Source organism: Peromyscus maniculatus, chromosome 13 (assembly GCF_049852395.1).
Source record: "Peromyscus maniculatus bairdii isolate BWxNUB_F1_BW_parent chromosome 13, HU_Pman_BW_mat_3.1, whole genome shotgun sequence".
Taxonomy (NCBI): domain Eukaryota; kingdom Metazoa; phylum Chordata; class Mammalia; order Rodentia; family Cricetidae; genus Peromyscus; species Peromyscus maniculatus.
This window is the reverse complement of record NC_134864.1, coordinates 12,506,400-12,578,488: the sequence shown is the minus strand read 5'-3', so window position 1 is coordinate 12,578,488 and position 72,089 is coordinate 12,506,400. Positions and strand designations below refer to the sequence as shown.

The window sequence follows — 72,089 nt, the reverse complement described above, 5'->3', positions numbered from 1 at the left end:
TCGTTGAGAAAATCAACAAGATAGACAAACCCTTATCCAAACTAACTAAAGGGCAGAGAGAGAACATCCAAATTAACAAAATCAGAAATAAAAAAAGGGAGACATACCAACAGACACTAAGGAAATCTAAAGAATTATTAGGTCATACTTCAAAAAACCGTAATCCACAAAGTGGAAAAATTCGAAAGATATGGACAATTTTCTCAATAGATACCCCTTACCAAAGACAAATCAAGATCAGAGAAACAATTTAAATGGATCTATAACCCACAAAGAAATGGAAGCAGCCGGGCAGTGGTGGCTCATGCCTTTAATCTCAGCACTCGGGAGGCAGAGGCAGGTGAATCTCTGTGAGTTCAAGGCCAGCCTGGTCTACAAAGCGAGTTCCAGGAAAGGCACAAAGTTACACAGAGAAACCCTGTCTTGAAAAACCAAAAAAAAAAAAGAAAGAGAGAAAGAAAGAAAGAAAAGAAAAGAAAAGAAAAGAAAAAGAAATAGAAGCAGTTATTAAAAGTCTCCCAACCAAAAAAAAAAAGCCTAGTGGTTTAGCACAGAATTCTACAGGACCTTCAAAGACCTAATACCAATACTCCTCAAATTATTCCATAAAATGGAAACAGAAGGAACATTGCCAAATTCATTTTATGAGGCCACAGTAATCCTGATATGCAAACCACACAAAGACACAACAAAGAAAGAGAATTACAGACCAATTTCCCTCATGAACATATGTGCAAAAATACTCAATAAAATACTCACAACCAAATCCAAGAACACATCAAAAAGATCATCCACCAAGATCAAGTGGGTTTCATCCCAGAGATACAGAAATGGTTCAATATGTGAAAATCTGTCAATGTAATCCACCATATAAACGAACTGAGCCAGAGGGTGGTGGCACACGCCTTTAATCCCAGCACTTGGGAGGCAGAGCCAGGCAGATCTCTGTGAGTTCAAGGCCAGCCTGGGCTACAGAGTGAGATCCAGGACAGGCACCAAAACTACACAGAGAGAAACCCTGTCTCAAAACAAACAAACAAACAAATAAATAAATAAACTGAAAGAAAAAAAACATGATCATCTCACTAGATGCTGAAAAAGCCTTTGACAAAATCTAGCACTGCTTCATGATAAAAGTCTTGGAGAGATTAGGGTTACAAGGAACATACCTAAACATAATAAAGGCAATATGCAGCAAACTGATAGCCAACATCAAATTAAATAAAGAGAAACTTAAAGTGATTCCACTAAAATCAGGGACAAGACAAGGCTGTCTTTCTCTCTCCATATCAATTCAATATAGCACTTGAAGTTTTAGATAGAGCAATAAGACAATTAAAAGAGATCAAGGGAATACAAATTGGAAAGGAAGAAGTCAAAGTATCTCTATTTGTAAATGATATGATAGTATATATAAGTGACCCCAAAAATTCTACCAAGGAATTCCTACAGCTGATAAACACCTTCAGTGAAGTGGCTGGGTACAAGATTAACTTTAAAAAAAAAAAAAAAGGATAAAAGGACTGAGAAAAAAATCAGGAGAACAACACCCTTCACAATAGCCATAAATAATATAAAATATCTCAGTGTGATTCTAACCAAGCAAATGAAAGGCCTGTAGGAGAACTTCAAATCTTTGAAGAAAGAAATTGGAGAAGTGTTGCTAGATCCTAACGGCTCCTTCAGGGGAGAGGGGGAGAAGGCATGGTGTCAATGACACAGACACCAGGGGTCAGTTGAAGGCAAACAGCAGATTAGTTTATTCAATAATGGGGAAGGCCTTGTATACCCTCTTCCCAGCACCCAAGCTCTGTCCCAATCTAGTGACATTGCGCATCATCCCTCATTGGCTGGGTATGATCAGGAACTCTGACAGCACCTGTTATTAGTACCTCAGACAGACTCCTCATGATCAGAAACTCTGACAGTGCCTGTTGCTAGGCCCTCAGGCAGACTCCAGGTTGGCTTATAATGAAGTATGTATGTTATGTGCATGCCTTGGCAACTGGTTTGAGCCAATTTCCTCTACCCTATGGGTCTGTCCTACTACAGAGAAGGTAGCAAAAAATGGAAAGATCTCCCATGCTCATGGATAGATAGGATTAACATAGTAAAAATAGTCATCTTTTCTAAAGCAGTCTACAGATTCAATGTAATACCCATCAAAATTCCATCACAATTCTTTAAAGACCTTGAAAGAACATTACTCAACCTTATATGGAAAAAAAGCTAGGAGAGCTAAAATAATCCTATGCAATAGAAGAACTTCTGAAAGTAACACTATCCCCAATTTCAAGCTGTACTACAGAGCAATAATAAAAAAAAATCCTCATGATATTGGTATCAAATCATACAGGTTGATCGGTGAAATTGAATCAAAGACCCAGAACTAAATCCACATACCTATGGACACTTGATTTTTGACAAAGAAGTTAAAATTATACATTGGGGAAAAAAAGAAAACATCTTCAACAAATGGTGCTGGTCTAACTGGATGTCAGCATGTAGAAGAATGCAAATAGATCCATATCTATCACCATGCACAAAACTCAAGTCCAAGTGGATAAAAGACCTCAACATAAATCCTGATACACTAAACCTGATAGAAGAGAAAGTGGAAAATAGCCTTGAATACATTGTCATAAGAGACCACTTCCTGAATATAATACCAGTAGCACAGACATTGAGAGAAACAATTAATAAATGGGACCTCCTAAAACTGAAAAGCTTCTGTAAGGCAAAGGACACTGTCAATAGGACAAAACAGCCTACAGAATGGGAAAAGATCTTCACCAACCCCACATCTGACAGAAGGTTAATAGCCAAAATATATAAAGTACTCAAGAAACTAGACATCAAAATGCCAAATAATCCAATTTAAAGATGGGGTAGAGATCTAAACAGAGAAATCTCATCAGAAGAATCTCAAATAGCTGAGAAACACTTAAAGAAATGTTCAACATCCTTAGCTATTAGGGAAATGCGAATCAAAAAGACTTAGAGATTCCATCTTATTATACCTGTCAGAATGGTTAAAATCAAATCACAAGTGACAGCTCATGCTGAAGAGGATGTGGAACAAATGGAACACTCCTCCAGTGCTGGTGGGATTGTAAACTTATACATCCACTTTGGAAATTAATTACTATGTGGTTTCTTTAAAAAAAAAAAAAAAATCAGTCTGCCTCAAGACCCAGCTATACTACCCTTGGAATCCTCCACCACACCACAAGGATGCTTGTTCAACTATGTTCATAGCAGCTTTATTTGTAAAATCCGGAAACTAGAAACAACCTAAATGTCCCTCAACCAAGGAATGGATAAAGAAAATGTGGTATATTTATGCAATGGAGTATTATCCATCTGCTAAAAACAATAACATAAGGAAATTTTCTGGCAAATGGATGAAACTAGAGAAGACCATCGCAAGTTGGGTAATCTAGACCCAGAATGAAAAGCATGTTATGTACTCACTGATAAGTGGACATTAGCCATAAAGTAAAGGAGAACCATGCTATGATCCATAAACCCAGAGAAGCTAAGTAACAAAGAAGGCTCAAGCAGGGAATGCATGAATCTCACTGCAAAAGGGAAGTGGAATGGACATTGCCAGTGGACAGGGGAAGAGGGCTGGAAGAGGGAGGTGGAGATGAGAACAGGCGGGATCTGTGGGGGGAGGATGGAGGGAGAGGGTACTGGGAGAAACAAGTGGAATCTGGGGGCACCTCTGGGGTGAGCTAGAACCCTATAGCAGTGGAAACTCCCAGGAATCTAAGAGGGTAATACTAGATAAAAGTCCTGAACCAGCCATTTCCTGTAACCAGGCAAGACTTCCAGTGAAGGAACTGGGACACCAACCCAGACACAAACCCTTCAACCTACAATCTCTCCTGCCTACAAGATGGGTTAGGGTAAAGATGGGATAGAAATTGTGGAAATGACCAACTAATGACTGTACCAGCTAGAAACCCATATCCTGAGACAGAGAGCGCTCACCCCTGGGGGCCAGAACTCAGAGGCAGGATACCGCTGAGACATAGGATAGAACCAAACACAACTGGAAAAAAAGTCAATGAAATGATGCCTAATGATATTCTGCTATACTCATAGACTGGTGCTTTGCCCAACTGTCATCAGAGAGGCTTCACCCAGCAACTAATAGAAACAAATACAGAGACCCATAGCCAAATACTTGGCAGAGCTCCAGGAATCCTTTGGAAGAGGTGGGGGAAAGATTGTAGGAGCCAGTAGGGTCAAGGTCACCACAAGAAAACCACAGAATCAACTAACCTATGCTCATAGGGGCTTACAGAGACTGGACCAACAACCCATGAGCCTGCATGGCACTGACCTAGGCCCTCTGTATGTTACAATTGGATAACTTAGTCTTCTTGTGAGACTCCTAACAGAGCAAGGGCTGTCTCTGACTCTGTTGCCGCTTTGGGGGCCTATTCCTCCTTCCAGAATGCCTCATCCAATCTTAATAGAAGAGAAGGTATCTATTCTCACTGAAATACTATATACCATGGCTAGCTGATATCCATGGGAGGCCTGCCAATATTTGAAGAGAAACAGAGGAGAAAAAGTGGGTGCAGGACGGTGCGGGGGCGGGGGGGAGAAACTAGGAAGAGAAGAAGGAGGGGAAACTTTAGTTGGGATGTAAAAACAAAAATAATTAGATACATGATAGGCAGAGAGACAGATGATAGATAGATAGATAGATAGATAGATAGATAGATAGATAGATAGATAGATAGATAGATAGAGATAGATAGATGTAGATAGATATAGATAAATAGTTAGATATAGATAGATGATAGACAGACAGACAGATATATAGATAGATAGGTTAGGTTATTTGGTGGAGGGAGGCAGGAGGATTGCTACAACACAAGACTGAGGCACGCTCTCTGTTCCTGGACCCTAGACGGTGGAGGTTGACCGAGCAGAGCTCCAGAGAACACTGTTGGACTTCAGTACACCTTCCCCAGACCCCACGACCTACCTTTCCCTTTTTTGTAAGTTACCCACTAAATAAATCTTCCTTTTAACTACGTGGAGTGGCCTTAATAATTTTACCAATAACATATATATTTCCCAATACTACTGCCTTTTCCTGAAATATTCTTTTTTAAAAATGAATTTTATGCCGGGCGGTGGTGGCACACGCCTTTAATCCCAGCACTCGGGAGGCAGAGGCAGGTGGATCTTTGTGAGTTCGAGGCCAGCCTGGGCTACCAAGTGAGTTCCAGGAAAGGTGCAAAGCTACACAGAGAAACCCTGTCTCAAAAAAACCAAAAAAAAATGAATTTTATGATGAGAATACCCCATAATTTAAATTTATTTTGTAAACACATAACTATATAACTCATTTGAAATAAATATATATATATTTTTTCTATTGAGCCTACTGTAAAGTTTGACATTCACCTGGTTTCTCTAAAGAATAATAAATGCTGATGTACAAGGATAAAAGACATTTAGCCGAAAGTCAGATATTTTAACAAAATTGACTCATACTAACTTTGTGGAACTGATAAAATTAACTAGCCTCTTTAAATCTCAATGTTGTTATCTGTAAAGTAAAAAAAAAAATGGGAATTTCTTTCAGGCATAACAGCCCTACAATGCAAGATTTCTCCATTTTCCTTTTGGCTACCTAACATACTAGTACAGAATGAAGGATTTGTTGGGCATTTTCATTGTCCATACGTTTCATCAACTAGACCTTCATTGTGCAGAAGAGGGAGGAATGTCGGGGTGCTTCAGGTACCGTATCTTCAGCATGAATATGCACTTACACATTTTGTTCAGCATCCTGATAAACCGCCTAAGGAAGAACACTGGTCGAAACTGTTTGCTCAGAGCACTAATGGCGGCAATTCTATTTTTCATGTTAACAAAGTTTATAATGAGGTGAGCCAACAAGAAAAACAGATGATCTATACATATGGGTCTGAAAAGTCAGGCAATGTTAAAATAAAAATGGATGCATTCAGTTAGAAAACAAATTTAAAGATAATTGACAAATGGGTTTTTAATAATAAATCTGGATTAATGACATAATTCCGTGGGTAAAGGGCCTACTGCCCAGCCAACAGCCTAATTACACTTTCCAGGACCCACATGGTGGATGGAGAAAATCTATTACTTCGACTTGCTCTCTAGCTATCACATGTGCACCATAGTATGCATGCTCCTCTCCTTTGCCCACATAAAAATCAATAAATAAAATAGAAATATTTTAAAACCAGTTGAAATTTCCAGCATTCCCATATTCTTTTCTCACAAATTACTTTTTTTAAACATATTGTTACTTCCTTTCAGTTGTTCCTCTGTCTCATTAAAAAAGAAGAAGAGGAGGAGGAGGATGGGGAGGAGGAGGAAGTTAAGACAACAGCTTGTAATTTCTGTTAACACATTTCTGGGCTCCTTGAAGCATCAACTGGCTTCAGAATGGGTGACATCAGTTATAACAGGTGTCTGTGGTACCCTGCTTTGACAGAACATAAGGACTGAGGTATCAAAAGGGTAAAGGAGATGACTTGAGATCAATTCCTCACTATGCAGAGATGACTGTTTATTAATAACTAACATACATAGGTCTTTACCAAATAAGGCTTACGATGTCCATAATCTTATTTTCAAAGTTATAACTTACCTTTGGAACTTAATATAGTACTCACATATTATTCTGAAAATTTGGGACAAAGATTAATAGCATTTTCCTGCCTCAATGTCATAGATTATATGTACAAAATAGGAAAATACCATGTATGAATGTTGTAAGTGGGCTCTTGTCAAAAGATCTTATAGACCATATTTTGATCTATAAACAAATACAGCAAAGATGTATGTGAAAAAATCAGGTTTCAAAAATTTGTCTTGAATCTTTTAGGATTTTTTTAAATGTTCTTTTAATCAAAAATTTTGCTTATTTTTTAAATTAAGAAATGTAGGAGCTGAAGATATGGCTCCGTAGTTAAGAAGACTTACTGCTCTAACAGAGGACCCAGATTCAGTCGCCAGCACTCATATATTATCTCACAGCCATCTATAACTCCACTTCCAGGGGGTCTGATACCCTTTTCTGGCCTCCATTGGCCCCTATAGGCACATGGTGCACATAAACTCAAGCAGGCACACACACACATACACATAAAAAAATTAAAACCTTTTTTTTTTTAAAGAAAAGATAAATATGCTTTTCCCTATGCTTCTTCCCAAGAGAGATGACAAACATTCACTCTGAGCCTCCATGGCCTGCAGCTCCCTTCTTGTACACAGATAAATTGAATGTGTAATTTCATTGGCTCCTTAGGAGAAACACTTAACAGTGTTTCCTGTATCTTTCTTATATGCCTTGTTTGGGGAAAGCAATCTCGAATTATGTCCAAAGCATGATTCTTGACTATTTTTTAAGCAAAATAAATCTAAATAAGCCATTACTTATTTTTAAAACAGTTACATATAAACGACCATCAATTTGAACATTTGATCACCAGTAAAGTTATTCTAAAAGGCATTACTGAACAGGAATACTACCAGGAAGAGGTTGTTGCACTAGATAGTGTGGATATGGGGTAGTAAGATATCTTACTAGAGAGAGGGAAGAGGAAGAATTAACAGGGAGGAACACATAAAATGGAAATGAAGGTCAAAGAAGAAACATGGTATAGGAAAGAAAATTGACAAATTAAACATGCCCAGTGGTAAATTAATCATATTAAACTGTGTGTGCTCTGAGGATGCACTGCATAAAAACTCCTGAGAAGGGAGTCCCAGGGACTTACATTTGAAAACAAGACTCTTCCTGTGGTCCTGTTTTCTATGGATGAGATCTACATGAACAACCTGGACATGAGTGGGGGTAAGGAAGGGCAAGGGTCGAGGGAAAGAGAGCTTAGAGGAGCAGGAGATCCCAGCTGGATCAAGAACAGGGAGGAAGAACAAGGAATAAGAAACCATGATAAATGAAGACCACATGAGAATAGGAAGAAGCAAAGTGCTAGAGATGTCCACAGAAATTCACAAAGATATCTCCACAATAGACTACTGGCAATGGCCAAGAGAAAGCCCGAACTGACCTGCTTTGGTGATAAGATGGCCAAACACCCTAATGGTCTGCTAGAAACCTCATCCAATGACTGAGGGAACGGGATGCAGAGATCCACAGCCAGGCCCCAGGTGGAGCTCCAGGAGCCCCATTGGCAAGAAAGAGGAGGGATTGTACGAGCGAGAACTGTTGAAACCAAAATTGGAAAAAGCACAGGGACAAATAGCCAAACTAGTGGAAACACATGAACTATGAACCAATAGCTGAGGAGCCCCCAACTGGATCAGGCCCTCTGGATAAGTGAGACAGTTGATAAGCTTGAACTGTTTGGGAGGCATCCAGGCAGTGGGACCAGGTCCTGTCCTTAGTACATGAGCTGGCTGTTTGGAGCCTGGGGCCTATGCAGGGACACTTCCCTCAGCCTGGGTGAAGGGAGGAGGGGACTGGAGCTGCCTGGACTGATCTACCAGGCTGAGCTGAATCCCCAGGGGAGTCCTTGCCCTGGAGGAAATGGGAATGGAGGGGTGGGCTGGGGGGGGGGGGGGGGAAGGTGGGGGGAGGGGAGAGAACAAGGGAATCTGTGGCTGATATGTAAAATTAAATTAAATTATAAAATAAAAAATGAAAATGGCCAATAAGCATTAAAAAAAAAGGAAAAAAGAAAAAACAAGACTCTTAGGAGTTCCTGTGCTAAAGAACTCGGTGGGGTAGAGGTTTTTGTTTGCTTGCTTGCTTTTTTAATCTTGTGCTAAGAGAAATTAGCTAAGAAGTAAGCCAGATAAATTATCTAAAGTGCTTATGTCTATCAGTTATTGGATCGCATGCCTTCCAGTAGGAAAAAGAACAAAACACTTACCTGCTAGCCCTAGTCCTCTGGGAGATGAGTTTATGGAAATACATTGGCTCTGAATTGTTAACTTTTTTCTGCAACTGGTCCCACCATCCCTGGAAGAAAAATATGAACATCTTTAATTTAAAGGAAAATTAATCAATAAGCTCAGCAGGGAGCGTCATGACATCTGCATATATGATATTTCTTTCTTGCCTGTTCTTTAAACAAAATAAATCCAAATAAGCCATCACTTATTTTTAAAGCAGTTACATATAAATGATCATCAATTTGAATATTTGATCATCGGTAATGTTATTCTAAAAGGCATTGTTGAATAAGGATACTATCATTCTTTATCTTATTTAATTTCCTTTTTTTGTCCAAAACTAGGAGCCTCATGCCTCATTATTTTATCAGTAATTCCTATAGCCCAGTCCTTACTTCTCCTTGGAGACAGTGCTGAGTGGCTTTAAACTGTGTTTTGTTGGTTTGTGTTTGTTTGATTGGCTTGTTAAAATAATCTGTACCCTAGGCTGTTTTGAGCTGACTTATGCCATCATCAAAATAGCAATTGAGACCTGATATTTTCCTCTAATTTCCTAGTAATCTGTGTGTGACTAAGTAGATGTGTTTGCCTCAGAAAATGACAGTGAACTACAGGAAGTGAAGTTCTCAGAGGTCATTCCAATAAGATGAAATGGCAAAGCCTTTTCCCTGCGTTCTCTTTGTTTTATCATTTTTTTTTTGTTTTGGCTTTTATCAGTTTTCTGATCTTTATTATTTAAAAGCTTTAAAATAAGTAAAAACTTCAAACACCAAAATAAACCAGACCCAAAGTCAATACAACCTAATGAACTTCAATGTAATTAGAAAAGTATTTAGGAAAGAAGCTGTTAATTTTTTTTTTACTTTCAGTGTTGAATGTATTTAATGCACTTATCCACCACAACAAACAAAAAATCCATAACAGAATTGGAACTAAAATAGAATAGCTTTATTTCCTCTTTCATTTTGATATTCCTGTGATTTCTTGAGATTTGTAAGAAATTGATTTTACTTGAGTTGAAATTTCTAGTTCATGTTTTTTTTCTGAATATTGTTGAATTGACAAGTAACTACATAAAGAATAAGTTGAAGAATACATAAAAGAACAGGGAAATTCATAGCAGTTCCTTCACTTTTACAGGAAGGTTATTTGGTCGTTACTTTTGCAGGATTAAAGCAAACATCAAATAGAATTTCTGCCTATTCCATGACTCTGAATAAAATGTCAATTAATAAGCTTTAGACACAAGCCTAATAGGTCCAGATGTTCTGGAACATTATCTGTCTTCATTTCAAGCCTCTCAAAAGCCACTCGGTGACTCAGGCTCTGCTCTTTCCCAGATGAAACTCAATGACAATCTAATTACTGCTTGGTGACTCATGGGTATTGAATGTTCCTTGGTTACGTCTCTAACAAGAACACTTTCAGCTTAGAATTAACATAATTATTTTTGTGTACCATTTTACAAAAGAATTCCAAACTTCCTTCAAATTTAAATAATTTATTTGTAAATTGATCAAGAGATTCATTGCATCTCCTATTAAAATCCCAGGAATCTTTTTGTAAAAATTCACAATTCAATTCTAAAATAAATTGAAACTGCAAAGAACTTCTAATAATCCAAACAATTTGATAATGTCTTAAGCCTTAACATCACTGTTCCTTAGAGAAATGTAAATTAAATAAACCATGTGATATTGCTGCTGGCAACTAGAACAAGGATAATCAGATCAACTAGCAAAATTAATGTGGCAAAGACATGGAACAACTGGAAATATATATATATATATATATATATATATATATATATATATATGTGAGTTTGACATATATATATATGAAGAAGTAAACTAGATACCATTCCACAACTCCACTCCTAAGAATTGGAATATATGTCCTCAAAGACTTAGACATGGTGTTATCAACATTGCTCAAAATAGTCATGATGTACAAACACACTCGTAGTCTATCAACTGGATGAACAGAGTCATAGATTTGGTGTATGCAAAATATGGGATAGTATATACAGAGAAAAAAAGGAACTAGTAATACATGGTGCAATATAATAGAACTCAGAATGATTATATTTATCAAAGAAGATAGAAATGTAATAGAGCATTGATTTGAAGTTATGGAGAAGGCAAATACTGAGGGACATAAATCCCCAGAAGCTGAGGGTGAGATTGAAGAAAAAATTGACACACACACACACAAAAAAAAAGCACAAGAGAATTTTTTGATTTTCTGGAAATACTCTACATATTTCACTGTGATTAAGCAAGCCTATTAATGTCCTAGGAAAATCATTAAAAAGTACTTTCAGTGTTCAGTGGGTAAAATTCATGTAAACAATACATAAAATGTCAAACTAAAAGCTCATCTATATGAAGATTTTTTTAAAAAAAAAAGCTAAAGCAATTTAATATGATCAAGATGTCTGAATCACTTTAAAGACATCAATCCTCAGAATATAAAGCAGAAGAAAACATGACTCGCTTTCCACATTTGCAGTGCTGGTAATCTTAACTAATCCCTTGATGTCTATCTGTATTTGGCTAGGTGCAATTGTTGATCCAACAACCACAAAACTTTTCTTTATTGTATCTAACAAGTTCTCATTAAGTAGTCTAGAATCTTGCCCATTTGTTTTAGATCTTAGCCAAAAATTAGGTAGAAAGTCTCCTCTTCACAGACTATCATACTTTCATTTTATTTTATTGAGAAAATAGCCCAAGATGGTGTCAAACTCACACTATATAGTTGATGCTTACACTTTGATCATTCTGTCCTCTTCCAGTCAACTCCTGGGACCGCATGCATATGTCCACACATCTGGCTTTGTAGTTTTTTTTTTTGTTGTTGTTGTTGTTGTTTTTGTTTTTTTTTTAACAGTTTTCCTAGGTATATCAGGATATCCTCAATTCAATGGGCAGTCCAGGCTGGTATCCAAATTGTGATAGTCCTGCCTCAGTAGCCTCACCACCATGCCTAGATAAATACTTGTTTTTTTAAAGAATAAAGGGTTGACAAGATGTATCAGTGGGTCAATTGTTTCCTGTGCAATCATGATGACCTGATTTTGACATCCAGAACTCACATAAATGTGGAAGGAGAGAAACAACTTCACATAATTGTCCTCTGACTACATGTGCACCACAGTACACTCATGCATACACACAATAATAAATTAGTAAATAATAAATAAACATTCTTATAAAAGATAAAGATAACATAAAACTTTGGTGTTGTGTTTTGGATATCTTAAGTGTCATACAAATTCTATATACTACAGGAATGGTCACCAACATATGATACTATTGATTAGGAAATGATGGTGGTAAAGCCTGGTAGAATAAAGCTAAGTCAGGAGGCCATGCCTTTGATGACAGTGTTGGCCACCATAAAATAGTTGTATTTTCTGCCAAATACTACATATCATGAAGTAATGTTTTGCCACAGACTTGTAGGTAAGAGGATCATATGTCTAAGAACTGAAACCACAGAAACTACAGGCCAGTATAAATCTCTCCTCTAAGCTACTTTATTCAGGTATTTTATTTTTGTCACAGTGGCAAAAAGCTAAAACATCTTCTTAAAACATAAGCTTATGCATGTAAATTATATATGTGCATGTGCACACACATGTGTGTGTACACATAAATAATTCATAATATTATAGTTGTATTTTATGGAATATCAGGCAATTCTATGAAGTATCACAGATTAAGGGAGAAGACAAAGTTGATTGTAATAGTTTTAGAAAAATTGTGCTTTAGAGTTATAAAAGCCAGTAAGGCTGCCTACCTTCTATAAATAGGAGACCTATCACAGCCTAGTTCCAAAGCAGTTCTGTCAAAGGCCCCGAGGGGATTGTGTCTGTACATATGTGCTGGACAGCCTCTCTAGAAAGCCTCAGCTTTATCATACATGTTTCACCCACAAGAAGTCAGTGAACACTATGTGGTTCACTTATTGCCCATTCTTAGAAAGACTCCTGATATGAACCATGTGACAGGCCAGAGACCTATGGATTTAAGGAGGCTGATTATCCTTTGACTGATTATTTGAAATAGTGTCACTAACCTTATAAATATGACCCACAATGCATTTTACTTCTGGAGTCCATTTTGTCATAGGATTCTCAGAAAAAAAATTTACTTCCTAAGATCTTGGAAACACTCCGAGTTTCTATATTAAAAACAACTTATGAAGTACTTAAGAGTTACAATTTTATCTAGGAATTATAAATGTGATTAAAAATATCCAATTTAGGATAAGCTCCCAGATCTAAACAATAATGGAAGAAGAGCCAAAATGTCCCTTCTATAGTCATAACAGACTCATTCATCTACTCACCCAGATGTGCTTGTGAGCATTGTTAAAAAAAATAGATTCCCATGATACCAGAATAGTTTTTCCAAGATAGTACCTATAGCAAAATTTCACTAAAAATTAACGTGATAGATAGAAATATGTATGCTTGAGAAATATCACTTTCTTTTTTTATTTTAAACATTTTATTTTTAAGAACATTGTGGGGAGGGCAGTATGTGCATGTGAGTTTAGGTACCAGTAGAGGTCATAAAAAGACACCAGATGTCCTAAAGCTGGACTTACAGGCAGTTGTGAGCTGCCTAATATAAGTGCTGGGAACTGAATTCAGGTCCTATGCAAAAGTGGTACTCCTTCTTAATGGTTGAACCATGTCTCCAGACTCTCAACTTTATGTTTTATGAAGAAATTTTTTATTCATTTTACCTACCAACCACAGATCCTCCTCTTTCCTCCTCCCACTCCTCCAGCTTCCCACCCCCCAAACCACCCCAACAAGAAGGTAAGGCCTCCCATGGGGAGTCAGCAGAGTCTGGTACATTCAGTAGAGGGAAGTCCAGAGGACACTGGCTAGTCAAGATTTACTTACTGTTTGCCATTGCTCTTTATACACCTCAATTAGATGTGGAGAAGCCCTAGGTCAATGGCATCCACCAATTGCACTGTTTATTGCCTTTTTATAAAGTGTTTTACTAGAGCAAATTAAGTCTTTCAAATGATGCGTATGAAAATTCTCTTTGGACTTCCATCAGGGACTGTGAGACTTTTGTGTCTCTCTTTCAACTGCTTTGAAATCTCTGATTATGTGCTTGGCTACTTACCAAAGGAAGTCCAAAAAGACTTTTAAAGATTATTGGGATCTCCACCCATCAGCTAGTTCATTTGCATTGTAAGAACCAAATGCTTTGAAAACCAAGAGGAGTTTGTTCCTGCAAAAGCATATCGTTCTTAAGCTTTCCATTACACAGTTATCTGTTGCAAGTGGTAATCTGTACATATCTATAAAACAACACTTTCAAATGTGCTCACTTGCATGCTGCTATCAGTTTCTTCAGTCTTTGAAACTCCCAACAATTATGACTTCTTATAAACTTGGATAAGAAAATTCAGAGACCAGGCAAGGAAAACCTGTGTAGTTGAGTATTTCAGAAGTCCCTGTTTGCTTTATGATGGCTCACTCCAACAATTTCTTACTAAATACTCATACCTCAGCCTCACTGCTCCTTCAGCCTATCCTATGTACTGTTGCAAGAGGAATCTTTTAAAAGAGTACAGTAGAAACTACTAACCTATTTTCTGTTTACCTATTCTTTACTGTGAATTCCTGCTCCTGGACACTGCTTCTCCTTTGCCAGCTATTAAACTTTGCCAGTAGAGGGCATGCACGAGGCCACAGGATGCTAGAGTACATTCTCTGCCCAGTTCTTCTCTCCAGAATCTCCATCTACACTAGTATTCCACGCAGATGCACAAGCATGCAGCATTCAGGAACACCTTGCACCTGGCAGCATGCTGCTTCCTTCGGCATTCACAGGAACAACCTATAAGACAATGCTTCTCTCCCCACATACCCTAATGAGTGCTGTTCTCACCTTCAGCTTTGCACACAGTTCCAAGTCTCAGAACTTGTTCATGGGTAACTCACCATCACCCCCAAGGTTTGCCTTTAAAGAACTTCAGCCGTCATCAGTATTTGTTACGATATATTCACGCCCTTCCCAACAACATCTGGGTCTAAAACATCTAAGTGAAACTTCATCCAGATTTGCCTCTTTTTTGTGTGATCGACAGCGAGGGCCTCAGTTATAATGGTAAGTGATTCTCCCTACTATATTGGCTATTCTTAAGTTGTTTACTCACCTAACACACACCCAGTTACACATATAGTTAATACTTGTTTATAATTATATTTCCTTCTTTAAATCATTAAGTGATTTATCCCCTAATTGGAGCTTGGTTTTGACTAAAGTGATTTCCATGAAATGAAGGTTACAAATTACAAATACAATGGAGTTCTTTTAGTAGAATTACTTGGTAAATTTTAACTTAATATTATTCATAGAATTTAAGGCCGATGATAAATACAAAGCAGGCAAACAGTAGAGCCTACTATATTGCAGTCTGTGTTTTCCATTTTCACATATTTGCTCATGCTAATATCTATGCTTTGATTGCCTCTGAACCATCTTTCAAAATGCAAAACCTCTGGTGAAATGCCAGAATTGTCACCGAAGGTTGTGCCACTCAAGAGCAAGAAGGGGAACTTGGTTTCAAAGAAAATGCTTTGGGTAGCAATAAATTGGTTTCAGTCTCAAAAACGTTTTTCACCATTTCCTATGACACGCATTATACTGGTCACAATAGATGCTAAAAAATAAAAATATATCTTTATACCCCCAAGACACTCATATCCCACTGGTATATACAGAATTAATGACAAAAGGGCTACCATGTAACTCTGACAGAGTCGTAAATTTATCTACACTGCAGTTAAATGTGCACAGAAAGTATATATCATTTTATTTATAACCAACACTATTTCCTGAGTAGCTTCTACAATGCTGACTAGCAGGGAAAACAAATTTCAACCTGCCTTCCATAGTAAAATGTTCACTTTATAACTTAGTGTATATATTAAACCCCAGCTTCTTTGGTATCTTAATGTTCACACGGGATTCACTTTACTACAAAACATATCTTCTTAACAATTCTTAACAATTCTTTGTTAGGAAATCTCTTTGCTTTCTGTTGTCATACATGTGCTGGCTGTAAGATCTGTGACATTGTTCAGGTTCGGTTCACAGATGTGCTGGTACCTGGTTTCCCAGGAATACCTTGCAGCTATGGTTTCTGAACATTGTGATGGATACTTTCTCTCCCACTGGGCCTGACTTTTGTAGTCTTTCTGGTGTTGCATATATGTTCTTATTTTCTCCCCTGTCCACCAGATGTTGCTCGAGGTAATCAGCCTATCCCATTCTTTGCTGTGGTCACCCATGGCATGCCCACAGATACTTACTTGCCCACAGTATTCCATTCACCCAGAACAAGCAAGAAGCTCTGTCTCAGGACCAAGGAGAATCAAGGGTAACTAAATGACACTAAACAGGACAGTTCTACTGAAGCACAGCACTCTGATCCCACAGGGCTTCTCTGGGCTGTGTGGTGCCCATAAGAGTTCCAGGAAGAAAGAAGAGCCTTCAGTGATCTCTCAAGTTTTACACTCCAAGATTTGCTTTTTTTTTTTTTTTTTTTTTTTTTTTTTTTTGGTTTTTCGAGACAGGGTTTCTCTTGTGTAGCTTTGCGCCTTTCCTGGAACTCACTCACAGAGATCTGCCTGCCTCTGCCTCCCGAGGGCTGGGATTAAAGGCGTGTGCCACCACCGCCCGGCCCCAAGATTTGCTTTAAAGGGATGAATTTAGGTCTCTCACATCTCAAGAAGTGTCTTCTTGTATATCTGATGGGACATCTCTATAGTTCTTTCATGCTAGGAGATGTTTACTCTCTTCCTTTTTGTTTCTGAGGTTTTATCTACATCTTAGTTTTCCTTCCTTGAATACTTTCACTTTGGCAAGCAGGGAGCCTGGCTTACTCTTCAAAAACAGCAGCAACAAAAAAGGTCTTTTTGCTAATCACTTCAAGATCATTTAGTTAAGGCATTGTCTTAAAACTACAATTTTATTATTGGTATTGCCTAAAAACTACAAACAAAATGCCTGATTTTCTTTTCTTGCCTTAATAGAGATCTCATAATTTATATTTAAACCCTCCTTTCCTTCACATTGGGAATGTGCCTGCCTCACTAGCTCAAGCACATTGTTTCATCTGACACTAAGCCATGAAGATATAGACAAAAATCATATACTAACCAGTGTTCCTCTACTGACATTCTGCTAGAGTAGCCATGCCTTAATTTCCCTATGGAGCATACAGAAACAGGAATAGACTAGAGTTAGAAATACATTTCAAAATAATCAATACACAAAGAAAATAGTAATTAATGGTTATTAATCTGATACAATAATTTAATTTATTAATTAAATAATTTAATGCAAATTACAAAAGAATTTTTTTTTTTTGGTTTTTTGAAACAGGGTTTCTCTGTTTAGCTTTGTGCATTTCCTGGAACTCACTCTGTAGCCCAGACTGGCCTCGAACTCACAGAGATCCTCCTGGCTCTGCCTCCCAAGTGCTGGGATTAAAAGCGTATGCCACCACCACCCAGCTTGATGTTATTTTTTAAATTCTAAAATCCAACAAGAGATAATGGGCTAATACAGGCAAAAAATATCCTAGTGGTTAGAAATCTTATAGTCTTTCTGTGTTCTTCATACCTTACATAGTTCCTCTTATATTATGGTAACAACAAAAGAAACAAACACAAAGAGTATTTGTTCAACTAAAGTTAAGGGGATTGGTGTGTCATTCCAAGTTTCACATTAAATAAGTAGAGATTAAAGACATTTGTTTATCCTTTAACAACATTTACACATATTAACACGCCAAAACCTTCTCATGAACACTCAAACAGAACCAGAATTGTCTTAGAAAGGTGAGTTTATTTTCATTTCTACTAAAAATTAATACATTTGAATTTTAAAAGGAATATGGAGATGATGCTGGTCATCCAGGTTCTAGAAAACTCACCAGGCAGCCTAGGAACTGTATGACTATAGTTAGGCCTAGAGGACCTCGAAGCTCCTCCCTGAGGATTAGCTCTTATAGTATCTGATGGTGCTATATCCTTTTTCTTTTAAAGCCTATACACATTGTTAAACATACTGTAACCTTAGAGGGTTTTCTTTTTTCCATCTGAACCTGCATTACTGTGTATCTGTAATCTTTTCTGTCTGCATGAGCAAAACTTTAAACCACACACAGCTTAGCTCACAGCATGCTGGCAGCTCAAGCCCTCAGGCAGTGGATGAGAGATGTGTTGCTGTACCTTGGCCCATTTTGAGAAACTGCGGGACTAGGAAGCCTCATTTGGTTCCATGTTTGTGTGTTTGGAGCCCTTTCTTAAGCTTTTGCAGGTCTTATATGGAAATATGTGCCCCAGATTGTACTCCATGTGTAGTCAGTGTTTCTCTGTCCACCAGCCAGCTCACACATCATGACACTGACACTTACTATTAATTATGAAAGCTTGGCAGATAGCTTAGGCTTGTTCCTAACTAGTTCTTATAACTTAACACATATCTTTTAATCTATGTTCTTTTACCTGGCTTGGTTACCTTTACTCTGTATCGCCCATCCTGCCTCCTCTTCATCTGCCTGGGGACCTCCTTCTTCTTCACAGCATTCTCTATGGATGGAAAATCCTGCCTAGCTATTGGTTGTTTAGCTTTTTATTAAACCAGCCACAGTGACATATCTTCACACAGTGTAAAGGAATATTCCACAACAGTCTTCTCCAGCTGTAAAGTTGCAAATAGCAATGATAACCAACATGTAAGATATCCCCAATGGTACGGTAGTGGCACTTATATCTTGGGAATAACCAACAGCTGTTTAATTGGACTTAAGGCCTGCACAGTAGGAGGAAATTCTTGCCTGGTACTGTAAACAGCCAATTACACATGACTACTGAGGACATGGAACCTAGAGGAGAATCTAGCACTGCTACTTTTGTATGCCAGTATAATTCATAAGTGCATTCTAAATATACATATACACATGTATTAGTGTTCTCTCACCTTCCATCAAAGATGTTTCTTTTCGCAGCAGTTGGAGACAATTACAGAATACAGCAATGATCAAAATGCAGAGAACAATTAACTATGTGGTATCCAGGCCCAGTTGTTACATCTATAACACAATCACTACATCTAATGTTCAGGGAATAGCACACAAAACAGAGTGGAAAGATTGTAAGAGCCATAGGACAAGGCTATATGCTGCAAGAGGATCTTCTATAAACAATATCAAAGAGCACCCATGAAATCTCAATTATATAATTGCCTAAACACAACCAGCACAATGGTAACACCAGTTGACATGTCAATGTAGATGGCAATCTCACTGGCCACACCCTTAGATGAAGAACTATAGGCAATTAATGGCTGCTGGAAAAGGAAAAAGTAATCTTGTCCAAGGATGATACCTTTATAGGCTATCCAGTCTCAAGCACTCAGCCATATATGTATGCATATAGATGCATATGTATATATGTATCCGACATATGTATATGTATACACAAAGATGAGTAACACTAAATATACTGAGCAAGTAATAGGTGATTGATAAGTAGATGATAGATATAGATATATGGCTATGTAGTAATGATACTTAAGAAGTCATGAATTTGAGAGTAAATCAGAGACACAGAATAGAAGGGGGATGGGAGTAGAAATGATGTAAATACTACACTCATGTATGAAATTCTCAAAAAATTAAAATAATAAAATTTATGTTTCACACAGATACCTCTTACAAATAAATTTCTGAACTTTTTCTCTATTGAAGAGAGTCTGGTTTGTTGATTTTGGTGGAGCAAGGGATGTTTTTGTTTTTAAGAAAGAAATTATTGCATATAAAGTTCAAAACACCCTTCTTTTCCTGATTGATTCTGTGGTCACAATAAGCATTTTACTATAGGAGAGTGTCACCTTGCGATTCAGCTGGAGGGAGAATAAATCAATGATTTACTTTAAAGAAAAACACCTAGCTTTAGGCAAAAAATTAAATAGAATTCAGGACAATAAATGAAAGCAGTACATGTCCTGCTCACAGATTTTATTAGGGACTCAACAAAAAGCTGATAAATCCAGCACTGTACTGTCAGTCACCTCAGCTTCCATCTAGGCTTTCTTTGTCTGAAGCAGTGTTGGTAAGTCTAGACAAATGAAAATGCTAACACTAACCAGAATAGATAATCCACATGAGAACTCAATAGGTCATGTGATTTAAATGTATCAGCTACACACAACTAAATATACTGATCTGATTTGGTATTATTCCATAAGAATGTAATTAACATATTCAGATATGGTTTGAAATAAAACTAAATAAATAAACCAGCAATATGTTTAGTAAGACAATAGGGACATCTGCAAATGAATGGAGAAGCCTGTACACCACAACAAGAAGTGTCACAGTTAATTTTACACTACTACAAATGATAAATTAATTATAAGAGAAAAAGCATTGTCTTTTCATTTGGATTAACATCACTGTGATTGTGGTGCAGCTCGCGAATACTCAAAGGTAAGAAGTTGTTTGTTGCAAGGTTGAATTCGGAGAAACACTCTTGCTGCCATGGGAGTAGAAAATGATGTGATGCTATGGAAGAGAGTTTGTCAACATCTAGAAAGATTGCTTATGCTGACATGGAAATAAAAAGTCCAGTTTGTAAAACTTTATCCTTTAAATGTCATGAAAAAAATTTAAAGACATATGTAAATGATAATTAGGATTTATAACAAAGATTGAAATAACTACTAATTAAAAAATATGACATGTCAACTATTTGGTCTAAACAATGAAATGTACATATTTCTACTTAAAAAGTAGTAATTAGACCACATGAGAAGGGGAGGAAGCAGAGAGCTAGGGAGGCTCACAGAGATCCACAAAGATACCCCCACAAAAGACTGCTGGCAATGGTCGAGAGACGGCAGGAACTGACCTACTCCGGTGATGGGATGGCCAGACACCCTGTTAGTTGTGCCATAAACCCCATCCAAGGAAGGTCTGAGGAATCTGGATGCAGACATCCACGGCTGGGCCCCTGGTGGAGCACTGGGAGTCTAATTAGTGAGAAAGAAGAGGGTTTATATGAGCGAGAATTGTTGAAGCCAGGGTTGGATAAAGCACAGGGATAAATAACCAAATGAATGGAAGCACAAGATCTATGAACCAAAGGCTGAGGGGCCCCCAACTGGATCAGGCCTCCTGAACGGGTGCGACAGTCATTTGGCTTGATCTGTTTGGGAGGCAGCTGTGTGTTGGTGCCGGGTCCTGAGCTTGTTGCATGAGTTGGCTGTTTGAATCCTGGGACCTATGCAGGGATGCTTGGCTCGGTCTGGGAGGGGGGGACTGGACCTGGCTGGACTGAGTCTACCAGGTCGATCCCGGTCCTCGGGGGAGACCTTGATCTGGAGGAGGTGGGAATGGGGGGTGGGGTGGGGGGAGGGGGAGGGGGGCGAGAGTGGGAGAACAGGGGAATCTGTGGCTATTATGTTGAACTAAATGATGTTGTAAAATAAATTTACTAAAATAAAAAAAATGGAAAAAAAAGTAGTAATTAACCATGTGCTGCTATGGAATGATTTCCAATATATTCCTAAATATAAAAAGTATACATATGCATGTTAACATTCATCTAAAACTATCAATGATACACTGTTAAGAATATATGTATTTAATTAATTATTAATGTAAACCTTATGAACTTTATTATAAAAAGATTGCAAATAAAAAAATTACAAATAAAAAAAATACAATGAAATTGACCAGACCCAGAGGTTATACATTTCCATAAAGTTCTCTACAGTTAGAATAGCCATTCTGAAGCTGTAGAGTTTCAATTTCACTATTAATTTATTTTTATGCACAGATCCACCACAAGAAACAAAAACAACAAAATACCCATGACTTAGTTAGACTAGACTAGAATCTTTCATAACTCATGCCAATTACCTGCATTCTGTCTGCCCTTATGCCACAATAATCATTGCAAGATTAGGGGATGAAGAATATATTTTTAAATGAAAGAGTAGTTCATCACAATTTTTAATATGTAAATTTATAATAATTTTAAAAGAACCTAATATATTACTTATAAAAAATTCTACATAATATTTGGTATTTTTTAAAAGTTTGTAGGTAAAGGAAAAATGTAAAGCAAAAATTTTGTGACTCTGTTAGCTGAACTTTAGAGTAACCAAACAGTTGACAAAAAAAGATTCCCTTTCATAAAGGTATTATATCTGGTAAGCAAAGAAGGATTAAAAGTATTAGGATAGAGTTTCTTATCTTGTGCTTGGATAATCATTAATAGCTGTAAAAATAAAGAAAATTAAGCAACATATTTCTCTTGATATCCATATTCAATGTCACCTGTCAAAGAATCAGCAAAATTACAGAATTTCTACCTGGTAAGTCTAAATTAAACAGGCATTTCATGGAATACACAGAAGCAGCCTAATGTGAAGTAATACAAGAAGATTGCAATCTCTTTGTGAAGTTCCTGATGCTTCAATGGAGTAGTTAGAAGGGGAGGAGAGGAAGAGAGAAGGTTTCTGTGAATGATCAATTCCTTAAACCAATTCTGGAAGCTCATAATCATAATTAAAACAAATGATTTTTAAAAGTGAGATAGAATATTGGGCCGCAAACTGCCATCCAAGTACTTCTGTTTATACTCATGGATTTGTGTTGGCCTCAGCCTTGGTCAGAAGAGGCTTATTTGCAGTATACAGTGGTTAATGCTAAGACCCATGACAAGTCAATAAAGCTGAAATAAGTGGCTGTTGAGTGCTCATTCTTAAAAGGAACATCTATATTACCCCTCCAAAGCTCAGGAAGCATCACAGATGAGGGGCAGAAAGAACGTAAGAGCTGGTGAATGGGAGGACTGCTCTACTGTGCTGTCTTCCAGATATGACGATGATTGGCCAATAGCCAGGCAGGAAGTATAGGCAGAACAAAGAGAAGAGAATTAGAGGAAGTGGAAGGCTGAGGGAGAGAGACCGGCCAGCCGCCACCATGACAAGCGAGATGCAAGGTACCAGTAAGCCACGAGCCACGTGGCAACTTATAGATTAATAGCAATTTAAAATATAACAACTAGATAACAAGAAGCCTGCCACGGCTATACAGTTTATAAGTAATATAAGTATCTGAATGATTATTTTATATTATTTTATATGTGGGTTGTGGGACTGTGGGGGCTTGGTAGGACCTGGAGAGAAGCTCTCCAGTTACACAATGACTATTTCACTCATGAACTCAGCAACAGTGGCTACCTACACAAAACCTGTGCAAAACTGGGCCACTGGGCCACCAGTGTTCCATCATGACAGGGAAGGGACTATGACAGGGAAGGGACTCATAAGGCCTCACCCCTCCCTGAGGAACTTAATGATTGCTGGGGGAAGGGAAGTCATACTTCTTAGTGGTATACTCACTCAATATTGTCCTTCCTCAAATAAGTAACTCCCATCCATGCTTATGCTGCAAACTCTAATTCAGCGGTTCTCAACCTGTGGGTCATGATCAAATGATACTTCCACAGGGGTCGCCTAAGACCATTGGAAAACACAGATATTTACAATTCATAACAATAGCAAAAATACAATTATGAAGTAGCAATGCAAATAATTTTATGGTTGGGGGTCACCAAAACAAGAGGAACTGCATTAAAAGGTCACAGCACTAGGAGGGTTGAGAACCACTGATCTCATTAAATATGGTGCTTTCACATACAAAGTTTTAATGCCTGAAGATAGGATGGAAACTTGGAAAGAAGAAGGGCTTTGTTTGGAAGGGAAGGCATTTAAGAAAGGATAATGGGGGAACTATGATCAAAGAACACTTTACAGAGGTAAGATCCCTTGTGACAAAAATACCTCATCTGGGCAGCACAGCAGAGCTGACCCTGTTGACAGGGATGAGGATGAGCAGCCTCAAGAATGTGAGCGTGAGAGACCTGGCCCCACCCCTCATCTGCCATATGGCAGCATGGGCAGGGCAGAGATGTTCTCCCCACCACCGGGCCCTCTACATCTGAGGTGAGTGGGAGATTGGCCCTGAGGTCATAAGAATGGGAAAGCTGCTCCTCCCCCTCGTCCCCCCCCCCCCCCCGCAGCACAGTAGAGCAGCCCCTGCTGGCAGAGGTGTTGGTAAGCTAGCCCCCAAGTTGTGAGTATGGAAGAACTGACCTCACTATTCATCTGTCATGCTGCAGCGCGAGAGGGGGAGAGATGCTCCCATGACTCCTTGGCCCTCACCTCCAGAGACAGAGAAGGGAGCTAACCCTCCCTCCCCCTTACCATCTGGAGCACTCAGGAAAACAGACCCTTTTCCTCACCTGGGCAGCGCAATACAGTTGACCCTATTGACAGGGGTGCAGGTGCAAGTGAACAGCCCAGAGACAGGAGCATGGGAGATCTAGCCTCACCCCTCCTCTGCCATATGGTGGTATGAGAGGGGAGAGATGCCCTCCTCCCCACCCCCTTACTCCCCGTGGCAGGAAGGAGAGCTGGTCCTGAGGTCCTAAGAATGAGAGAGCTGTCCCTCACCAGCCACAGCACTCAGGAGAGTGGTCACTGCCCCTCACCTGGGTACCACAGTAGAGCTGGCACTGATGGTGTAGGTGTAGGAGAGCCCATTCTGAGGGCAAGAAAGCAGCGAACTGGCCCCTCCTCTTGCTCATTGCTGTAAGGGGTGAACTAGACAGGGCAATGCTGCAGAGCTCACAGGGGAGGTAGCAGTGAGGACAAGGGAGAGCTGGTGGGCTGACCAACCCTGCAACCATCCAGGTCCAGAACAAGTGTTGTAAGTTGGCTTACCCACCTATGATCTGCTGGAGCATGAAAAGGGGCCAGTCCTGCAGACCCAAAGCTTCAGGATCTCCATGACACAGGACAACAACAGGATATCCAAGAGGAGTCCCAGTAAGCTACCAGCATCAATAGTGTAGCAGAAGCCTTGAGCCAGACCAATGACTCTTTGCAATAAAGACAAATACAGATACAGATAAAAAGGGTTTACTGAATGACTCACTATGTCACACTATAGCTTCCATGATGAGATTGATTTTTCCTTTTTTTAAAAATTTTCTCTTAAATTTTATTTTATTTTGTCAGGGAGGTTGAAAGGGCAGAGGGTGGATACAAAGGAACAAAGAACAGGGAAATGAATGGGATCAAGATGCATACTGTGTAAGACACGAAGAATAAATAAAAAGAAAGTTAAAAAATACTGAGAAACTGTATCTAAAACACTAATAAAATCATATGTTGTGACAAAGGTTTAATAAAAATGAAATAAGTAAAAATAAAGCGATGAATAATTACACAGACTCAGGTTAAGAAAGAAGAAAATAAAACTAACCTCCTTCATACCTCAGGAAAAAAAGGCAGTTTACAACAAGCCCATAGCTAACATAGCTTAAATGGAGAGGAACTTAAATTCCACAAATCAGAAACAAGGCAAGGCTATCCACTTTCTCTATACCCATTCAATATAGTACTTGATGGCGTAGCTAGAGCACTAAGGCAACTGAAGGAGATAAAGGAAAAACAAATTGGAAAGGAAGAGTCAAAGTATCTTTATTTGCAGATGATGTGATAGTACACATAAGTGACCCAAAAACCCAGCAGGAAGCTCCTACATCTGATAAATACATTTGACAGAGTAGCTGGATACAGAAATAACGCATAAAAATCAATAGCCCTCCTATATAGAAAGTACAAATGAACTGAGAAAGAAATCAGGGAAACAGCACCTTCCACAATAGCCTCAAAGAATATAAAATATCTTACGGTATCTCTTACCAAGCAAATGAAAGACTTGCATGATAAAACCTTCAAGTCGTTGAAGAAAAAACTGAAGAAGATATCAGATGCTGGAAAGATCTCCATGTTCATAAATCTGTAAGATTCGCATAGTAAAAATGACCATTCTACCAAAAACAATCTACAGATTCAGTGCACTGTCCATCAAATTCCAACACAATTCTTCACAGATCTTAATAGAACAATTCTCAGCTTTACACAGAAACACACACACACACACACACACACACACACACACACACACACACACACACACAAAGATAACTAGAATAATCCCAAACAATAAAAGAACTGGTGTAGTGTCACCATTCACAATTTCAAGTTGCACTGTAAAGCTATAGTAATAAAAACAGCATGGTATTGGTACAAAAATAGACATGTTGATCAATTGAATGGAATTAAAGGCATAAACTCACACACTTATGGACACCTGATTTTTGACAGAGGCCAGAAATACACACTGAAAAAAGATAGCATCTTCAACAAATGGTGTGCTAGTCAAAGTGGATGGCTGCATGCAGAAGAATGCAAATAGATCCATACTTATCACCCTGCATAAAACTCAACTCTAAATGGATCAAAGACCTCAACATAAAACAAGATGTTCTGAACCTGACAGAAGAGAAAATGAGAAATGGCCTTGTATTCATTGACACAGAAGATGACTTTCTGAACAGAACACCATTAGCACAGGCACTAAGATCAACAATTAATATATGGGGCCTTATGGAATTGAGAAGCATCTGGATAGAAAGACACCACCATTAAGCCAAAATAGCCTACAGAATGGGAAGATTTTTACCAACCATGCATCCAATAAAAGGCTAATATCCAAAATATATAAAGAGCTCAAGAAACTAGATATCAAGAAAACAAGTGATCCAATTTTTTTTTTTTTTTTTTGGTTTTTCGAGACAGGGTTTCTCTGTGTAGCTTTGCACCTTTCCTGGAGCTCACTTGGTAGCCCAGGCTGGCCTCGAACTCATAGAGATCCACCTGGCTCTGCCTCCCAAGTGCTGGGATTAAAGGCGTGCGCCACCACCGCCCGGCCAAGTGATCCAATTTTAAAATGGAATACAGATAAACAGAGAGAATTCTAAACAGATGAAACTTAAATGGCTGAGAAACACTAAGAGAAATATTCAACACCCTAGTCATTAGGGAAATGCAAATCAAAACTACTTTAAGATTTCATCTTATAGCTGTCAGAATGGCTAAGATCAACAAAGCAAGTGACAGCTCATTCTGATGAAGATGTAGAGTTAGAAGAAAGCTAATACATTGCTGATGGAGCTGCAAACTCATACAGCCACTATGGAAATCAGTGTGGCAGATCTGACTCAGTAAGATGGGCTTTGATCTTCCTCAAGAACCAGCTATACCACTCTTGGGCATATACCCAAAGGATGCTTCATCCTACCACAAAGACACTTGCTCAACCATGTTCATTGTTGCTCTCTTCATAATAGCCAGGAACTGAAAACAACCTAGATGTTCTTCATCAGAAGAATGAATAAAAAATGTGAAAAATTCACACAATGGAATATTACTCAAACATTAAAAAACATGAAATTTGCAAGCAAATGGATGGAACTAGAGAAAAATCATCCTGAGTGAGGTATCCAAGACCCAGAAAGACAAATACAGTATGTATTTTCTTATATAGGATATTAGCTGTTAAGTCAGTGATAACAAAGATACAATCCATAGAACCATAGAATCCCAGAGGGTAGGTATAAAGTAAGGGCCTAGAGGGAAAAGATAAAAATCATTAGGAACAGGAAATTGAATAGATATTTATGGATGGATGGGGGCAGTCTAGAATGGGATGATAAAGGGAGAGCATGTAGCAGGAGGGAATATGGGAAGAGGCAGCTAAAATTAAAGGGCATTTTAGGGGTAGTATGGAAAACTAATACAGTAGAAACTACCTTAGTATATATATATTGCTTATATAGTATATATAAGCATATATACATATATATGTATATATATATATATATATGCAATCTTAGTGAAATCTACAAATAATAGTGAAGACAGAGACCTATCTACCAAAAAGAAGCTTCCAGCACTAGGATTGAGTTACATCCAATTGTATTGTTGGCCAAAGGGGTCTCATGGGAATCCCCAAACAGCCAACATTGTTGTCAAGGCAATAGGTTGCTCTCCACAAACTGATATCAAGGTTCTGTTACTGAAGACAGAACCTACAAAATTCACTGAACATGGAAATGCCAAGCTGGTGCCTACATAGAGCCTTCATCCCTATGGTCCACCATCTTTGTCACAGGAAGGTACTCTGCACACTATCAAAAGAGAAAGGTAAACACCCAGCCAGCCACAAAGCCTCTATCAACAATGGTGTACTACCTGCAAGATATGCTAGAGCAATGGTGGCACAAAGCTTGTGGGAGTGACCAACCAACAATTGATCTGACTTATGTCCCACTCCACAAGATGGAATACATACCCAACACTGCTTGGGTGACACAGAACCTGAGAATTTATAGCACAGAGACTTAGGGGAAAACTAAATAATTCTGGTTTAAAAAAAGAAATAAAAATGAAAAATGTGTGGTAATAAAATGACTCCTAATAATATTCTGCTATACTAATAGTTCAGTACCTTATTTAATCATCATCAAAGAAGCTTACTCGTGCAGCAGATGGGAACAAATATTGATACCATTAGCCAGACAGACATCAAGCAGAGAGTGCTTGGAACACTCAGCCCTAAATGGGATGTCTCCATCAAATCTCTCTTCTCAGAGCTCAGAGATCCCTTTGGAAGAGGAGTAAGAAGGATATAAGAACCAGAGAGAATGGAGGACACCAAGTAAACAAGGCAATCTAAATCAACATGATCAAAGGTCAGGTGAACTCACAGAGACTGAAGCAATAAGCAAAGAGCAAGTGCCAGTCTGTACCAGGTCCTCTGCAAGTGTTCTTATGGGAGTCCTGATCCTGTGAAGGAGTGTGTCTTTAACTCTTGTGCCTTCTCTTGGGCTCTTTTCCTTCTGTCGGTCTGGCTTATCTGAATTCAAAGTGATAGTTTTGTCGTGTATTATTATATTTTGTTTTATTTTAAAAAATTAATAAATGAATTAATATAAACCTAGACACCAGAGTAAATGTTAACAACAGAACTGTCATTTATACCTGCTTGGAGAGGGAAAATCCAGTTTTCCTCAATGGAATGACATTGGGTATATCAACCACTCCAGGGCAGCTCTCATGTTCATGAGCAGTTGACCATCTAATAATAAACTCTACAAGTAAGAGAGAGAGAGAGATAAGAGAGAGAGAGAGAGAGAGAGAGAGAGAGAGAGAGAGAGAGAGAGAGAGAGAGAGAGAGAGCTGAGGTCCTTATACATTAGGAAATTGTAATTTTAAATGTGATCACAGGAATCAGAAGTAAAAAATTATTGGTAACTTTTAACAAACTTTTTCTCTGATATGTAAATATTCATTTCAAAATAAAACAGAAAAGGGAAAGTGGGAATAAAGGTACATAAAATAAGATTGGAAAATCTTATGTGTGTTTACTGGCCATTTGCACTTCATCATTTAAAATGTCTGTTCAAAATGTCTGTTCAGGCGGGCAGTGGTGGTGCACACCTTTAATCCCAGCACTTGGGAGGCAGAAGCAGGTGGATCTACAGAGCGAGATACAGGAAAGGTGCAAAGCTACACAGAGAAACCCTGTCTCAAAAAAAAATAAAAAATAAAAAAAATAAAAATAAATAAATTAAAATAAAATAAAATAAAAAATAAAATGTCTGTTTATTTACATAACTTATTTATTGATAGGGATTTGTCTTCCATTCTGTAGAATTGTCTCTCTTCATTGTGTTGACTGATTTCTTCTTTCTCTGTGAAAAATCTTTTTAATTTAGTGCAATGTCATTTGTCAAAATTGTTTTTGTTTTTCAAGCTATGAGTTCTTTTAAGAAAGTTATTACCTACAACTACATCTTGAACTCTTTTGTCAATGTTATCCCCCAAAGAGTTCCAAAGTTTTAGAGTTCACATTAAGGTACAGGATCCATTTTGAGTTTATTTTTGTACAATGTACAATAGGGATAAGTGATCTGGTTTTATTGATAGCCAGTTTTCTTGGTACCAGGATCAGATGACTATAGCTACTTGGATTTATTTTTGGATATATAGTATATTCAGTTGATTTATAGGTCTTTTTATTTTTGGCTAGTGGCATTGTATTTTTGTTGCTACAGCCCTACAGTACAATTTGCAGCCTAATATTATGATGCCTCCTACATTATACATTTTGCTTAGGTTTGCTTTGGCTATTTGGCATCTTTTTTTATTCCCATATGAATTTTAGCATTTTTGTACTATTAATAATGTCATCAGAAGTTTTATGGGGATTGCATTATATTTATATACTGCTCTTGGTAAGACATATTTTAAGAACATTTATTCTACCAATTAATTAACATAAGAGAGCTTTCTGTCTCCCAGTGTCTTACATCATTTCTTCCTTCAATGTGTTAGTGTTTCTATTGTAGAGCATCTTAATATATTTAGTTAAGTTTATGCCTAGGTATTTTTAAGCTGTCGGAAATACTTCTTTTTCTTTTGAGAAAAATCCTTACTTCTTTTCTATTGAGTTCATTGTTAGTAGATAGAAAAATTACTCATTTCTGTATGCTGATATTGCATCTTACCACTTTGTTGAGAGTGTACAACAGGTCTAATAGTTTTCTACTGTACTGTTTAGGTTCTTCTAAGAATATATATTTAGACAGCAGGAAAATACAAATCACATATGAATATTTGGAGTTATGAATGAAAGATGGGAGATATAATGCAATGTTTCCTCAGATATGAGAGTAGGACATGGAGTAACCACAGAAACCAGAAAATTATTGGGGTGTGTATGTGAGAGAGAGACACACACAGACAGACAGAGACAGAGAGAGAGATTTTCTCAGCTATAAAAAATGGAATTAGCCAGGCGGTGGTGGCGCACGCCTTTAATCCCAGCACTCGGGAGGCAGAGCCAGGCGTATCTCTGTGAGTTCAAGGCCAGCCTGGGCTACCAAGTGAGCTCCAGGAAAGGCACAAAGCTACACAGAGAAACCCTGTCTTGAAAAATCAAAAAAAAAAAATGGAATTAGGTTAGATCTTTTTCAAGAAAATGGATAGAACTAGAGATGGGCTTTTTATATAAAATAAGTCCATTCCACAGAGAAAAATATTACATTTGCCCTCATATGTGATTACTAGTATGAAAGGGAACAAGAGACTAAAAGGAAACTTGTAGGTGTGAAGGAGAAGGAGTATATGGGAAGCAGGACAAGAGAGTGAGTGGATGATAGTGTTTAGGAAGTTTATTGAACTTAGAAGACTTAGGTACTTGCTGGCAAGCATAGGCCACTGGACAATTGGCAGGCTAACATTGAAGGCTATAGTTTGTACCACTTTCGGTATTATCTATGGTTCTTATCAGCCATCCAGATGTTATGAACCCCAGTAAATATTTCAATCACTGTGAACCACATCATTACCTTCTCTTCCATGATAGAAACAATGAAACAGTGATAAGAAAGTTAACTAATATGGGTATTTGACATAATACTTAACATAACTCTGTTTGTTAAGCAAAATATATATGCTATATGCTACTTATGTGTTCCTTTTCTCACTGATGTAACCCAATACATGACAAGGCAACTTATGAAAAAAAGGCTTTACAGTTTGAAGAGATATCTTGTTGAAGAAGGCAGTAGTGTAAAGCAATGGGTTACACTACACTCAAGAAGCAGAGAATATCATTCTCCTTTTCACTCAGCCTTGACTAATGTCACCCACTGTAATGATTAGTTTTTTTGTTAACTTGACACAAACCTGGTTCATCTGGGTAGAGGGAAATTCAATTAAGAAAATTCCTCCAGCATATTGGCCTGGAAGAAAGTTTCTGAGATGTTTTCTTGATGAAATATTGACATGGCCCAGATCACAATATGGGTGATGCCACTTCAAGGCAGGTGTCCCTGGGTTGTATAAGAAAACAGGATGGGAAAAAACCATAGGGAGCAAGCCAGTAAGAAATGTTCCTTTATGGCCTCCAGTTCTGTTCCTATCTCCATGTTTCTTCTCCATTAAGTCCCTGTCTTGACATCCCTCAATGATAGACTATGATCAGGACATGTAAGACATGTAAGACAAGTACAGTTTTACCTTCCCAAGTTGTTTTTGGTCAGTGTTTTATCATGGCAACAGAAAAATCAAACAAACATACTCAAGTTAGTGTAGGTCTTCCCATATCCATTAACCTAATTCAGAGAATCCCTCACAGACATATCCATATGTTGTTTCCATATTGACTCTAAATCTCATCAAGTGAGCAATAAAAATTAACCATCGCAACTCTATCCCCATTGCTAACTTGACACCAAATATATTGCCAAATCATAACATTTCACTGTTCTCCGCTGACATCTCATTTGTATCTCATAAGGCAAAAGCACATCTAGTATGTCTCTAAACTCTTCATACTCTTTGGCACTCCTGACACCATTCAAAAGTCCAAACCCTCTTCTCAGAGTCAAAGGAATTACCTAATTGGAAGTTCCTATAAAATTAGTGAGGTGGCTATATACTTCCGAAAAAGGGTAATACACAATAAATATCCCTATTCCAAAGTGGAGGAATGGGAGCATAGCAAGAAGAAGAAGAAAAAGGATTAGACCAAAGTGAAATAGAAAGCTGGCATAGAACCACTGGATTCTGTATCTCCATGTCTGACATCTGGGACTTGTTGTGGGATCAATTAGTTTCTAGGGGATGTAGGTATTCCTGTTCTATTCCCTCTGCTTCTGTTTCTTGAAGCACACAAACCCTTTCTCTTAAGCTGCCTCCACTCCAGACCTGTAATAGTCCTCAGAAGATGTCCCACGATTCTAGAACCCCCATTTCAACTTTAATTTCATAGCGTCATGAAATGGTCACTTAAGGCCTCCTTGCAAGGAGAACAACTCTAGCACATGTTGCTTTCATGCCAGCCAACTCACTCACAGCACTGTCTTCCCAGATCTAAAACACACTTGCCATAAAATTTGAATAAATTAATGTCACATTTGATTTCATATTTCCCAGATGTTAGAATTTATTTTATTCTTGTGAAGTAAAACAGTAAATAGAATAAGGATGGGAAGTGAGCATGATGGCAGCAGCAGGCTTGTGTGACACACTTGACCTCCATTGTTTTTCAAAGCACACACATCTGTCTCTGTTTGGGGAACAATAATTTTTTTAAGTTTTCCTGCCATTTAGGAGACTATAATGAATCTAGATTCAAACACAATGTGTATTAAACTAACATGATATAGGAACCATAGAGAATTGAAAGAATATGATTAGAAAGATCTGAAATGTTGGAAACAACACGATTATGGCATAGGGACCATGGTAAGGCAGGCAGGGGCTCAGCTTGTGACATTTCCACAGTGGTTCATCCTAACTATTAATGTAAAAAGTGCTCGGTCAGTTAATTCCATAAATTATTGGCAAAAATGCCAAAGATCATTTTTCTGTCCCTCTCTCATGGGACTCGAGGAAGGGTGATGCTTTGTATGTTCCATCTTTCATGTTCATAAAACAACTTTTGTTTTTAGCTAAAATTCTAAGAAATTTTGTTTGTTTGTCTTTCTCCACTATTTTCCCAGATCTTTAACACAGAAACCCAGCACTGATCATTTTTTCTCTGTTTAGAAGGGCAGTGGGAAAGGCTAATCTCACAGGACATTGCAGCTCATGAGAAAGTCAAGGAAGAGGTAGATAGCAGATAGCTACTGGGCCAAGGTTTCTAGGCAGTGTGTGAAATACCCTTAATCCAATGCCCCTCATTCCATAGAGACAGGAGGGCAGATCTTGCTCTTGACTAGGGAAGGCACAACAGACACATAGTGTATCTGTTGGTCATTTTGGCCAAAATACCTAGGAATTGACAAGCAGTGTCACACTGGTGTCATTTTTTTCCCAAAAGAACTTTTTATTATTTCATGCAAGTTTTATCTTCTCTAATTAAACATGTCTGAATGTTAACCAAGCATTAGGCAAAAATCACAGTTATCATGTGTATTGATTTCTCTGCTATTGTTCATTTTCCTAACTACTTAGGCTCTCATTATTGCTGTAGTTTCTTTTGCAATAACTACTACTTTCCCCCTTTCTTTTCATTCCAAACAGTACCATTCAGCTGTATGTCCTTGTCAAGTTGGTATGCAGTATCTGTACTTTCAGTGTGTCATTCTCAGACTCACAAATACTGAGGCAAGTGTTTAATCCTCACCTTCTGCCCCATACTTCTCCATTCAAATTTTTTGTGACAAATCCCACTTCTTGGTCCCTTTATTCCAGCTGCTCCAGTTGCATATTTTCTGCAAAATTCTGAACTCGCAGCTGGGTGGTGGTGGCACACGCCTTTAATCCCAGCACTCAGGGGGCAGAAGCAGGCAGATTTCTGTGAGTTCGAGGCCAGCCTGGTCTACAGTGCAAGATCCAGGAAAGGCGCAAAGCTACAAAGAGAAAACCTGTCTCAAAAAACCAAAAAAAAAAAAATTCTGAACTCTCTTGTGCTCACTCTTTTTAAGGGGGCCCTTAGACATTCTCTTCTAAGAGAGTTCTTAAATGTTGTAGACAATATGTCTTGGAAGAAGTCTAAGCAAATTATAAGAGGTATCATTAGCAATTCAAGATTCAGGAAGAGGAACTTGCTGTATCTTTTAAACAGATGCAAAGATGGAAACACAGCAAAAGGACTTGGATTAGTTGCAGTAAAATCCAAGGTCTATGGGCTGTAGAGGATGTATATTGGGAAATACTAGGTTGGTGTGAGTGGCCTTTTCCTAACTGAAAAACCAGACACATCATAAGCTTCATCAAGACATCTGTTGCAAATAAGTATGTTCTCTTAAGCAAGGAAAGCACTGAAAACAAGTGTTTCTAGCATGATTGTAGACAATGAGCACAGCTGCAAGTTCCAATTCCCACGATTGCTGTGGATTGTCTTTCTGTATGCTGCAAATATGTGTTGCTCTGATTAGTTGATAAATAAAGCCATTTGGCCTGTGACAAGACAGCTTAGAGGCGGGTGGAAAATTCAAAGAGAGAGACAGGAAGAAGGTGAAGAAAGACACCAGTGAATTGCCCAAGGAGCAACATGTAATGAGATGCAGGTAAAGCCATGGAATATGTGGAGATACATAGATTAATAATTAAGGGCTAGTTTAAGATATAAGAGCTAGCTAACAAAAAGCTTGAGCCATGGCCATGCAGTTATAATTAATATAAGCCTCTGTGCGTTTACTTGGGGGATGTGAGTGGGAGAGATTTGTCCCAGCTGCTGGCAGGCCAGGACACAGAGAAACTTCTAACTACATTTGGCTGCCCAACATGGAGCAAGACTTTCCACCTAAAACTTGAGAAATCTTTTTAAAAAATTCTAAAACGGAGCTAAAATCAGCTTCCTAGTTGTGTCTCTCAGGCAAGCTCTCTGTGAGCTACAGAATGGCGAGTTCACAGCAGTGTGTGGGCTTGACCTACAGCATGGTGGATTCCTGCTGTGGTACACAGAGGCTTCTCTAAGCCACAGAGTATGCTGTGTGATAGATTTAGCTTTTGCTAATATAACAAAAAAATGGTTTCTGGGCTACATGCTGCTTTGATGGAGGCTCAGATCCACTGCTTCCAAGAGTTGTTGGTGCACATGGCTCCCAGAGCTAGCAGTAAATATACCACCGCCATATTGGGAAGCTGAGTGGGCAGAGTCAGCAGCCAAGGCTTCCACTTCAGTACTAGCCACTGCAGTTTAAAGCAATAGATTCACAAATAAGGCAGATTTGGATGGAATAAGACTTGAAATGGTTCACAGTGTGTGTAAGAATATACATAGGCTTGGAAGAGAGGAAAATGAATATAAACAGTTATTTAAAGAAATAGTTTTAAAAAATAAAGTCTTTTAAAGAGACAGAAAAAGTAATATAAAAAAAATAAGCCACATAAAGATGGAAATCACACAGAGAGTCTGGATTATATTGTCTTTGGGATTTTTAACTACAGAGAGATATTTGATTGTAAAGGCTACTCAGTTAAACTGATATGTATATTTTAAAGATATCTTGACTTCAAAATTTGGATCTAAGGATATGTTGCTTTGGAAAGGAGGCTCTGCTTTTGTTTCCATAGGAAGCAAAAGGCTATGGATTTGTTCCAGTTTATAGATCAGATTTGATCACACCAGACCTCCTGAACCTTAACAGATGGTACCCATCAATAAAGGTTATAGCCTGTCTTCCCAGGACTTGACTATAATCTTGACTTTTCTCAAGATCCCCATAAGACTACCAGCACCCCCTATTAGCAAGAAGTAGCCTAGAACACTATGCCCACATAACCAAAAAATGGATTATGAATGTTTGTCTTTGTTTAGGTTGTTGGTTCAAATTGTTATTGGTCATAATCAACCTCTTTCTAAAAGAAGAAAGGGGGCTATGATATAGAAATATAGGATATAAATATGATAGGATAAAAGGGTAGATTATTGAATCTACTTTTAAAGAGCAATTTGTTTTAAATGGCTATAGATTTTAGTTTATTGATACAAATTTAAAGTTAATTTTGTTATACTGTATGTATATTTCTACTCTTGTTTAAGGTATTATGGTTGTGCAGCTCATTGAAATTGTAATATGTAATTAAGAAATACAGATTAATAATTAGTCTTTTATGATAGTAAAACTTATAGTCATGTTAAGTTTTCTAGGTATATATAGGTGTAATTCAATTAGGTAGGTAATCTTCATACACTTCAAAGACCTACAGAATATGGCATTTAAAATTTTAGACTTTTCTGGACAATGAGACACATCTGCTCCTGGCACCACCAATTTATTTCAAAGAGAAAGATGGGCATCGAAGACACTCCATATGGAGTTTATCTTCTTGGCAAAAAAGCCATTTGGGCAAGAAACTGTTCTTGCCTGGACTGCTTGACAAAATGTTGTATTGACTGCACTTGCAGGACCCACAAAAAGGTGACCACTGAAATTTGCAAGGTGAGATGGTCCTTCAGGTTCCTGCTTTGCAGAGGAAACTGCCAGACATTCTACAGAACACAGGAAGAAGCAACTGAGAGACTCTAGACCTGTAGGCTGAAAAATGGATGCCCCAGAATTGCAGAGTAACTTCGGGTGACTGTCCAGGTAGCCAGTTATCTCTGTCATTTCTAGATTTTTGGAAGTTCTTACAATACTCTTCCTCTTTACTTAGGCAATATTATATTCTTCTGCAGTCTTTGATGTACTTGAAGACTAGATAGTTATAATTTTCTTTGGTTATGATAAAAAATAAATTAGATATAAACTTTAAACTCACAAATATAGGATAGATAAAATATTTTCTTTAATTTTACCAAATATAAATAGACTAGACATTGTAACTGTAATTCTTGCTTGATAACTGTTCTATTATATGTAATTCTACTGTGTTAAAGTTAAAACCTTCCTTTCTGATTAGACAGAAAAGGGGAAGTACTGTGGATTGTCTTTCTGTATGCTGCAAATATGTGTTGCTCTGATTAGTTGATAAATAAAGCCATTTGGCCTATGGCAAGGCAGCTTAGAAGTAGGTGGGAAATTCAAAGAGAGAGACAGGAAGAAGGTGGAGAGAGACGTCAGTGAGCTGCCTAAGGAGCAACATATAATGGGATGCAGATAAAACCATAGAACATATGGCAATACATAGATTAATAGTTAAGGGCTAATTTAAGATATAAGAGCTAGCTAACAAAAAGCTTGAGCCATGGCCATGCAGTTATAATTAACATAAGCCTCTATGCATTTACTTGGGGAATGTGAGTGGGAGAGATTTGTTTCAACTGCTGGCAGGCCAGGACACAGAGAAACTTCCAAGTATACATAATTATTTTAAAGAGCTCATGAATGAAGACAGGTTCTCAGACACATGGTTATCTCATGACATACACTCACTTCAGTTCATGCACTGATACATACCTCACAGTAAGCAATATGACAGACATATAACATGCTCAGGGTAATAATGCACATTGTGACTACAAGGAGATACTGGTGTCACCAGAGGTAAAGATGGAGAGCAAAGCACTGAGGCCTCTGCTCTCCATCTTCATGATTCCCAAAGATCAGAGTACATGCATTTTTATTTTCACTTAATAAAGTGACAATATTCACCTTTATTTTATTTGTTCATCCTCCATGAGAATATGCTTGATTTTGAAGTTTAGCTCTTCACTGTTTCTTTTTATTCTTTTCCTTATTAAGTCCAGCAATTTGTTTCCATTTAATTAGTCCCAAATTTTATAGAAAACTGCAACTGTAACAGTTTGAATAAAGGTATCAAAATGTGGGATTTGCGACCAAAGATTTGAATGAAGCAGTGTAGAGTAGGAAATGAGATCAAACACTTTGATAGACAGCTGATAATCCACTTGGAAGTGTATAAATATTTGAGAGCAGCATGCGAATAATATACTGAGATGCATACATGAATGTAATTTTGAGAGCTTTATATGAAAAATATCTGACTAGTGCAGATACTACTAGCAGTGTTAGGCCACTGGGAATCATCTAGGCATTATATACATTTTAGAAAGTAACAATAAAAAATTACTTGAGAAACTTTTATTTAAATAATGTTTCACTGCTGTGGATATTGCTCTATATAAATAAAACACTGATGGCCAGTGACCAGGCAGGAAGTAGGTGGGACAAGGAAAGAGGAGAATTCTGGGAAGCAGAAGGCTGAGGAGAGAGACACTGCAAGCCACCGCCAGGACAAGCAGCATGTAAAGACTCTGGTAAGCCACCAGCCACGTGGCAAGGTATAGATTTATAAAAATGGGTTAATTTAAGATAAAAGAACAGTTAGCAAGAAGCCTGTCATGGCCATACAGTTTATAAGTGATATAAGCATCTGAGTGATTATTTTATAAGTGGACTGTGGGACTGCGGGGCTTGGGGAACCTGGAGAGAAGTTCTCCAGCAACATTTCACCATTTCTGACATTACTACTTTTTACTTAATATCTTTCTATGATTTGTGGTTCTAGTTTCAATTAAAAAGATAAATGTAGAAAGGGTTATATGTCAGGAGTCCAAAGTTCAGTAGAGAATTATGAATCCTTAGTCAAACGATATGTTACTTTGGGGGAGAGGTTATGTTTTTGTTCTCACAGGAAATGATAGGCCATGAATTCATTCTGATTTGAGAAAACTCAAGTTTGATTGAGAAAGATGCCCTGAAAAAAAGCTCCATTGGGAGCAGATGGCCCAGATAAGCCAACATCTCAGAGTCCCTCTGTTACAATTTCCTCTAAATTCTACATCCAGAAGAGCTTCAAGGCAACCAGCTAAGATGATCCAGCCTCACAAATACTCCAGTCAGAACTTGACCATGATCCTAAATTTTCTCAGGGTCTCCCAAAGGTAACAGCACTCCCAAAACAACAGGAGTCTGGAGAATGACACCCACATTCCCCGAAAATAAATTATGAATATTTGCCATTATTTAGGGGGGTTGGCAACAAATTATTATTGTTCATAGTCAAAAAAAATGCTAAACAAAGAGTTAAATTCAAAGATCTCTTTCTAAAGGAAAAAAGGGGGATAGGATATAGAAATGATAAGATAAATGGTTAGATTATTTTAATCCAAAATCAACTGTTAATCTCAAAATATTTTACGTTGGTATGGATTTAATTTATTGATAAAAATTTAAAGTTACTTCTGCTATGCTGTATGTATGTTTCTACTCTTGTTTGGAATATTGTGTTACACAGCTCATTTAAAAATGTAATGCATAATTAAAAATACAGGTTAATAGCTAGTCACTTATTACAATCAAACTTATACTCATATTTGATATGTTATCAAGGTCAAACAGAAATATCTTTTAAAGATATAGGTGGTCTTCAAATACTTCAAAGACCTACAGAATATGGCATTTAATGGATATTGTAACTATAATTCTTTTTTAAATTTTATTTATTTTATTTTACAATACCATTCAGTTCTACATATCAGCCACAAGTTCCCCTATTCTCCCCCCTCCCACCCCCTCCCCTTATCCCCAGCTTACCCCCCATTCCCACCTCCTCCAGGGCAAAGCCTCCCCCAAGGACTGCGATCAACCTGATAGACTCAGTACAGGCAGGTCCAGTCCCTTCCTCCCAGACTGAGCCAAGTGTCCCTGCATAAGCTCCAGGTTTCAAACAGCCAATTCATGCAATGAGCACAGGACTTGGTCCCACTGCCTAGTTGCCTCCCAAACTGATCAAGCCAATCAACTGTCTCACCTATTCAGAGGGCCTGATCCAGCTGGGGGCCCCTCAGCCTTTGGTTCATAGTTCATGTGTTTCCATTCATTTGGCTATTTTTTTTCAATAATTGAGTAAAACCAAAATTTATTATAAATCCTAGGGACCTCCATGCTATCTATATAGCCTCCATGGTTCTATGGGTTGTGGTCTGATTATTCTTTATTTTATATCTAGAATCCACTTATGAGTGAGTACATACCATGACTGTCTTTCTGGGTTTGGGTTACCTCACTCAGGATGATTTTTTCTAGTTCCATCCATTTGCCTGCAAATTTCATGCTTTCATTGTTTTTCTGCTGAGTAGTACTCCATTGTGTATATGTACCACATTTTTTCATGTGGAATAATCCTTCTTTATACCATGTGAATGTATATTGCTATGATTAGTTTAATAAAGAATCTTACTGGCCAATAGCTAAACAGGATAAAGTTAGGTGGGAAAGCCAAACTGAGAATGATGGGATGAAGAAGGGCAGAGTCAGGAGAGATGCCAGCCAACCACCAAGGAAGAAGGACATGTAGAAAATGAGGTAACAAGCTATGAGCCATGTGTCAAAGTGGAAATAAAAAAAATATGGGTTAATTTAAGTGTTAGAGTTAGCTAGTAACAAGCCTGAGCTATTGGTTGAACATTTGTAAGTAATATTAAGCCTCTGATTGGTTATTTGGAAACTGGCAGGTGGGAGAGAAACATCCAACTACAGGGATACAAGGCCCTGTTCTGACCTCCACAGGAATGTGGTACACACACACACACACACACACACACACACACACACACACACATACACACCCTCTTTAATGTTCTTGAACACTCTCATAACTTCTATTTTGAAGTCCTTGAGATGTGTTTAACCTATATTGCATTTCTGAGGGACTACTGTAGTAGGTTCACTGGGTTCTGGTGGAGGCACGTTACCTTGATTATTAATGTTTGTGTTTTTACACTGATATTGAGACATCTAAGGTTGGTAAGATTGTTTAATTCTAGGTATTGATATTTGGTCTTTCTTGAGTGGGTATTTCATTTCTTGGTTTCTATGGCCCTCTCTGGATCTTAGGAAAGTTTTGGGGCTATGGTTTACCTAGTAGAAAGTGCTTTGGAAAGTCATTGGGTGACAGAGAGGAACAGAGCTTGAAGACAAGACTGAGATGGGCTTCAGGAAACAACTAAGGGGACACTGTCCATACTTATAGTGGGATTCCCAGGTAGTTGTGGGTGTGGTGGGAAGAGGGGCAATCCTATAAAAAGATTACAGTAAGGCAAAGAATCATCTGGATAGACATGAATGAATGGGCTATGGGGATCCTGGGTCTGAACCAAGTTTTTGGAGTCTGCAGTGAATGGAGTTGAGGTAGGTAGAGAGGGGCTGTAGAATAATCCTTTTGTATACTGTAAAGAATTGTCACTTGAATTGGTTTAATAAAACACTAATTGGCCTGGCGGTAGTGGTGCATGCCTTTAATCCCAGCACTCAGGAGGCAGAGGCAGGCAGATCTCTGTGAGTTCAAGGCCAGCCTGGTCTACAGAGTGAGTTCCAGGAAAGGCACAAAGCTACACAGAGAAACCCTGTCTCAAAAACCCAAAATAAAATAAAATAAAACACTACTTGGCCAGTAGCCAGGCAGCAAGTATAGGCAAGGTGACTAGACTAGGAGAATTCTGGGAAGAGGAAGAGCAGGGACAGGAGCCACCACCCAGACACAGAGGGAGCAAGATGAGAATGTAGCTTTCTTGGGGTCCTGTTTTCCAGATAGCCTCCCTGGTGATGTAAGTAGCAGTCCAGTCATCCTTGTTCCACCTCTAGTGTCCTCCTATGAGTGAGTACATACCCTATTTGTCTTTCTGAGTCTGGGTTACCTCACTCAGGATGATTTTTTTTTATAGATCCATCCATTTTCCTACAAACCTCATAATGTCATTGTTTTCCTCTGCTGAGTAGTATTCCATTGTGTATATGTGCCACAATTTATTTATCCATTCTTCAGTTGAAGGGCATCTAGGTTGTTTTCAGGTTTTGGCTATTACAAATAATGCTGATATGAACATAGCTGAGCAAGTGCTCTTGTGGTATGATTGAGCATTTCTTGGGTATATGCCCAAGAGTGGTATAGCTGGATCTTGGGGGAGATTTATTTCCAATTTTCTAAGAAAGTGCCATATCGCCCAATGACGGAGAAATGGCTGAGATCTACATGAACAACCTGGACATGAGTAGGAGTAATGAAGGGTGAGGGTTGAGGGAAAAAGAGCCTGTGGGAGCAGGAGATCCCAGCTGGATCAAGAACAGAGAGGGAAAACAAGAAATAGGAGACTATGGTAAATGAAGACCACATGAGAAAAGGAAGAAACAAAGTGCTAGAGAGGCCCACAGAAATCCACAAAGATACCCCCACAAAAGACTGCTGGCAATGGTCAAGAGACAGCCGGGACTGACCTACTCTGGTGATGGGATGGCCAAATACCCTAATAATCATGCCAGAAACCCCATCCAAGGACTGAGGAATCTGGATGCAGAGATCCACGGCTAGACCCCAGCTGGAGCTCCAGGAGTCTAATTAGCAAGAAAGAGGAGGGTTTATATGATCGAGAATTGTTGAAACCAAGGTGGGATAAAGCACAGGGACAAAAAGCCAGATGAATGGAAACACATGAACTATGAACCAAAGACTGAGGGACCCCCAACTGGATCAGGCCCCCTGAATAGGTGAGACAGTTGATTGGCTTGATCTGTTTGGGAGGCATCTAGGCAGTGGTACCCAGTCCTGTGCTCATTGCATGAGTTAGCTATTTGAAACCTGGGGCTTATGCAGGGACATTTGGCTCAGTCTGGGAGGAAGGGACTGGACCTGCCTGGACTGAGTCTACCAGGTAGATCTCGGTCCTCGGGGGAGGCTTTGCCCTGGAGGAGGTGGGATTGGGGGGTAGCCTGGGGGGAGGGGAGGGGAGCAGGAGGGGGGAGAACAAGGGAATCCACGGCTGATATGTAGAACTGAATGGTATTGTAAAATAAAATAAAAAGAAAAAAAGGCCGGGCGGTGGTGGCGCACGCCTTTAATCCCAGCACTCGGGAGGCAGAGGCAGGCGGATCTCTGTGAGTTCGAGGCCAGCCTGGGCTACCAAGTGACTTCCAGGAAAGGCGCAAAGCCACACAGAGAAACCCTGTCTTGAAAAAAAAACAAAACAAAACAAAATAAAAAATGAAAAAAAGATAAGAATGTAGCACTGAGAAAAGATAACAAGCCATGTGGCTAAACATAGATAAGAATTATGGGTTAATTTAATTGTAAGAGTTATTACTAAGTTATAGTAATAATAACTTAGTAATAAGTTATTACTTATTACTAAGCCTGAGCTACTGACTGAGTATTTATAAATAATATTAAGCCTCCAAGTCAATTATTTGGAAAGCAGCTGCTGGATATTTGGGGACAAGTAGAAGAAAAGATTCCAGCTACAGAGGGGTACCTGTAAGTAGATTGTTACAGGGCTAAAGGTGAGACAAGAGAGATCATAATGAAATACAGAAAGGATAATGTGAATTACCCGAGTCCCTACCAGGATTTCTTCACAGGAATTCCAATGTGTTTCTAGGTATCAGGGACTCACAAAAAACCGAATTGGGATAGGGTAAGGGCAGGAAGCTTGGAGGGTCCACAGGGAGGATGAAAGTTGTGTCCATGCCAAGGTTGGTGGATTCTCCCATCAATGGAGATAGGGTGAGAGGAGAGAACCTAGACACAGATTTGGGGAAGAGTCTACTGAGACTGTAATAGAGGACAAGAAGGATCATGAAAATTGACTACCTGAGTACTAGCCCATTGTGTCCACTTGGAGTCCAAGGTATAGAGTGCTTTCAAGTAATTGGACATTACACAAAATCTCAGATCAAGTAGGATTATGTAATTTGAACATGTCTTTAATCTTCTTTTTTAAAATTCATGGTTAACCTACAATAAATGTACATCTCTCTGGGGTATGACATTATATTTCAACACATGAATTCATTGTATAGTGTTTAAACATGTAAATAATATTTAGCATATTACTGTAACTTTTATCATAACTTTGTGGTAGTGCTCTAAGTTTCTCTTCTAGCTGGTTTGAAATGTGTGCTACATCATGAATAACTTCAGCCATGCTATTTTACAAAAGCACACAATACTTCAACTTATTCCTATTGTCTACTTGAAACTTCCATGAAAACGGAAGATTTAGCAGCCTAAATTTTTAGTAGAATTTAACTATAAGACATAAAACAGGTAATATTTGTTTTCATAATGCTAAGCAGTCTTCATAAAACTTCAACAAATTAGTTTAACCTTACCTTGTTAAAATAATTAAAATTACTTTCACACTTAATACATTACTATCTAGTGTTTTGTTTTTAATTACATGCCATAGATGAATTCAATGACTTTTATGAACCTTTCATCTCCCGCCCACACAAATCTACCTTCTAAAGAATTGGTTGTCTGCAGAAGAGAAGGTGGACTGTTTGGCAAACTAAAATCTCATTGCCACACTGAATTTCTTGATTTTTTTTTTTTTTAGCAGACATAAGAATATCGTAGCAGATAGTACAGGGAGTAGTCTGCAAAAGGACTAGTGGTAGCTGTGAAGGAGACAATGGGAAGCATACTTAGTGGCCTTGGGAGGTAAATACTGAGGGCAGTCAGCAGATCTCTTACCACATGGTTGATCATCCAGACTCAGGCCTCATTCTGTTTTCCTCATGTGGTTCCTTCTCTGCCACTTTTCATGTTGAAATGTTTATAGGTGTTTCTTGTGAAAGATGCTTGAAAGCATAAGAGTTATGTGTAGAATAAGCTCAGCTCTTCAGAGAAAAGGTGTCATAAAGTCTAACACATAAGTAATAAATCAACTCAATGGATAGTGACTTTTTCTTGTCAGAGAGCAACTTTAACCTGATTCAGAATCTCTGACAGAATAAATAAAGTAAAAGTGAAACTCAATTTGTCTCACCCAATGACAAAAGACAGACATTTGGGTTAAACAGAGTTATCTACACCCTATCAAATGAAAAAGGACAAGAAATACCATTAATATCATCAAATCAGGTCTAATGATAAAAAGCTACATTCAGAACAGGTAACATTTTCTAGCTGAATATCTGTGCCTTAAAGAAAAAGTAATAGAGTCAACTCTTAGTAATCCTTTACCAAAAGTTAATTATGGAAGTAATTGGACATATTTTTAAAAACATAAACATAGTATTATGCCAGGAATATTAAAATAGATGTAATTGAATCCAGGTGTGGTACCCGACACTTGTAATCCTGTCAATCATGGGGCCAAGGCAGGAGCACTATTGCTAGTTGGAGACTAGCCTCGGCTACACAGTAATTTTAAGAGAAGCTTAGACAACAAATTGAGACTCAGATTCAAAGAAACAAAACTACATAATGACATTAACAATTAAAAAAGATATAAATGTAAGCATTATTTAACCATCAACTTGCCTTTTCTTTTCTACAAAGAGCAGTGTTTTCTGGCATTAAAAGCATTAGTCAAGAAAGGATTATATGTTTATATAAAAATAAGGAATATGGTCCTCTAGAGCAGTATTCTCAACCTTCCTAATGCTGTGACCCTTTAATACAGTTTCTCATGTTGTGGTGACCCCCAACCATAATTTTTTATTACTTTGTAACTGTAATGTTGCTACTGTTATGAATCAAAATATAAATATCTGATATGTAGGATATCTGATATGTGACCCCTATGAACCACAGGTTGAGAAATGCTGCTTTAGAATTATATGTTAAATATGTACATATACTGAAATTTTAATCTCATTGTCTCTGTTTCTGTTTTACTACAATTTTACTTTTGAAATACTGTAAAAGGTTTCAATCTTTGTTACTGGGCATAAATCTAATAGACAAATTATGTATTCATCCTGTTGGGACCTGACAGGCACACAGAGCTGAAGGAGTAGCCTAGATATATTAACTCAAAAGCTAACTTTTTGTACTACAGCTTTGGAAGCATTACTTATTGTGAAATAATCTTTTTTTACAGTGTGAAGATTTATCACTTGGATTGGTTTAATAAAAAGCTGAATGGCCAATAGCTAGGCAGGATTTCTGGGGCAAAGAGGACCCAGGGAAGAAGAAGAGCAGAGATGCAGAGAGTCTGCAGCCAGAGACAGAGGAAGCAGAAAAGCAGCATGGGCAGTACAGAATAAAGGTAATAAATCCATAAGACAAAAAGTAAATTAACAAAAATGGGTTAATTTGAGTTATAAGAACTAGTTAGGAACAAGCCTAAGCTATCAGCTGAACTTTTATAATTAGTAAATTTTCATTTGGTTACTTGGGAGCTGGCAAGCAGGACATAAAAATCCACCTACAAATGGTGCCCAACATCCAGCCATGTATATCCACGTAAGACCCGAGAAAGCTTTTAAAAAGGTCCTGAACACACAAAAATTGAGCCAAATGTGGCTTCCTAGTCTCATGTCCCTCATGCTGGCCCTGGTACAGAGACACGTTTTCTGGCAGCTGCCTGCGTGCTTGAACCACCAGTGCACCATGAGCTAAGCCATGTGAAGGGTTTAAGGGAAAAGGTTACAGACACGCAGTAAAACAGATTCAGATGGAAAAAAAAAACTTCTAAACAAGTTACAGTGTGTTTAACAATACGCATAGGTTTAGGGAGAAAATGGGTATAGACAGTCATAAAAAAAATGAATAGTTTAAAAATAATAAAGTCTTTAAAAAGAGAGTAAAGTAATAAAAAAAATAAGTCATGTAAGGATGAAAAATACACAAGGAGTCTGGATCCTATGTGTTGTCTTGTTAACTTTGAATTTTTTAAATGCTAATGTACAAAAAAACAATCGCTGCTTAGAGACACTGTATTATGGAAACTATTAAATTAAACCAACCTATATATTTTTAAAATGTCTTAACTTCAAAATGCAAGTCAATGTGTTGCACTGGGGGAGAGGTTATGCTTTTGTTTCCACAGGAAATGAAAGGCTGGTGATTCTTTCAAGATTAATAGACATCAGATTTGACTCTAGGAGACTTCCTGAATATCTTGGCTACAGACATGGGAGAAGAAACTAAAAAGACTACACAAGACAGGTGACATGTAAGCTGATCCCTTGACATGGGAACAGTGCTGAGATGAGATGAGATATGATAAATCTTGTCGGCTACGAGTCCTCAAGACTTATTATTACATGCCATCCTTTCATATGACATATAGAGATTTATATTATAGTTTGATTATATACAGTCCAAATGGACTTATACAGTTGGCAGATTCTTTTTACCTGCTCAAACATAAAACAAAAAAAATCATCTTTGACTTGTGTACATCACACATTCCATACTTGTGTTACTGCAGATATGTATGTTACTTTGGAAAGTTTATGTGATTTCAGAGCAAGGGGACCAGACACTAATGAAAACAGGTGGCCTAGGTGATGCAGCTTCTCAGAGTGCCTCTGTAGCAGTTTCCCCAGAGTTCTGCATCCAGAACAGCTTCAAGGATGCTGGATGAGATGGTCTAGACTCACAGACTACTCCAGACAGAACTTCAGATAAGCCTTGCACTTTCCCATTACACAGAGACTGGACAACAAATGATACAGCTAACTCTTCCCAGGACTTGACCATTATCCCAATTTTCCCAGAGTTTCCCAAAGATACTAATATCTCCAGGCATCAGGAGTCTAGAAAACACCCCAAGAGGTGGGGTGGATAGGTTTTGGTCATTTGATGGGCTATAGATGTTTTTGGGGGCGGGGGGTTGGTTACATGTTATTATTGGTCATGGTCAGGACAAAAGCTAAACAAAGGAGTTAGATTCAAGGATCTTTTCTGAAAGAAAAAATGGGGATGTAGTATAGAATGATGAGATAAAAGGGTGGTTTGTTGAGTCTACTTTTAAACAACCAGTAGCCTCAAATATTTTACACTGGTATAGCTAAAGAACTTGAAAATCACAAACATAAAATATAAAGGCTAGATTGTACCAGGGAGGCAGAAGGAGGATCCCTGTCACTTGCTGGCAAGCAATGAGTCTCAAAAAGTAAGCTGGAAATCTGTTGAGGGAGGTGCTGAGCATCCACTCTAGCCTTCACACACACATGCATACATATGTGCATGCACTCACACACCACCTACACACCTATGCATATGCCCATGCACACACAAAATCTCTCTTTCTCTCTCTCTCTCTCTCTCTCTCTCTCTCTCTCTCTCTCTCTCTCTCTCACACACACACACACACACACACACACACACACACACGAACACCGCAGCAGAATATTCAGATCAGTTTCACAGAAAAATGTATGTATAGAGAGTAAAACATTAATAATTTCTTTAATAATTAAATGCTAATTTTTAAAATATGTGATTTCTTCTCTCATCACACATTTACAATATATTTGTATTTATTATGCCATCCATGTGTCATCTCTGTGTCTTCATGAGACCTCTGGCTAACTGCACATGCCTGTGGCAACTGCTGTACTCACTGAGACTCCAGTGGCCCTGAGTTCCAAGGTACAGTGGTCCAGCTGTGATTTCTCTCCTCAGGATCATTCAGCAGCTGCCATTGCCAAGGCTGTCATTCCACTGTGTGCTTGGAGGGCTGAAACAGATGACATACATGTAGTTCATTGAGCAGATATTGCATTTCCAAAATGGACGGACCCCTTAACATGATTCTGCATGATGGTGGTGAGCTTACCAACATTATCCATACCAAGTACCCACAGCTTCTAGTAAGCATCTGAGGCAACCCTTAGGTATCTATGACTAGAGTATATAACCTCAATGAGATGGTGGCAACTGGGATACTGAAGGTAACTGCTATCAATGTAAAAGATTCTGTAACCAAGAGAAAGTTGGAGAACCTGTATGGCTACCAAAAGCCACTCATAAGTGGCTTTAAATGGACCTCAAATGTGATGTTTGTGGGTAAGGGGGCAGCAGTATCAGGCTATAGGAATGTGGTCAAGGGGTGTGCCCAGGCCTTGAAGGATTTCAGGGCATGAATGATCATCACCAAAATTGACCTCCTCAGTGCACTGCTGGGATTGGGAGATTACCACCACAGACAAGGCATGTAAGGAGGGCAACATCTTTGTCAACACCATAGGCGGTGTTGATATCATCCTTGATCAGCACTTGGAAGAAATAAAGGATGATACCATCGTAACACTAGACATTTTGATGTAGAGATTGATATGAAGTGGCTCAACAAGAACACTGTAGAGAAAGTAAACATCAACCCCCAGGTGTGTTGCTACTGGCTGCATCATCCTGCTGGCTGAGGGCCTGCTGGTCAACCTCACTTGTTCCATGGGCTGCCCCAGCTTTGTGATAAGCAACTCCTTCACAAATCAGATAATGGCCTGAATTGAGCTGTAGATCCATCCAGACAAGAACACTGTTTATCTTCCTGCCTAATAAGCTGGATAAGACAGTGACAGAAGCCTACCTAAACAAGCTGATGTGAGGCTGACCAAGCTGACAGAGAAGCAAGCCCAGTAACTGGGCATGTCCAATGACAGCCTCTTCAAGCCTAATCAATACTGCTACTGAGAGCCAGGACCGCCCTTCACCTTCCAGCTGCTGTCCTGATTCTAGGCCCTACTCCCCAAGAGCAAATGGGACCAACTCTGCAGTTACTTTGACTGTGATCCCCCCTGGGACCCAGCCTTTGGCCTCTGCTGTATTCCTCATACTATTCCATATGTGGTGAGGGGAACTGAGACATCTCAGTAAAAACAGAGGTTTGAGGAAGCAATCCACAGGACACATAGCTTGGGTTGTAGCTGGATGTTGCTAGTGGTGGTCACAAGCCCATACACTTTATCATCCATCCCCTCACTTGGTCTTTTAGATCCATGCTCTTGGTTTGCAGATCCACCAGTTTCTCAGCCTGAGACCTGAGAAGGAGCTTTACAAAAAGTCAGGAGCCACTGGAGGTTGAAGGTTCCTGAGAGTTTGGTTTATTTACCATTGGGCCAGCTCTAAAGCCTCACAATACTGAGTTTGGTGCTTTGGGTCCCTATTTCACAGGGGTTAGATAGATTAAGAGATAATCAGGAAAGGACAAGAAGTGACTGCTACTGAGAGGCGCCAGAAAAACAAATAGACAAAGGCCTGCCACTATTTTGTCAACAATCAAAAATTGACCAGGAATGTCATTTTTCAAGTTGATGAATGAAAAAAAAATCACACTTTCTGGTGTTGTCTTATATGGCAGATGGACATTTCAGAGCTGTCTGCACCAGAAAAGTGGAGAGAAAAAAAAGAAAGAAAGGAAAATGGAAACAAAAACTTGCTTGCAGAGGTTATTAGATCTGGTCCTCTAAGACAGAGCCCTCACATAACAATTCAAGCAAATCAGATTTTATTACTTCAAGAGAGGCAGCAGGGACAGACAAGCCCCTAGGCTCCCTTTGAAACCAGTGTGCCAGGCTGAGGAAAGCACCCAGGACAGCTGTGTACAAAATGCACACAGGCCGTGTGGGTGCACCACTGTTGAGGAGCCAGAAAGCACTGTGCTCTGAATTTTATGTCCTGGGTACCATGGAGCTCACTGAACAAAGCCAACAGCTTCCTGATAGGATAAAAGAGGACAGGTCACTGTTTCTCCCAGTATTTCTCCTTCGTCTGAAGTTGTTATGTTTCCACTACTTTCTACCTGAGCATTCAAGTGGAAAGCGGAAGACCAAGGTCAGAAAGGACATCTTGTGACCCATTCTTTTGGATTGCTTAAGGAAAAACACAATGTAAGGCAGTCCTTGTAAAACTACATTGTATAACTCCAATTTACCCAGCTCCACACTTGAGAAAGATTCCTGGATTAGGCCACAGAGGGAATTTAGGAACAGAAGGAAAATGAGGTGTAATTAGAAGCTGAATGTGGTGGGAAAGGATATTGATCTTTTTCAGTGTTGCCTTCTATAGGTCAAGTGGTTGCTGGCCATTCATGGTTAATGGTCTGTGTATAAAATAGAGGCAGCAACCCGGTCATGTCAAGTGCCACTAGCCTATGTATTTAAACTGCATGCTTTGATGTTCAGCCTTTCTAAATAATAAAAAAACTTATAAATCCACATATATATACATATATATATGTATATATATATAACAAATTTAAAGTGATTTTATATGATTCAGTGCTGAAAACAATTTGTAAATTTCAATTCAATCTAAAATGATAGATTATATAAAGGCTTAGGTGATTAGACATATAACTGCAAAAACCTTTTAAGTTAACACATTATATTTTATAACACATAAAGGTTACACGAAATTTTATTCCAGTGAATATCTACTGTATCTAGAGTTATGTGTGTCCAGATCATGTGTGTGTGTGTGTGTGTGTGTGTGTGTGTGTGTGTGTGTGTACACAGATGCAGAGACACCATGTTTGAACTTGTATTTATGACAATTTTGGGAAAAAAAGTAATTTAAATGATCTAACAATTATAATTTCTAATTTATTCATTGGTACAATGCAAAAGGCTCAACAAAACAATGTCTTCTTTTAAAACTACTACACATGACTCATGGCATTTTAAGTTCAATGTATTTGAAGAGATCACAGCTATATTTGTATTTTCAGTGCTTTAATCCTCTAAGTATTGGCCTTATAACTCACATTTAAAGTTATTTTCTGAACCTCTGACATGATTCCATTACTTTTTCATCTAGGCCTTTTTGTTTCTTATATGGAATCATTCTTGCCTCTATTACCTCTTGCTAATGTCAAAACAAAACCATGAAAAATCAGACACTAATATGAACCACAGAACTATCTTACAATCAATATTTCCTTATAAACACATCATGTTATATAGCATTAAATCAGTATTTATAACACAAAATGTATATAGTGTATCAATATTGGCTACACATTTGAGTTTTCCCACAGGGCCAAAAATATAGCCACTTGAGGTTTTGCCTGAATTTATCCTCACTTATAAAATCATAATTCATAACTTCATACATATTAACAATATTCTTATGGTGATTACAACCCAAGAACAGAACTATAGTCTTTAAGAGCCATTGTATAAGTGCATACATCTGTGTCTCATACTGTGCAAATTCAGATTCTAAGTGCCAACTAGGAATTTTAGAAAAAATACAACAAAGGTATATCAAAAGAATCACTATGAAAATGATAAAAAAAAAAGTGTCAGAGATTATGTTTTAAACATTGCCCCTCAAATTCAGTTGGGAGTAATTGTTAAAATTATCCAAATGTGTCCTCTGATCACTGATACATAAAATATTTTTATTTTTCAGTTACATCACTTTTGAATTTCATAACTTCCACTGTGCCTCCTGTATTTAAAAGGAGTAAATCATTTTGTACTGCAAATAGATAATAACTTGCAAATTAAAATAGATTTTATCATTATATAGCTAAGTGTAAGCATTTATTTTGTACAACTAATACATAATAATTCATTATCTAGAATATGAATAATTATTCTACAGCTTTGTAATCTATGCTTATAATGAGTAATTAATTCCAACCTGATGAATTTCAAATTATTCAGAGTCAACACCAGTAAAACTTCTCCACAGGAGCAATATTTGTTTATCCATTAAATGTAGAATGGTATAGGACTTCAAACTTGAGGACTCCTGTGTGGATGCTACACAGCCTAAGATCCTGCTTAAAGACTAAGATACCTAAGACATCACAGTGATAATATTTTCATAAACAGATACATTTCCAGGCTATCTAATAAGTCATTTCCAGGTACTTCAGAGATATGAAGTAAAAAAATCTTGTATCAAAAGTAGAAAGCAAAAGAATTAAAGAGACCCAACAGGATAAAACAAGCTATTAAGGGTTATTTGTGCACATATCGTATCCATTATTTTCCCCTTATTGAAAATAGATCATTTTTATCATATAATATATCCTGATTATGGTATCCCCTCTCTCTGCTCTCCCAAGGTTTTCCCCACCTGCACTCCCATCCAGACACATTTCCATTCTGCCTCTCGTTAGAAAACAACAGGCTTCTAAGGAATAATAATAATATAATATAATATTATAACACAACAGATTTGGACAAAAACAGGGAAGAAAGCTATCCCAAGAAAAGGCAAAAGAAACAGAGACTCACTCATTCACACACTCAAGAATCACATAAAACTACTAACTGGAAGCCATAACAGATATACAAAGGACCTGATACAGACCCATGTAGGCCCTGTACATGCTGCCTCAGTCTCTATGACTTAATATATGATTTGATCAAGCTGATATAGAGAGCTTTATTTTCTTGGTATTCTCCATCCCCTCTGGCTCTTACACTCTTTCCTGGCACATCTAATACCTCCACACAGCCAGATTCTTCACATTCCTTGTCAGGATCCAGGCTGAGTGAGTCTGTCTGATTCTGCCCTCCTAGAAAACTCCCAAAACCCCAGATCTACCCTCAAGCACCCAGAACACACATCCACCTGCCAGACCAACCTCCTATGGCCATTTTACTTGACTCTGCATAAGTACATTCAATTCTTAGGCCGAACACAGCCCAAACATTAGAAGTCCACATGCCCACATATTGCAAAATACAAAGAACATTAAAGATAAATAGTATGCTCCAAAAAAATTCATCAGTCCTATGAAAATGTTCACTAGTGAGAATTACCTAAATGAACTCTAGGACATAGAATTTAAAAGAGCAATCATAAATAAACTTCACCAAAGAATTTTAAGAAGACACAAAAAAACAGATCAATAAACTTAAAGGGAAAAAACACATTAGTGATGCTTGAGAAAACCCAAACAGAAGGTTAATGCAAATAATGAAGATGATCTTAGATTTGAAAATGTAATTCAGTAAAGATATAAAAACATTGAAGAAGATTCAAGATGAAATAAAGATGAAATTGAAAAACCTAATAACTCAACTAGAAAATTAAAAAAAAAATCCTTTACAAGTAGAATGAATTAAGGTGGAAATGGAACATCACAGCTTGATGATAAAGTAGAGAATCTACATAAAAAATAAAGGACATGAAAATATTAAAAATGAATGTACACACATGGGGGGTGAGAGACATACTGGAAATCTGTGGCAACATGAAAAGACTAAACCTTTGATTTATAGGAATAAACGAGAGAGAGGATTCCTAGGTCAATGGCATAGATCAGACCTTCAAAATCATAGAATAAAACTTCCCCAAAATAAGAAAATATATTTCTCTACAATATCAAGAAGCAGACAGCATACCAAATAGGCAATACCAGATTTTTTAAATTCTCCATGGCATGCCATAGTTTAAACACTAAGTATGTTCAAATACATACTAACATAGTTAAAACACTAAGTAAGAATAAATAAAGTGTATTGAAAGTGTCAATAGAAATAACACAAATCACATATAATGGAAAACCCATGAGAAAAGCAGATTTCTCAATAGAAAATTTGAAATCCAAAAGAACATGAACCAATGCCTTAAGTCCTAAAAGTCCTTAAAGGCCAACTTAGACTCATGTGCCTAGAAAGATATCTGCCATATTTTAAGGAGAAAGAAAATCTTTCCATGAAAAAATGTATATATCTAGCACACACAGAGATAAAGAAAATACAAGCAGCAATATTTTATCCTAAAGAGAGGAATCAGCACAACCAAGAAATTTTAGAAATTAAAACAAAGCTAAAAATAATATAACACAAAGGACTACTGAGAATACAAACAACAACACCAAAAATAACACAGTGACTGCAATCAACACAAACATTTCATTAATAACTTTAAATATTAGCAACCTCAATTCTCCAGTCAAAAAATGCAGGCCGACTGAACAGATCAAAATCCATGTAAATGTTATCTGCATGAAACACATGTCAACTTTAAAGATAGATACCTCCTTAGAGTGAATGAATGGACAAAAGCAATCCAATCAATTGGGATCAGGAAGCAAGCAGGCTTGCTCTCCTAGTATCCAACAAAATATACTTCAAACTAAAGCTTATCACATGGATAAAGAAGGACACTTCATTGTAATCAAGGGAACAATTGGCAATAGCAAGAAGACATTACTATCTGAAACATGTATGCACCAAACTTTGTGTATCCTACTTCATAAAAAGTTTATGACTGGAATTAAAGATACAGATCAACATCAACCTGTTAATAATAGGTGATTTCAGTACTCCATTTTTTCTAATAGACAGGTCATCTGGAGAAAACATAAGCAGAGAAACATTCTGATTTCAGATTTATTTCTGAATAAATGGCATTATACATCAAATGGACTTAACAGATACTTACAGAATATTCCACCCAAACACCAAAGAATATATATTCTACTCAGCAGCAAGTGGAAACTTAAAACTACAAATAGCAACAAAAAAGTCAGGGCCCAAATGGGTTCACACAGAATTCTACCAGGCTTTCAAAGAAGAATACACAATCAATTCTTATACTGTTCAGAAATAGAAGTACTTCCAAACTCTTTCTATGAAGCCTGTATGCTGTGGGATGTCATTCTGTATGCTGTGAATATGTGTTGCTCTGATTTGGTTGATAATAAAATGCTGATTAGTCAGTAGCTAGGCAGGAAATATAGGTGGGGCAAGCAGAGAGGAAAATTCTGGGAAGAAGAAGGCTGAGTCAGGAGTCATCAGCCAGACACAGAGGAAGCAAGATGACAAGGTAGAACTTGGTACCTAGAAAAGATACCAAGCCATGTGGCTAAACAAAAATAAGAATTATGAGTTAATTTAAGTGTAAGAGCTAGCCAATAAATAAGCCTGAGCAAATGGCTGAGCAGTTATAATTAATATAAGCTTCTGAATGATTATTTTATAAGAAGCTAAGGGACTGCATGGTTGAGCAGGACACAGAAAAACTTCAGCTACATTTGGCATACCAATGTGGGGCTCTCAAATTTCCATAAGGCCTGAAAGAGTTTAAAAGGGGGCTTCTAAACACACAATAATGAAGCCAAAAAAACAGCTTTCTGCTTCATGTCTCATGTGAGCCAATATATATAGATGCCAAGGTACAAAGATGTCATGGTGTGCAGACTTGAGCTACAATATGGCAGACTCACAGCGTATATATGGGCTTGAGTGCAGCATGGCAGATTCCTGCTGCAATACACAGTGGCATCTGCAAACTGTATAGCATGGTACATGGTGGATTTAGCTTTTGCTAGTGAAGAAGAAGAAGAGGAGGAGGAGGAGGAGGAGGAGGAGGAGGAGGAGGAGGAGGAGGAGGAGGAGGAGGTGGTGGTGGTGGTTTGGGGGCTATATGCTGCTAGATGGAAGCACAGACCCACTGCTTCACAGAGTCAGCAATGAGCATGGTTACACCAGAGCTGGCTGTAAACATAGTTCTACCATGTTGGAAAGCTGAGGTGGGTGAAAGCTGCCATTTCAGTCTTAGTCATGCTCCAGTTTAAAGCAATAGATTCACAATAAGACAGATTCAGATGGGATAAACCCTAAACAGTTTATAGTGTAAAATGTACATAGGCTTGGAAGACAGAAGAAAATGAATATAGACAGTTATATAAAGAAATAGCTTTAAAAGATAAAGTCTTTAAAGGGACAGTAAAGGTAACATGAAAAGCCACGTAAAGGTGGATATTACACAGAGAGTCTGGATTATATTGTCTTTGGGATTTTAAACTACAGAAAGACACTTGATTGAAAAGTCTACACAGTTAAACCAATATGTATATTTTAAAGGTATATTGACTTCAAAACTTTGATCTAAGGTTATGAAACAGAGGTTCTGCCTTTGTTTCCACAGAAGATGAGAACCTGTGGATTGCTTCCAGGCTTATATGGTTTGATCAAGGAAGAATCCTGAGAGGTCTCCAGATGTTCCAACATCCAGATCACCTTCAAGACAACTGGCTCAGACAATGCAACCTCACAGACTACTCCAGTCAGGACTTGATCATAATTCTTAATTGTCTCAGAATCCCCCTAAGATTGCCAGTGCCCTCAATGAGCAGGAAGTAGTATGAGAAACTATGCCCAAATTCCCAAAGTATTATTTATAAATGTTTATTTTTATTTAAAGGGGGTTGATTATAAATGCAATCTCTTTCTAAAGAAGAAAAGGGGATATAAACATGATAGGATAAAAGGATAAATTATTGAACCTACTTTTAAAGAGCAACAACTTGTTTAAAATATTTTACATTACTATAGATTTTAGTTTATTACAAATGTAAAGTTAATTTTGTTATACTGTATATATATTTTTCTACTCTCATTTAAAGTATTTTGTTTGTGCAACTCATTTGAAATTGCAATGTATAGTTGAGAAATACAAATTGATAATTAGTCATCTATGATAATCAAACTTACGGTCATGTTAGTTAAGTTTTCTAGATATATTTCAATTATGTAAGTAATCTTCAAATACTTCACAGACCTTCAGAATATGGCATTTAAAATGTTTTAAGAATTTTGACTTTCTGGACATTGAGACATGTCTGCTCTTGGCAACACCAATCTACTTTTAAAAAGATTTAAATCAACATTTAAATCTTGCATTGAAGAAACTCATTATGGAGTTTGTTTTCTTTGTGGCAAAAGTTAGCCACTGGACAAAAAATTTGCCCTTTCCTTGACTGCTTGACAAAATGTTGTATAAACTGGATATGCAGGACCCATAGGAAGGTGACCACTGAACTTTGCAAGGCGAGATGGTCCTTCGGGTTCCTGCTTCACAGAAGAAACTGCCAGACATTCTACAGGACACAGAGAAAAGTGCCTGAGATACTCTAGGTTTATAGGCTGAAGAATGGATGCCCCAACATTACAAAGGAACTTTGGATGATTATCTAGGCAGGCAGCTGTCTCTGTCATTTCTAGACTTTTGGAAGTTGCTTATAATGTACTTCCTGTTTACTTATAATATTACTTAGGTAATATTGAATCTTTCTAGGGTATTTGATGTAGTTGGAGACTAGATAGTTATAATTTCCCTTGGTTATGACAAAAGATAAGTTAGATATGAACCTTAGACTCACAAATATTCACTTTGAATTTGCCAAATACAAATAGACTAGATATTGTATCTGTAATTCTTGCTTGATAACTTTTTTGTTATTGTAATTTTACTATGTTAAAGTTAAAACCTTGCTTTTTGATTAGACAGAAAGGGGGAGGTGCTGTGGTATGTCGTTCTGTATGCTGTGAATATGTGTTGCTGTGATTGATTGATAAAATGCTGATTGGCCAGTAGCCAGGCAAGAAGTATAGATAGGGCAATCAGACAAGGAGAATTCTGGGAAGAGGAGGGCTGAGTCAGGAGTCGCCAGCCAGGCACAAGGGAAGCAAGATGACAAGGCAGAACTAAGAGAAGGTACCAAGCCACATGGCTAAATAAAGATAAGAATTATAGGTTAAGTATAAGAGCTAGCCAATAATAAGCCTGAGCAAATGGCCAAGCAGTTATAGTTAATATAAACTTCTGAATGATTATTTTATAAGCAGCTGAGGAACCACATGGCTGGGCAGGACACCGAAAAACTTTAGCTACACCTGTATCATTCTAATACCAAAACCAGGTAAGGATACAACAATAAAACTAAGGGCCAATATCCCTGATGAATGTTGATTCAAAAATACTCAATAAAATACTTGCAAAATGAATACATACATACATTGAAAATGTTATCTACCACCACAAAGTTGGCTTCATCCTAGAGAATCAGAGATAGTTCAACATACACAAGTCAATAAATGTATTAAAGCACATAAATGGACATAAAGACAAAAATCACATTAATATCTCAATAGAGCCAGAAAAAAATCCATTGATAAAATCCAACATGGTAAAAGATAATGTTATAGAGATAGTAGGAGTAGAAAGAACATATCTCCCTTTAAGAAACATTAAATATAAAGAAATCAACAGACAACATCAAATTAAGTGGTCAAAAGCTTGAAGCAATCCCACTGAAGTCAGGAATGAGACAAGGATGTCCATCATCCTCATTACTTTACTGTGCTTAAAGCATTAGCTGAAACAATAAGCAAAGAAAAGGAAATTAAAGGAATACAAACAGGGAAAGAAGAAATCAAACTATCCCTGTCTGCAAATGATATATGTAAGCAATCCAAAACTCTACTAGAAAACTTCTGGAAATGATCAATAAAAGCTTATGTCAGTCCCAGGAAAGGCCCTACAGTGAAACTTTTAAACCGAGTTGGAGCTGCCAAAGACTATAATAACTGTTGAAGTTGAACTGAATGAATTTTTCTTCATTGGGAATCCATGAACCTATGAAGACAAGGGTAAAATAATACAGCTTAAAATTTTTATGAGTGTCAGGTTGACAAGGGGTGGACTTATGATGGTTAATATAGATTGTCAACTTGATTGGGTTTGGAATCACCCAGGAGACAAACATGCCTAAGAGGGAGTTCCTAGAGGGAATTCATTTAGACAGGGAGTTAATTATGGGTAGATATTCTCACTACTGTTACACATTTCTAACAAAACCAGCTTAAGTAGGGCAGTGTTTATTTTAGCTCATGGTTTGTGAAAGGATATGAGGAAGGTTTGATGGCAGGGTTTTAAAATAGCTGGTCATTACATCAACAGCCAGGAAGCAGAGAGTTCCTGAATGCTGGGGTTTAGCTTATTTTCTCTCTCTTTTTTTATTCACTCTGAGATGACAATCAGTGGAATAATGTAACCAATAATTAGGGTGGGTCTCCAACTATGTGTTGTGTCCAAGGAATACAAGTCACAGATAAAGACACCTAAAGACTGACTGTCAAATGAAAGACTCCAACCTATTAAACAAATAGAAACCAAAAAAAGCTGAAATAACTATTATGGTACTTGGTAAAGTAAATGTAAATCACAACTAGTCAGAATCTATAAAGAATAGCATAACAGTAACAAAGAAAACATTTTATCACAATGGCATAATGATTTTAAGTATGTATGCACTAAATGAACCTTAAATGAAAATAGTATAATCTTAAATATAAAGGTCATAAGGTTTCCACCAGAAAACTCCTAAATTCAATACACAATTTGAGCAAAATAGTTCATTACAAAAGCATGCAAATCAGTAGCTTTTCTCCATACTAATAATGAATATGCCAACAAAGAATCCAGAAAAAATCTTCTTCACAGTTCCATAAAAACATAACAAGAAATAAATCTAATAAAGGATCTCAAATATCTCTACCATGAAAACAAAAATTGAAGAGAGCACATCCATTCTTGGATAATCAGAAATAATATTATGGAAATAAAAACATTATAAAATAAGTTAGTGCAATCTACAGATTTAACACAATCTCCATCCAAATTCTGATTAGGTTCTTCATAGAACAAGGAAAAAATACTAAGGTTATGATGAGAAAGACAAAATATCCCAAACAGCCATAGCAATCCTAAACACAAAAAAATTATATTGCAGATACCCAGTACCTGATCTCAGACTGTACCCCAGAGCCAAAATATCAAACACTGCTGAATACTGACACAAAAACAAACACAGAGACAAGTGGGAGGGAATGATAGATACAGGAATAAACATACAGGTGTGGGATCTAATAGTTACAAAAATGTCAAAAAGACACATTGGATGGGGAGAACAGTCTCTTCAACAAAAAGCACTAGAAAATTGGAGATTGATAGGTAAAATTAAAGTTAAATCCATAGTTTACACTTTGAACCAAAATAAATTCAACTGGACCAAAAATCTTAGAATAAAACCAAAAATTTTGAATCTTTTAAAGGGAAATACAGGAAAATATTTTAAGATACAGGCATAAGCAAGAATTTTCTGCAAAACGACATTGATAGCACAGGAAATATTCTCAGAACAAACAAGTAGAATTGCATGAAATTATAAAGCTCTTCACAGAGAAGAAAATAGTTATCAGCGTGAAAAGGCTCCAGAAAAAAAAAATCTGAAAAGGAATTTATGATGTCTACAATCTATATAGAAATCCAAGTATTAACACCAAAACCAAAATCATACCATTAATAAATGGGTTAATGGATTGAATAGACATTTCTGAAAGGGAAAATATAAATGGCTAATAAATGTTTAAAAATGTTTAATATCTTTAGCCATCAAATAAATGCAGACTGAAATTACCTATTCCACCTCACCCCAGGTAGAATGGCTATCATGAAGATGATAACAAATGCTAGTGACGATATAGAAGAATAGAAACATGTTGCTGGTAGAAATGGAGACTAATAAAGCTACTGTGGACATCAAAACCTAAAAGAACTACCATATGACCCAGCTGTATCACTTCCATGTGTACACCCAAAGGCTTCTATGCTGGGGGATGTTCTGTATGTTAAATGTGTTGCTCTGATTGGTTAATAAATAAAACACTGATTGGCCAGTAGCCAGGCAGGAAGTATAGGCGGGATAAGGAGAGAGGAGAATTCTGGGAAGTGGAAGGCCGAGGCAGAGAGACGCTGTTAGGGGCAGCCATGACAAGCAACATGTAAAGATACTGGTAAGCCCCAAGCCACATGGCAAAGTATAGACTAAAAGAAATGGGTTAATTTAAGATAGAAAAACTAGATAACAAGAAGCCTGTCACGGCCATACAGTTGTAAGCAATGTAAGTCTCTGTGTGTTTACTCAGTTGGGACTGGCGGGTGAGAGATTTGTTCTGACCGTGGGCCAGGCAGGACCAGGAAAACTCTAGCTATACTTCTAAATCAGCACACCATGGAGATAATTGCATACCCATGCCTGTTGCTACACTACTCACAATAGCTATATAGGAAGGCAGTCTAGTAGCTGACCACCAGATGAATGAATAAAGAAAATTTTATACATATTCACAGTGGGATTTTATTCATCTTTAAAGGAAAAAAAATATTAAAATTTCAGGAAAATGGGTGGAACTAGATATCTTTTTTAACTTTTCATTATTTTTTTTTGTGGATTTCATATCATGCATCCTGATCCTATTCATTTCCCCATCCCTTCATAGCTGCCCTCTTCTCTTGCAACCTCCCAAAATGAAATAAAATTTAAAAGAAAAAATAAAAACAAACAAAAAATCAAAACCAAACAAACAAACAAATCTCGGTGTGGAAGCTGTAGTGTAGCCCATAAGTCACACAGTATACACTTTAGTCTATATGTCTTTACTTGTAAGTGTTCATTGCTATGAGTCATTGGTCTGGTTTGAGGCCTCTGGCTTCTGCTACACTATCGATAACTAGGCCCTCCCTTGTAACACAAATCTTAGATGGTCTTTTAATAAAAAAAAAAAAATCCAGAGCCAGATATTGGGGTGAAAGCTGAAAGATCAGAGAAACAGAACAGCCAGTCACTAGTTCTTACCTCTATGAAATCCTCAGCTTAAAGAGAGTGAGTTCCTGTTTCCTCATGCCTTATATACCTTTCTCTGCCCTGCCATCACTTCCTGGGATTAAAGGGGGGTGTGCTTTCCGGTACTGGGATTAAAGGTGTGTACCACCACTGCCTGGCTCTGTTTCCAGTGTGGCCTTGAACTCATGGAGATCCAGACAGATCTCTACCTCCCAAGTGATAGGATTAAAGGTGTGTGCTACCACTGTCTGACCTCTATGTCTAATCTAGTGGCTGGCTCTGCCCTCTGATCCTCTGGCAAGCTTTATTAGGGCACACAATGTATCACCACACTCGCTCACTGGGACTCCTCTTGGATATTCTATTGTTGCCCTGTATCGTGGAGATCCTGCAGCTGTGGATCTGTGGGTCCAGCCCCTTCACAAATGAGGTAGATGTTAGGGTGTGCTAACTCATATTCCTGGTTCTGGACCTGCGTGGTAGCTGGATTGGTCAGCCTGCCTTTCCTCATTGACACCACCCAGACAAGCTCTCCAGCACTGTCCCAGCTAGCTCACCCAATGCAGCAGGCAGCAAGAAGTGGCACCAATTCTTCTGCTCTCATGCCCTCAGGGCCGGCTCACCGCACCTGCACCACCAGGGCCAGCTCTACTGTTTTGCCTAGGCGAGGTGCAGGGTCCACTCTCCCAAGTGCTGCAGTTGGTGAGGGAACTGGAGATCTTAATGTTAACTGCATAATCCAGACTTAGAAGAAGAAAATCTTATACTTTCCTTCATGCACAAAATCTACATTTAAATTTATATGCATGTAGGCATGTGTGCATGTGTACATGCTTGTGTGTGTATGTCTTTATGATGTAAATGTAGACAACAGACTGATATGTGGGAAAGAGATCTAAAGGGAGTCAGGAACAAGAGAAGATAGTGGACTATATGTGATATGAAGATTTAAGTTGAGACTTTGAGGGGATATTGGTAACAACAAGATTGGGAAAAGCCGTCCTGGATGCTCAGGAAACATCACAGTCTAAGAAGGGTTTGAAAGGTTGTAAGAAGCAGAAGTCTGGGAGGACTGAGGTGAAATGGTGTATTTCAGACATGACAGGACCACTGCACTCATGAACATATAACAGGGGTGGTTTCTTGCACAAGGTCAAGCCAGTCAGTAATCCAGCATGGAGGACTTAAGGGGCTCATCACATCTCCTGGAACCCAAGGCACTTTTGATAGTTGATGGCTGCAAGGGAAAGAAACATTACTTTTCTTTAGGGGTATGGCCCCTAGGAGACGGACCATGCTCCAGTGGACGACCCTATATCCATGCATATATAGACAGCATGAAGTGATTTCAGGGGGACATTTTTAAGAAAAGAAAACAAAAGAGGCAATGAGGTTAGGATGGGGAGCAGAGGGACTTGGGGTTAATGAAAATGAAGGACTGAGGAGGTGAATACAATCAAGTGTGTGTGTGTGTGTGTGTGTGTGTGTGTGTGTGTGTGTCGAAATGAAACACAATACACTGTCTAATAACTAAAAGTTTAATTTAATGTCATTAAATGAAAAATCTCAGTGAAGCAGCTTATCCTCCCCAAATCCAGATCCGAAATGAATGAACATAGCCACACCCCCAAGCACCAGAGTGGCAGTGAGCACTGACGAAGGGTATACATCCTATCCATGTCCATAGTCCTAACTCTGTCCTCATAATACGCACCGCTCTAGATTCCACCACCAGACTTTTAGGAGAAACAAAACACAGGCATAGAGCCTTTAAAAATGAGACATTTTTCATGAATGATGTAGGGGGAAAAAGTCACCAGTTAGGGAATTATGTTTTAAAATAATCACATGTGCAGATGATGTATTGGATGTATTTTATGGATGAGCTTTACGCAGCACATTTCCTAAGGGCTCACATTTTTCTTAATAACTATCATATAAAATACTGTTGATTCGTTGAGATTCAGATCAGCATATGAATGTTTGTCGAATGGGTCTCTGCAAGGCAAAGACCATAGAGACAGTCTCTCACTCAGCAAGAACCAGAGGACATCAGGACAGTGCAGAATACTGCTGGGACCAATTGGCCTACACTCTCTCTTCTCTCTCAGTATTGATGATTCTCTTAATGATTTATAGTTTCACTTGGTCAATAATGCATGGGACAGATGTAATCATTCCTGGAAACCTAACTTTTTTTCCTCAAATCTTTTCCCCTAAAATTCTTTGGGAACTGATGATTTTCAGGTTCTTATCTGGAAATACCAGCTGTTACTCCAGACCCTGGGAACTTTTCTGATTCAGTGCTGACAGGATCAGAGGCCATAAAAGTTAATGGGCACATGTAAGGAAGCAACACAGGGGGACATTAACTACATCTCCCAATTCTGAAAAAAAACAAACATGAATAATGGTGTAGCATGATGGAAAAGGCGTGCCTTATCATAGTTCTCCCCTTTATAGAGAAGCTTAGGTATGTGGAACATTTTTGTAGGACAAGGGAACAGTTAGAGAAATACCAGCTAATTGTATGAATGCAACTTATGACAAATCATCCCTATTTTTGCAATGTGTTCTGTTAAGTTTTAAACTTTATTGTTGTTCTTGAGAATGTGTGCCTATGTCTATCACCTTTTAACTTTGTGAGGACAGGGTGTGATTGTTTCCATATTTAGCCAAGCTAGCAAAATGTTGAGTGTTGTTTTTGGTTTATAAGTTGTTTTGATTTAAAGTTGGGAAACACATTATTGTTTTTGCCTGAGGTTAATGTTGGGGGCCGGGTAGAAAAAACAAGTCTGTTTTTGAAATATAAATAAAGACAGCTCAAGCTATTCAGGGACTCCACTTGTATGAAATTCATCTGGTGCTCAGACTCTTCTTCAAGCTAATGTCCCTTCCCTGTATCGGGACCTGAACCCAGCTGAGGGAGGACCATGGCAAAATATTTTATTATAAATTAAAGTATTTTGATCTCAAGGAAGTTTAGCTAATGAATACCTTATGTAATTGTCTGAACAAGTTATGATTTGTAGCTGGAGGCTTTTCTGCATCCCACCCAGTTCCATAGCTCCTTATAGAATAATCACTCAGAGGATTAATATTACTTATCAATGCTTGGCCTATTGCTCAAGCTTATCACTAACTAGCTCTTATAACTTAAATTAATGCATTTCTATTCATCTGTATATTGTCATGTGGCCATGGCATTATCGGTCTGCTGGCATGTTGCTCCTTGAGTGGCTGGATGGCATCTCTCTCGACTCTGTCCTTTTTTCTCCCTGTATTCAGTTTGGCTTTCCTACCTAGCTATACATTGCCCTGCCATAGGCCAAAGCGGCTTTATTCATCAACCAATAAAAGTAACACATATTCACAGAGTACAGAAGGACATCCCACATCAATTGTGTTCTTTTTTTTCTGAGTTAATGACCTAAATAACATGCAGAACATTCTACCGCCAAACTAAAGAATACACATCTTTGTGGAAGTCCATGGAATTCCTTCCAAGATCTATCATATATTAACATACAAATCAAGACTCAACAAACATAGGAAAATTGAAATTACATCCTGTAATCTATCTAACCACAATGGAAGAAAACTAGATATTAACAGCAATAAAAGCTACAAAAAGTACACAATCTCATGATGATTAGACAACACACTGCATAACAATAATTGGGTCTAATATAAATCAAATAAATTTAAAAATTAATAGAATTGAATGAAAATAAAAACACAATATATCAAAATCTATGGAATACAGTGATGGCAGTCCTGAGGAATAGCACTAAGTGTCTATATTTTAAAAAATGAGAGATCACACTTAATAATTTAATAATGTACATGAAATCCTTGGAAAAGCAAGAATGAACTAAGCCCCAAAACAATAGTTTGGAATAGATAACCAAAATCAGGGAAGAAATAGGAACAATTGCCCAAAAAAACCCTAAGTACAATAAATCAATAAAATGAAGAGTTGGTTCTTAGAAAAGATATACAAGATGAACACACACTTAGCCAAATTAAGGAAATGAAAAGGAGAAAATCTAAATTAAAATAAGAAACAAAAAGGGACACATTAAAACATGCCAATGGAATTCATAAAATCATAAGAATACACTTGAAAACCCTCTATCTCATGAAATTAGACAAATCTAAAGGAAATGGACAAATTCATAAATCCTTACACCATACCAAAGTTAAACCAACAAAAAATAATTTCAATTGAACTATAACCTACAGTGTAATTGAAGTGGTAATAATAAGTCTACCAAATAAATAGAACTAAAACCAGCAATGCTATTGACATGGTAATAAAAAAAAAGTCTACCAAATAAATAACACCTAGGACTAAATAGATTAACTGCATAATTCTACCAGATCTCCTGAGAAAAATTAATACCAATACTACTCACATTATTCCATGAACAAGAAAATGAGGAAGGCTCCCAAAATCTTTCTATGAAGCCAGTATTACCCAGATACCAAAATCAGCTAAAGACAATAAAATAATGTAACATTATACACCAATCTGCCTGATTAATGTTGACACAAAAATTATCAAAAAAAATTACTGGGAGACTGAATTCAAATTTTTATCAGAATCACCATTCATCATGACAAACTTGGTTTCATTCCAAGGAGGTAGTGATGGTTCAACATATCTGAATCAATAAACTTTATCAATCACATACATAGACTCAAAGACAGAAATCACATGGTCACCTCATTAGACACAGAAAAAAAAAGCCTATGACCAAAAAAAAAAAAAACCATCATCCTTTAATGATAGAAGTCACTGGAAGGCTGGGAATGGAAGGAATATACTTCAGTATAGTCTGCATACTGTAACCTTATAGACAACAGCATACTTAGTAGAGAAAAACTCAAGGAGTTCCCAGTAATTTCTGTAACAGGCAAGGAGGTCAACTTTTCCCAATCCTGTTAATAAACTGCTTGAAATTTTAGCAATAATAATAATAAAACAAGAGAAGGAAATAAAAGGGATAATGAATAGAAAAATAACAGGAAAAGAAGTCATGCTATCCATCTTTGTAGATGATATTGTTCTTTTCATTAGAGTTTTAAAGTCTCCACCAAAAAGATTCTCACAGTGTAGAAATGAATTCATCAAATTGGCAGGAGAATATTTATAATCTCAAAGCACATGTACTCCTTATGTGGAGTTGATGGTGGTGATATTTTACTCTTTTGGGGGGGCCCACTACCCAGCTCCCAAATAAATTCACACATGGAGGCTTATTATTACTTATGAATGCCCAGCCTTAGCTTGGCTTAGTTTCTAGCCAGCTCTTCTTAACTTAAATTATCCCATCTATCTTTTGCCTCTGGGCTTTTCCCATTCTCTTATTTCTGTAAATTTTACTCTTACTCCATAGCTTGCTGTGTAACTGGGTGGCTGGCCCCTCGAGTCCTCTTCCTTCTCTGGGTCCTAGCTCCTCCCAGATTTCTCCTTCTATACATTCTCTCTGCCTATCAGTCCACCTATCCTTTCTCCTGCCTTGCCATTGGCCATTCAGTTCTTTATAAGAACATCAGGTGTTTTGGACAGGCACAGTAACAAGCTTCACAGATTTAAACAAATGCAACATAAACAAAAGTAACACACCTTAAGACAATATTCCGCTACATAGAGTGAACTCCTAGAGTTTCACACCCTCTTTGCAATCCTCTTGGCTCTGTCCTATATGTTGCCATCATCCTTACACTGCTAGCTGCTCTATGGTTGTGACTGTTCCATGCATCACATACAGCAACACAGACACCATATCCAGAAAGTGCTTACAAGTGTCATCAGATAAAATTCCATCTCAATTTCATAATAAAACTTAATTTTGAACAAAAAACAGATACAAATAGCATGATTTTGTTTAGAAAAGTAAAGAGGCACAACCTGAGCTTGAACTGGTTACCTACCCTGAAGCACTCATAGTCACAGGACAATGGATAAAACTAAGGTCATGAGTGGAAAATAACAAGCATTATTATCACTGACAAATAAAACTGAGAAGAATTATTTTGTTGCTATCTAATGATGTTGGAATATTTTATACAGTCCTCAATTTCTAGTGGATTTAGATTTTCATTTCATAAAATAGCTATATGAAGCTAACATCTCTTCTGAATTATAAAAATTTTCAGGGGATTTCATCACAGGCAAATGCAATAAAAGATAATTCCAACTTTAAAGAATTACTGATACCTTGGGTTCTCTTCTTCTATTGCTGCACCAGGAATCTTGGTTGAAATTTAATATTCATAATATTGAAAAATAATTTGACATCAGTAGCATTCAAAGAAAGGTGCTTTTAATAATGAACATGACCACAAAAATTACTAAGGGTCTTAATTATTGTTGCAAAATATTGGCCATTCATTTATGAAAGTAAAATTCAAAATTATTTTGCCTTAATAAATATATTTGAGCTGCCCGTTGAAACCTGCACAACACCATCTTTTCCCACACATTAAATAATACATGTTTTCATTACTCTGTACTTTTTCCTGACTTCAGTCTGTCTTTGCTGAAAGTCATAATATAGAAACCAAAAAGTAATTAAATATTAACACACACACACACAAAATTAGTATGTAAGTTGTGCACCCACAGCACCATCATCAGTAGGTTGATGATGAGATCTTGTTTCATTTGTAAGGTGAAAACTACATGAATAAAAAACAGAAAGTCATTCTAAAAGGAAAGGTTTTCATCTTATTAAAACCCATAACCATGGGTTTTAAATTTTTTCAACATTTTTGAAATCATGAAGATCTCAAAAGAACACAACTCAGGTAAATGGCTGACTTATATACATGCCAGTTTACGAAAAGTTCAATTGTACTATTGAGAAGATGTTTGATATTAATGGATTAGATTCTAAAATGAGATTGCCAAAGACTGAATCTTTTTAAAATGTTTTTTTTTTCCTTTTCTTTTCTTGAACAGTTCTTAATATATAGTTCTGGCTGGGCAGGGATTGATATATAGCCCAAGCTAACCATAAGCTCATAGCAATCTTTTTGATTCAGCCAAGTGTTTGGATTATGAGCATTATTGTACTCAGCTTTGAATCTTTATTTTTTAACAAATTAAAATACCAATGCCTTCACCTTCAATTTGTATTGGTGTAATTATTAAGGCCACTCCACGTAGTTAAAAGGATATTTATTTAATGGCATAACTTACAAATTAAGGGATAGGTAGGTCGTGGGGTCTGGGGAAGGTTTATTCAGCGTTGTTCTCTGGAGCTCTGCTCGGTCCACCTCCACCATTCAGGGTCCTGGAACAGAGAAGCACTGGTCCATCCAGATCTCGGGTCTCCAGGCCCCTCCCCTGGCCCTGCCTTGTAGGCGTAACAGTTGCCAGAGTCTCAATGGAGTTGGAACTTCCAGTTCAAAGCTGGAATGGCTACCCACTAAAAATTTGTGAATCATAGTAGAACTCATTTTACTGAATGGCTGACAGGCATGCATGTGAATAAAAGCAAGTGGCAGTAGGGCTTGCATTATAACAAATGCTTTATTTTTGTATTTACAAGTAACATGCATTTGCAGTAGCTCAAAATTTTATTTCTCTCTATAGAGTTGAGTTTCCACATTGGAAATATTTAAGAATCAGCTAAAAACCAAAAATTATCAAACTAGATGTTATTAAACTTCAGATTTTCTTTTCTTTAACATTCATGTTAAAGATGGGAAAAATAGGAGCTGAAGAGCTGACTCAACAGCACTGGCTATTCTTAGACAGGACCCAAGTTCAATTCCCAGCACCCGCAAGGCAGCTCACAACCATCTGTAAATCCAATTCTAGAAAATCCCATAGCATCTTCTGGCCTCTGCAGACACCAAGAATACTCATGGTATGGAAACATATATTTAGGCAAAATACTCAAACACATAAACTTTTTAAAAAGATATGAAAGAAAGATGCTGGCGTTTTGGTCCAAGGTAAGCAGTAACCAAATAAAGCCCAAATCTTCAGACCACATACTTGATCAACATCAACTGAACTTGAAAAAATTGTGAAATTTTCTATAGTGAAAATGACTGAAACAAATCTGTACAGTGGAAACTTGTCATTAAAATCAGTCCAATAGTTCATTGTGCATCCAGCTGACTTAGAGAGGCCAACAAGCTACTGAAAATATGGAAATCTAACGATGGGTCTACACACCACATTACAGAACTCATAGACAGACATAGAGTGAGGAGTGTATTACAAATGGGTGACATTTCAATAATGCATCCTTTCAAAGCAGAATCAAGGAAGGAAAGCCTTTACTGCTTTGCCTTGAAATGTCAATGTGCTGCTCCTGGGATTTGCTGAACTTCTTACCCTGATGAACTCTTAACCTCCATTGATCTGAAGTTCTTGTTCTAAGAACAAAAAAAAAGAAGAAGAGAAAAGAAGAGAAAGAGATGCCCTTCTCTCACAAACTCCTCAAGAGGAAACAGACACATAAATTTTAGATTCTCTGGTTTTTGAAACTGGAAAAGCAGCCATTTGCCCAATACATGCTGCTGCCTACAGTTTTTCATCTTTCCTGACAGTCTCAGAATGATCATCTTCTAGTGAGAGTAAGGTTCACGTTTGGAAAACTAACAGAGATGTGGGATAGGAAAGAGCTGGCGTTCTAAAAGGCTCCTTTTTCCTAGTGTTATGTGATCCAATCTAGTCACCTCCTATTAAAATGGCCAACTGAAAGGAACATGATACAAATAAGTCTGCATGATTTGTGTCAAACATCAACAATCAGGTTTCTATCCTAAAATGAAGTACTTATTGTCTTTCTTTTCCATGATTTTCAATTTTTGTCCAATTTAAGGCACGAAACATGATGCTATAAGATATGATAAAGTGAAACAATGTAAATATACATCATACAGTAATTATTTCCCAGGTCTCCACTCCTGATTATCAGCATAATTTATGCACTTTTTCTTCAGAGAAATCTAGAATGTGGTGCACTATATTAACTGTAGTTTCACATTTTACATGACATCTCTAAACTTGTTTTCCACGTTTGCTAACTTGCATCCTTCATATCCCTGCTTCTTTGCCCACCCCGATCCTGATAATCATTGTTTGATTTTTCTCTATACACATGCATATGCACTTGCCTTTTCTTAATATTCCAAATAAATGTAATATTTTAAAACAGCTTGCTTTCTTTCTATACATTTTTTCACCTGGCATAATGCTCCCCAGATCTACCTGTACTGTGACAAATCACAAGATGTATTCCTTTTTAGTGGTCAAGAAATATTCCAGTGTGTGTGTGTGTGTGTGTGTGTGTGTGTGTACAAGTGCATGCAAATGCATAAAGTTTCTTTTTCTACCCCAGCCGTCAAAGGAAACTGTGGCAGTTTGAAAGAAAATGACCCCCAAAGAAAGTGGCACTATTAGGAGGTGTAGCATCGCTAGAGTAGGTGTGGCCTTGTTGAAGAAACTGTGCCACTGTTGGAGTGGGGCTTTGAAGTCTCCTATGTTCAAACTATGCCCAGTGAGACAGACTGTTTCTTAGTTAGATGTTCATTGCTGTGAAGAGACACAATGACCA

General features: G+C 37.7%; 1 pseudogene; it reads left to right on the top strand.

Moving 5' to 3' along the window:
* The first annotated feature begins 43,835 nt into the window (after positions 1-43,835).
* On the top strand, positions 43,836-49,760 carry LOC102924993 (adenosylhomocysteinase pseudogene; annotated as a pseudogene).
* Positions 49,761-72,089: the final 22,329 nt, after the last annotated feature.